The sequence below is a fragment of the Arachis stenosperma genome, chromosome 5, assembly GCF_014773155.1.
Source record: "Arachis stenosperma cultivar V10309 chromosome 5, arast.V10309.gnm1.PFL2, whole genome shotgun sequence".
NCBI lineage: Eukaryota > Viridiplantae > Streptophyta > Magnoliopsida > Fabales > Fabaceae > Arachis > Arachis stenosperma.
Genome location: NC_080381.1, coordinates 104,452,200 through 104,524,288, shown reverse-complemented (window position 1 = coordinate 104,524,288; position 72,089 = coordinate 104,452,200). Strand labels below are relative to the sequence as shown.

Below are 72,089 nucleotides of genomic sequence, written 5' to 3'. Positions count from 1 at the left end.
AATTAGCAACTTCCAATTATCAATCAACAAGGGAATTAGATAACTCAAGAGTCACTAATTACTCAACCAAAGCCAAGAGGAACAAAATCTATACTAAAATCCAACCAAGCATTTCATCAAACATTTGGAAAGCATAAAAGGAAAGCTTAGTAAATCAACAACAAAAATTAAATCTAACAACAATCAATTGTAAAGAATTAACATAACAATTAAAGGAAACAAGATCTACATGAATTACCTCAAATTTCATTGAAGGAAAATATAAGAAGAAAGAGTGCATCAACAACAAAGTGACAATTACAAGAATGAAACACAAAATTAGAGAAAGGAATAGTGTAGAATCAAGAATTGATAAAGGAAAAGTAAATTAAAGCATGAAATTAACCTATATCTAAGAAATCCTAATCTACCTCTATCCTAATCCTAGAGAGAAGTGAGAGCTTCTCTCTCTAAAACTACTCTAAACTAATCCTAATGAGTGTATGTGTTGATTCCCCTTTGCTTGGGCTTCAATTCTGTATGAAATACACTCAGAAACAAGCTGGAATTGGGCCTGGGCAGCTCAGAAATCGCCCCCCAGCATTTTGCCTTTAAGTGGGCCATGTGAGAATATCAGCGCGTACGCGCGCTATGCGCTAGAGCATCGATTGGAAATTTCCTCATCTGCGCGGGCGCGGCATGTATGCGTGCGCGTTCCTATGCAGAACCACATCTGCGCGTGTGCGTCCATTGGTGCATTCCCAATCTTTGTTTCTTCATGCATCTCCACTTTGCATGCTTTTCTCCTCATTTCTTCCATCCAATACTTGCCTTCTGAATCTGAAATTACTCAACAAACACATCAAGGCATCGAATGGAATTAAAGTGAATTAAAATCACCAAATTAAGGCCTAAAAAGCATGTTTTTACATTTAAGCACAATTCAAAGGAGAATCACAAAACCATGCTATTTCATTGAATAAATGTGGGAAATGATGGTAAAATACCCTAAAATAAGCACAAGACAAACCACGAAATTGGGGTTTATCAATAGTGCACGAAATTGTGATCTCAATGGCACCAACAACTAGGTACGCACAATTGTAATCTCAACTCTTTTTCACAACTTTTCACAACTAACCAACAAGTGCACTGGGTCGTCCAAGTAATAAACCTTACGTGAGTAAGGGTCGATCCCACGGAAATTGTCGGCTTGAAGCAAGCTATGGTCATCTTGTAAATCTTAGTCAGGCGGATTCAAATGGTTATGGAGTGGTGCACGAAATTGTGATCATCAATGGTGCCATCAACATGGTACGCTCAATTGCAATCTCAACTCTTTATCACAACTTTGCACAACTAACCAACAAGTGCACTGGGTCGTCCAAGTAATAAACCTTACGCGAGTAAGGGTCGATCCCACGGAGATTGTTGGTATGAAGCAAGCTATGGTCATTTTGTAAATCTTAGTCAGGCAGATTCAAATGGTTATGGATGATATATGAATAAAGCATAAAGATAGAGATACTTATGTAATTCATTGGTGAGAATTTCAGATAAGCGTATGGAGGTGCTTTGTCCCTTCCGTCTCTCTGCTTTCCTACTGTCTTCATCCAATCCTTCTTACTCCTTTCTATGGCAAGCTGTATGTTGGGCATCACCGTTGTCAGTGGCTACAATCCCGTCCTCTCAGTGAAAATGTTCAACGCACCCTATCACGGCACGGCTAATCATCTGTCGGTTCTCAATCAGGTTGGAATAGAATCCATTGATTCTTTTGCGTCTGTCACTAACGCCCAGCCTTCAGGAGTTTGAAGCTCGTCACAGTCATTCAATCATTGAATCCTACTCAGAATACCACAGACAAGGTTTAGACCTTCCGGATTCTCTTGAATGCCGCCATCAATTCTAGCTTATACCACGAAGATCCCGATTAAAGAATCCAAGAGATAAACATTCAAGCCTTGTTTGCTTGTAGAACGGGAGTGGTTGTCAGGCACGCGTTCATAAGTGAGAATGATGATGAGTGTCACATAATCATCACATTCATCATGTTCTTGGGTGCGAATGAATATCTTAGAATAAGAACAAGCTGAATTGAATAGAAGAACAATAGTAATTGCATTAATACTCAAGGTACAGCAGAGCTCCACACCTTAATCTATGGTGTGTAGAAACTCCACCGTTGAAAATACATAAGAACAAGGTCTAGGCATGGCCGTGAGGCCAGCCCCCAAAACGTGATCAAAAGATTCAAAGATCTAAAGATGATCTAATTTGTAGAGAACTAGTAGCCTAGGGTTTACAAAGATGAGTAAATGACATAAAAATCCACTTCCGGGCCCACTTGGTGTGTGCTTGGGCTGAGCATTGAAGCATTTTCGTTTAGAGACTCTTCTTGGAGTTAAACGCCAGTTTTTGTGCCAGTTTGGGCGTTTAACTCCCATTCTTGTGCCAGTTCCGGTGTTTAATGCCGGGCAGTTTTAAGCTGATTTAGAACGCCAGTTTGGGCCATCAAAACTCGGGCAAAGTATAGACTATTATATATTGCTGGAAAGCCCAGGATGTCTACTTTCTAACGCCGTTGAGAGCGCGCCAATTGGGTATCTGTAGCTCCAGAAAATCCACTTTGAGTGCAGGAAAGTCAGAATCCAACAGCATTTGCAGTCCTTTTCAGCCTCTGAATCAGATTTTTGCTCAGGTCCCTCAATTTTAGCCAGAAAATACCTGAAATCACAAAAAAACACACAAACTCATAGTAAAGTCTAGAAAAATGAATTTTAACTAAAAACTAATAAAAATATACTAAAAACTAACTAAAACATACTAAAAACATACTAAAAACAATGCCAAAAAGCATACAAATTATCCGCTCATCACAACACCAAACTTAAATTGTTGCTTGTCCCCAAGCAACTGAAAATCAAATAAGATAAAAAGAAGAGAATATGCAATGAATTCCAAAAACATCTATGAAGATCAGTATTAATTAGATGAGCGGGGCTTTTAGCTTTTTTCCTCTGAACAGTTTTGGCATCTCACTTTATCCTTTGAAATTCAGAATGATTGACTTCTATAGGAACTCAGGATCCAGATAGTGTTATTAATTCTCCTAGTTAAGTATGATGATTCTTGAACACAGCTACTTTATGAGTCTTGGCTGTGGCCCAAAGCACTCTGTCTTCCAGTATTACCACTGGATACATACATGCCACAGACACATGATTGGGTGAACCTTTTCAGATTGTGACTCAGCTTTGCTAGAGTCCCCAATTAGAGGTCTCCAGGGTTCTTAAGCACACTCTTTTTGCCTTGGATCACAACTTTTTTTTTCTTTTTCGTTTTTTTCTTTTTCTTTTTCTTTCTCCCTTTTTTCGTTTTTTTTTTCTTCACTGCTTTTTCTTGCTTCAAGAATCATTTTTATGATTTTTCAGATCCTCAGTAACATGTCTCCTTTTTCATCATTCTTTCAAGAGCCAACATTCATGAACAACAAATTCAAAAGGCATATACACTGTTTAAGCATACATTCAGAAAACAAAAGTATGGCCACCACATCAAAATAATTAATCTGTTATAAAATTCAAAATTCATGCAATTCTTCTCTTTTTCAATTAAGAACATTTTTCATTCAAGAAAGGTGATGGATTCATAGGACATTCATAACTTTAAGGCATAGACACTAAGACACTAACGATCATAAGACACAAACATAGATAAACATAAGCATGAATTTTCGAAAAACAGGAAAATGAAGGACAATGAGATTAAAGAACGGGTCCACCTTAGTGATGGCGGCTTGTTCTTCCTCTTGAAGATCTTATGGAGTGCTTGAGCTCCTCAATGTCTCTTCCTTGCCTTTGTTGTTCCTCTCTCATGATTCTTTGATCTTTTCTAATTTCATAGAGGAGGATAGAATGTTCTTGGTGCTCCACCCTTAGTTGTCCCATGTTGGAACTCAATTCTCCTAGGGAGGTGTTGATTTGCTCCCAATAGTTTTGTGGAGGAAAGTGCATCCCTTGAGGTATCTCAGGGATTTCATGATGAGGAGTTTCCTCATGCTCATGTCCATGAGTGGGATCTCTTGTTTGCTCCCTCCTTTTCTTAGTGGTATCCATGAGGACTTGGTCCAATCTTTGATTAAAGTTGACCTTTTTGAGTTTGAAAAGGGATCTTGGGGATCACCTTCTTCATGTCCACAACTTCATAGAAGTGGTCTTGATGCACCCTTGAGATGAATCTCTCCATCTCCCATGACTCGGAGGTGGAAGCTTTTGCCTTCCCTTTCCTCTTTCTAGAGGTTTCTCCGGCCTTAGATGCCATAAATGGTTATGGAAAAACAAAAAGCAATGCTTTTACTACACCAAACTTAGAAGGTTTGCTCGTCCTCGAGCAAAAGAAGGAAGAAGAGAGTAAAAGAAGAAGAAATAGAGGAGATGGAGATGGCTTTGTGGTTCGGCCAAAGGGGGAAAAGTAGTGTTTAGGGTGTGTGAAAATGAAGGAGTGAAGATGGGTTTATATAGAGGTGGAGAGAGGGGTATGGTTCGGTCATGTGAGGGTGGGTTTGGGAGGGAAAGTGGTTTGAATTGATTGGTGAATGGGTGAAGAAGAAGAGAGAAGGTGGTGGGGTAGGTGGGGATCCTGTGGGGTCCACATATCCTGAGGTGTCAAGGAAAATTTATCCCTGCACCAAGTGGCAAGCAAAAATGCTCTTTATGCCAATTCTGGTGTTAAACGCCGGGCTGGTGCCCATTTCTGGCGTTTAACGCCAGCTTCTTGCCCTTTCCTGGCGTTTAACGCCAGTCTGGTGCCCCTTTCTGGCGTTAAACGCCCAGAATGGTGCCAGACTGGGCGTTAAACGCCCATTTGCTGCCCGTACTGGCGTTTAAATGCTAACAAGGCCTTCCTCCAGGGTGTGCTATTTTTCTTTCTGTTTTTACTTTTTCAATTAATTTTTTTGACTTCCCATGATCATCAACCTACAGAAAACATAAAATAACAAAGGAAAATAGATAAATATAACATTGGGTTGCCTCCCAACAAGCGCTTCTTTAATGTCAATAGCTTGACAGAGGGCTCTCATGGAGCCTTACAGATACTCAGAGCAATGTTGGAACCTCCCAACACCAAACTTAGAGTTTGAATGTGGGGGTTCAACACCAAACTTAGAAGTTGGATGTGACCTCCCAACACCAAACTTAGAGTTTGACTGTGGGGGCTCTGTTTGACTCTGTTTTGAGAGAAGCTCTTCATGCTTCCTCTCCATGGTGACAGAGGGATATCCTTGAGCCTTAAACACAAAGGATTCTTCATTCACTTGAATGATCAATTCTCCTCTGTCCACATCAATCACAGCCTTTGCTGTGCCTAGGAATGGTCTGCCAAGGATGATGGATTCATCCATGCACTTCCCAGTCTCTAGGACTATGGAATCAGCAGGGATGTTTTGGTCTTCAATCTTTACCAGAACATCCTCTACAAGCCCATAAGCTTGTTTTCTTGAATTGTCTGCCATCTCTAGTGAGATTCTTGCAGCTTGTACCTCAAAGATCCCTAGCTTCTCCATTACAGAGAGAGACATGAGGTTTACACTTGACCCTAAGTCACACAGAGCCTTTTTAAAGGTCATGGTGCCTATGGTACAAGGTATTAAGAACTTCCCAGGGTCCTGTCTCTTTTGAGGTAATCTCTGCCTAGATAAGTCATCCAGTTGTTTGGTGAGCAAAGGGGTTCATCCTCCCAAGTCTCATTACCAAATAACTTATCATTTAGCTTCATGATTGCTCCAAGGTATTTAGCAACTTGCTCTTCAGTGAGATCTTCATCCTCTTTAGAGGAAGAATACTCATCAGAGCTCATGAATGGCAGAAGTAAATCCAATGGAATCTCTATGGTCTCAATGTGAGCCTCAGATTCCCATGGTTCCTCATTAGGGAACTCATTGGAGGCCAGTAGACGTCCATTGAGGTCTTCCTCAGTGGCGTTCACTGCCTCTTCCCCCTCTCCAAATTCGGCCATGTTGATGGCCTTGCATTCTCCTTTTGGATTTTCTTCTGTATTGCTGGGAAGAGTACTAGGAGGGAGTTCAGTAATTTTCTTGCTCAGCTGTCCCACTTGTACCTCCAAATTCCTAATGGAGGACCTTGTTTCAGTCATGAAACTTTAAGTGGTTTTGATTAGATCAGAGACCATGGTTGCTAAGTCAGAGTGGCTCTGCTTAGAATTCTCTGTCTGTTGCTGAGAAGATGATGGAAAAGGCTTGCCATTGCTAAACTTGTTTCTTCCACCATTATTGTTGTTGAAACCTTGTTGAGGTCTCTGTTGATCCTTCCATGAGAGATTTGGATGATTTCTCCATGAAGATTTATAGGTATTTCCATAGGGTTCTCCCATGTAATTCACCTCTTCCATTGAAGGGTTCTCAGGATCATAAGCTTCTTCTTCAGATGAAGTATCCTTAGTACTGCCTGGTGCAGCTTGCATTCCAGACAGACTTTGAGAAATCAAATTGACTTGCTGAGTCAATATTTTGTTCTGAGCCAATATGGCATTCAGAGTATCAATCTCAAGAACTTCTTTCTTCTGATTGGTCCCATTGTTCACAGGATTCCTTTCAGAAGTGTACATGAATTGGTTATTTGCAACCATTTCAATGAGCTCTTGAGCTTCTGTAGGCGTCTTCTTCAGATGAAGAGATCCACCAGTAGAGCTATCCAATGACATCTTGGACAGTTCAGATAGACCATCATAGAAAATACCTATGATGCTCCATTCAGAAAGCATGTCAGAGTGACACTTTCTGATCAATTGTTTGTATCTTTTCCAAGCTTCATAGAGGGATTCACCTTCCTTCTGTCTGAAGGTTTGGACTTTCACTCTAAGCTTACTCAATTTTTGAGGTGGAAAGAACTTTGCCAAGAAGGCATTGACTAGCTTTTCCCAAGAGTTCAGGCTTTCTTTAGGTTGTGAGTCCAACCATATCCTAGCTCTGTCTCTTACATCAAAAGGGAATAGCATAAGTCTGTAGACCTCAGGGTCAACCCCATTAGTCTTGACAGTGTCACAGATTTGCAAGAACTCAGCTAAAAACTGATGAGGATCTTCCAATGGAAGTCCATGGAACTTGCAATTCTGTTGCATTAGAGAAATTAATTGAGGCTTAAGCTCAAAGTTGTTTGCTCCAATGGCAGGGATAGAGATGCTTCTCCCATAGAAGTCGGGAGTAGGTGCAGTGAAGTCACCCAGCACCTTCCTTGCATTGTTGGCATTGTTGTTGTTTTCGGCTACCATGTCTTCTTCTTTGAAGATTTCTGTTAGATCCTCTATAGAGAGTTGTGCCTTAGCTTCTCTTAGCTTTCGCTTCAAGGTCCTTTCAGGTTCAGGGTCAGCCTCAACAAGAATGCTTTTGTCTTTGCTCCTACTCCTATGAAAGAGAAGAGAACAAGAAAATATGGAATCCTCTATGTCACAGTATAGAGATTCCTTGAGGTGTTAGAGGAAAAGAAAAATAGAAGGAAGAAGTAGAAGAATTCGAACTTATCAAGAGAGATAGAGTTCGAAATGTGCATTGAAAAGGGGTGTTAGTCCATAAATAGAAGGATGTGAGAAGAGGGGAAGAAATTTTCGAAAATTAAGTAAAAGATTTTAAAAACATTTTGAAAAACTTATTGATTTTCAAAAACTAAAAGTGGGAAAGAAATCAAGTGATTTTTGAAAAAGAATTTGAAATTAGAAATCAAAAAGATATGATTGAAAACTATTTTGAAAAAGATGTGATTAAAAAGATATGATTGAAAAGTTATGGTTTTAAAAAGATGTGATTGAGAAGATATGATTTGAAAAACATTTTAAAAAGATTTGAATTTTTTTTTAAAATTAATGACTTGGCTAACAAGAAAAGATATGATTAAGACATTAAACCTTTCTCAACAGAAAAGGCAACATACTTGAAATGTTGAATCAAATCATTAATTGTTAGCAAGTATCTTTGAAAAAGGAAAGAAATTGATTATGAAAACATATGATTGAAAAGATATGATTTGAAAAAGATTTGATTTTGAAAACTTGAAAAAAATTTGAATTGAAAACAGAATCTTCCCTCTTGTGCCATCCTGGCGTTAAACGCCCAGAATGGTATCCATTCTGGCGTTTAACGCCCAAAACACTACCCTTTTGGGCGTTAAACGCCCAACCAGGCACCCTGGCTGGCGTTTAAACGCCAGTTTTCCTTCTTCACTGGGCTTTTTGAACGTCCATCTCTTTCTGTATAATTCCTCTGCTGTATGTTCTAAATCTTCAATTCTCTGTATTATCGACTTGAAAAGACACAAATTAAATTTTTTTTTGGATTTTTAATGATGAGGAATAATCAAAATGCAACTAAAATCAAATAACAATGCATGCAAGACACCAAACTTAGAAGTTTGTATACTATTGACACTAACAAAATGAGAATGCATATGAGAAACACAAAAATACTCAAGACAAGAGAATTTAAAGATCAGAGCAAGGAAATCATCAAGAACATCTTGAAGATCACTTACGGCACATGAATGAATGCAAGAAGAACAGAAACATGCAATTGACACCAAACTTAACATGAGACACTAGACTCAACAAGAAACATACAATATTTTTGGTTTTTATGATTTTGTAATTTTTTTTGGATTTTTCGAAAATTAAGTGGAAAAGAAAATAAAGATATCAAAATTCTTAATGAGAATTCCAGGAATCATGCAATGTTAGTCTAAAGCTTTAGTCTAAATAAATTAGACATGGCTAGCCAAGCTTCAGCAGGACATTACATTCAAGAGCTAAATTGATGAGAATCAATCAGCTTTGGTGATGATAAGAACATCACCTTGAAATACTAGAATTCATTCTTAAGAACTCTGAAGAAAAATACATAATTTAAGCAACAAGATGAACCGTCAGTTGTCCAAACTCAACAATCCCCGGCAACGGCGCCAAAAACTTGGTGCACGAAATTGTGATCATCAATGGCGCCATCAACATGGTATGCTCAATTGCAATCTCAACTCTTTATCACAACTTCGCACAACTAACCAGCAAGTGCACTGGGTCGTCCAAGTAATAAACCTTACGCGAGTAAGGGTCGATCCCACGGAGATTGTTGGTATGAAGCAAGCTATGGTCATTTTGTAAATCTTAGTCAGGCAGATTCAAATGGTTATGGATGATATATGAATAAAGCATAAAGATAGAGATACTTATGTAATTCATTGGTGAGAATTTCAGATAAGCGTATGGAGATGCTTTGTCCCTTCAGTCTCTCTGCTTTCCTACTGTCTTCATCCAATCCTTCTTACTCATTTCCATGGTAAGCTGTATGTTGGGTATCACCGTTGTCAGTGGCTACAATCCCGTCCTCTCAGTGAAAATGTTCAACTCACCCTGTCACGGCACGGCTAATCATCTGTCGGTTCTCAATCAGGTTGGAATAGAATTAATTGATTCTTTTGCGTCTGTCACTAACGCCCAGCCTTCAGGAGTTTGAAGCTCGTCACAGTCATTCAATCATTGAATCCTACTCAGAATACCACAGACAAGGTTTAGACCTTCCGGATTCTCTTGAATGCCGCCATCAATTCTAGCTTATACCACGAAGATCCCGATTAAAGAATCCAAGAGATAAATATTCAAGCCTTGTTTGCTTATAGAACGGGAGTGGTTGTCAGGCACGCGTTCATAAGTGAGAATGATGATGAGTGTCACATAATCATCACATTCATCATGTTCTTGGGTGCGAATGAATATCTTAGAATAAGAACAAGCTGAATTGAATAGAAGAACAATAGTAATTGCATTAATACTCGAGGTACAGCAGAGCTCCACACCTTAATCTATGGTGTGTAGAAACTCCACCGTTGAAAATACATAAGAACATGGTCTAGGCATGGCCGTGAGGCCAGCCCCCAAAACGTGATCAAAAGATTCAAAGATCTAAAGATGATCTAAGATCCAAAGATGAAAATACAGTAGCAAAAGGTCTTATTTGTAGAGAACTAGTAGCCTAGGGTTTACAAAGATGAGTAAATGACATAAAAATCCACTTCCGGGCCCACTTGGTGTGTGCTTGGGCTGAGAATTGAAGCATTTTCGTGTAGAGACTCTTCTTGGAGTTAAACGCCAGTTTTTGTGCCAGTTTGGGCGTTTAACTCCCATTCTTGTGCCAGTTCTGGCGTTTAACGTCGGGCAGTTTTGAGCTAATTTGGAACGCCGGTTTGGGCCATCAAATCTCGGGCAAAGTATGGAATATTATATATTGCTGGAAATCCCAGGATGTCTACTTTTCAACGCCGTTGAGAGCGCGCCAATTGGGTATCTGTAGCTCCGGAAAATCCACTTCGAGTGCAGGGAGGTCAGAATCCAACAACATCTGCAGTCCTTTTCAGCCTCTGAATCAGATTTTTGCTCAGGTCCCTCAATTTTAGCCAGAAAATACCTGAAATCACAGAAAAACACACAAACTCATAGTAAAGTCTAGAAAAGTGAATTTTAACTAAAAACTAATAAAAATATACTAAAAACTAACTAAAACATACTAAAAACATACTAAAAACAATGCCAAAAAGCGTACAAATTATCCGCTCATCATGGAGTTTTGATAATTAAAAGATAAATAAACATAAAATAAAGATAGAGATACTTATGTAATTCATTGGTGGGAATTTCAGATAAGCGTATGGAGATGCGTTATTCCTTCTGAATCTCTGCTTTCCTACTACCATCATTCAATCATTCATACTCCTTTCCATGGCAAGCTGTATGTTCGGGTATCACCGTTGTCAATGGCTACCTCCCGTCCTCTCAGTAAAAATGGTCCAGCTACGGTTTACGTAGGGCTAATCATCTGTCGGTTCTCACTTGTGTTGGAATAGGATCCATTGATCCTTTTGCGTCTGTCACTACACCCAACAGTCATGATTTTGAAACTCGTCACAGTCATCCCATCCCAGATCCTACTCGGAATACCACAGACAAGGTTTAGACTTTTCGGATCTCAAGAATGCTGCCAATTGATTCTAACTTATACTACGAAGACTCTGATATCAAGGAATTGAAGGCTCTGTTGTCAGGAGAGGTAATCAAATGCATGGACCAGGAATCCAAGAGATATGCATTCAAGCTTGTTTTCATGTAGAACGGAAGTGTTTATCAAGCACGCGTTCATAAGTTGAGAATGGTGATGAGTGTCACATAATTCCTCTTTGTGTGAGCATGAAGCCCAAGAAGTTGCCATTGGATTTTATCATCTTCACAAATCTTTAGAACAACTTTTTGGATGAAAGAGATAATTTGACCATAACTTAATGCATCATATGGAATTATCCCATCTAGGGTTAAGCTACGAATTTTGTCCCTTTATCTCCCAGGGATTTGGGAAGTCTGGATAGGAATTTTTCCTTCTAGAACAGTTGTTGATTGTCTTCTCTTGTATAGATCCTAGTAAGAAAGGTGTCCTTGTACCATCTAAATTCAGACAAAGTTTTGCATCTGAATTTGGAAAGTAATTCAGCAAAATAATCTTTCCAAAGAGATGGGTCACCTATGAAATGACTTGCTATTGTAAAGATTAGGGTGTTAACAGTATCAGGGATAGGTTTCCCGTCATCTCCAATGATGGGTTCATTTTGATCATTAACCTTTTCAGCAAAAAATATTGAATGTTTTTGGTCATCAGAAAGGTAGTTATCCCACCAACCTTTGAGTTGACCAGAGAACCCAGAAATAATAACATTGGCTATTGCTTCCTCAGAGGTTTCATGAGCAGCTTGATAGGTTATGCCTACCATGGTCATATGCTGAAGCATACTCATGATGTTGTATTCGGTTTTGCCATCTATATTCCATTCATAGACATTATTGGCATTAAAGCTGACAAAACCTAGTTCCCTTTCTTTGAGAGCTAGATTAGGGGCAGATATACGATTATAACTATACGTAAAGGGTTTGGTTAAACCTTTCCACTTAGTCATAGAATTGGTCATAATTGGGCTAACTTTCAGTGTAGATTTGTCAGAATTATCACTTTGGTCCAAAAAAGACTCATTAGAGTCTTGTTCAACGACATTAATGGCCTTGGATGAGCGAGTTTGTATACGAGATGTATATTCACTAGAGTTTGTAGGAGTTTCAGGGACAATACTAAGACAATTTAAAAGTTGGTCGATCTTTTGCATGACTTCAGAATCACTAGATTCTTGTTTTAAAATAGAAGCTTTAAGACTTTGTTTAGCCTTGCTAATCATTTTGAAAGGTTTAAAAAGGGGTTTTTCAATAGTTTTAGAAGTAAAGGCTTCAGGGACATTTTTCAAAGACAAAAGAAATCCTGAAGATGAAAGGTTCTCACCCAAACATTGTAAAAATCTATTAGTGTAATTTGATTGCTCAATGAGATTTTTAATATCTTTTGGGGCGACAGCTTCATCTACATTTTTTGTTTTAGATGGAGAGGCCATAACTGCGATATGTCCTTCCGTATTTGAAATAACAAAAGATTCTCTTGGAGGAAACTTAGATCTGATTAAATTTCCATCTTTAAGTTTCCAGGTTGAAATAACATTTGCTAATGGTGAAAGATTTTTATTCTTAAAAGGATAATCGATATTATTTTTTATGAAATAAGCATGAAACCATTCAAAGAAACGAATGTGCATTCTGACATCATTGAGAAAACTGTAGTATTTTTCTTTAAATGATGAGATTTAGGAAGCTGTATATGTACGTAAATACCATTCTCTATGGAGATCATACTCCTTAGAGTAAAGAATTTTACATAAGGCGTCTTTGTTTATAACAAATTCTGTGCTACCCATGGGCATCATCATTCATGGAAGAATATGTTGGAGATTGAATAGATTGAAAATCAATATCATCATCAGTTTGATAAATCGGTTGAGAAATGTTTGAATTATTTTGTAACCCTAAAATATTAATTCCAGAATTTGTGAATCTGGGAATTTTAGTGGAAAACTGAGATTTTGAAGTCACAAAAAAAGATTTTCTTGCTGAAGCAAAATCATTAGATGTTCCTGCTTCAGATTTGGAAGAAAAAGAGTTTCGTCCGTCAAAGAAAATCTTTACACTTCCTTATTCATCTTGTTTTATCTCTCGTAAGAGAGGTGCTTGTCTAGGTTGCGTTGGAATGGCTCGATCAATTTACCATGACTGGGGAAGGTCAATTTCATCCCACTTTATGAGCCTTAGGACCGTGAAGTTGGCCTTTATCATCTCTGTGACGAACAAAGTAGTTTCACGATCACTGGATTTAAGAAGGACTCTAAAATTACAACTGTTCATGACCTTGTATTAAATCCTATAGATTAAAGTGGCTGGGATAGATCCTTCCTTCATGTTAAGACCATGAATTCGGATGTTTAGGAAAAGGGAGTCAAGGATGTTGACATCTAACAAACTAACCGTTTTGTTTGGGAAACAGTTGAAGTAAACTGGATCGTGTCCTAGACTTGTTACTACTGTTCCGATTAAGGAATCGTGGAAATCATTGTGCCTAATATCTCTAAGGCACATAATGATGGAAGCATTAAGACCTTCTCTGATGAGAGGTTTGACAGCTACCTGGACACAACCTATGTGAAGATATTTGTAATGACGAGCATGTTCTCTGACAGATTGCTTGGTTAATAGATGGAATTCCTCGCCGGAGTTTGGTCCTCAAGGAATATTGTTTTCAGCGGTTTTGATAATGTAATCCAATTTTCTTTTGTTGTCATTAGGGACATATAACTCATCTTGAGGGATTTTGGGTATTTCCCAATTGTCTATGGCTTGATTGATATCTTCGAAGCACACTTCTTCTTCGAAGATATTGTGTTTGGGAGAAAGTTCCGCAGGCCGAGTTACTTTCTTAGTAAGAGGATTGGAAGAAGAATGGGGTAAAGAAATGGAGGAAGAAGACAGAGAAGATCCCCTAATGGAGAGACGTCTAGAGAGTGAACGGAAGAGGTTAGTCATATTAAAAAAAATCTGATATCATTGCCCTCCTTTAGTTCAGACAGAACATATATATTATCACTAGACTATCACTCAAATTTTTGAATATGGGGATTACAACTCTTTTTTTTCTGAACAATCTTTAAATCCATAGCCACCAGGAATTCTTACGTTCGGATCTTATCACCTTCAAGAACATCATCAAATTAGCCTTACTGCCCCACAACAAGGGTCTTACTGCTACAGTCCCTTTAAGTGATAAGATTAAACAGCCCATACTTCCAGATTTAAAAAATGGTTTTGTTTGATATGTACAGAGATTAAGAACATGAACAGTAAACTTAAACATGAACAGTAAACATAATTTCCAAATCCATGAACTTTAGAGATAGTCTAATGATAATAATAATATTCCTACTTCCCCATCAGGCTCTAATACCAGATGGTCATATATATATATATATATATATATATATATATATATATATGACCAAAAGAAACCTAGTCACAGTCCGCAGAGTTTAGGCCAACTAATTAAAATAGATACAACATATTTTTAAAAGTTAAAATGGATATATCCTATCTTTCAAAGTTTAAGCCTCTACGGCAACAAGTACAACAATCAAAAGTGAGAGAATAACTATAGCAAAATAGACAAAGGCAAAAGCGATCCATCCTCCGCTCTGTCACCATCCGCAAACTCATCGAGGTGGGTTATGACCTGCATCTAAAAAACAACAACATATTGTATGAGAACCGGAGGTTCTCAGTGTGGTAACAGTGCTCAATAGATAAGATATAAGGTTTTGGAAAGCCAAAGGCTATCCTAGAACTCCCCCACATGCATAAGATTCAAACTTAGAAACGTTTTTATAAAACTTCCATAAAAGGTTATCTAATCTTAAGGATTTTCTAACGAACAGATCCTTTGTCCCACAACCTTCACCAACCTATCCTCCATGTGATCCCATCACCATCGCCTACCGAACCTCCTCAATCTCAGCAGAAAACATAAATAGTGCAAGCAAGTAAAACACAAGTAATATACATATACATCAGGTAGTTCAATTAGCAATTAAACATGTTATACAAGTTGGCACAATGCAAGTAAACAAAGCAAACAAATAAATAAGAATTCATATGATGAATGCCTGTCCTATTGGCCGTGATATCACTTGTCAGTTCACCTGCCAACCCGATACATCCCCTCAGGATGTCGCCTTTTGGTCATGAATATAATTAGCGCTCCTGGGATACAGTGCCTGGCACACTATCCAAGGATATAGTGCCCGACACACTATCCAGAGATATAGTGCCTGACACACTCTTTTGACTCGAAAGGATGCGAGCGGGATACTTTGCCTCAGACCTCACATCTAAACATAAGCGTGATTAATGGTGCACGAAATTTTGATCTCTAATAATGGCATTCAACTTAGTATGCGCATCTACTAACTCAGCACTTTCTTCACGAATTCGCACAACTAACCAGCAAGTGCACTGGGTCGTCCAAGAAACAAACCTTACGTGAGTAAGGGTCGATCCCACGGAGATTGTTGGTATGAAGCAAGCTGTGGTCATCTTGTAAATCTCAGTTAGGCGGATTTAAATGATTATATTAGTTTTCGAAAATAATAATAAATAAAACATAAAATAAACATAAAGATACTTATGTAGATCATTAGTGGGAATTTCAGATAGGCGTATAAAATTGCTGTGCTCCTTCTGAATCTCTGCTTTTCTACTGCCTTCATCCAATCCTTCTTACTCCTTTCCATGGCAAGCTGTATGTAGGGCGTCACCATTGTCAATGGCTACATCCCATCCTCTCAGTGAAAATGGTCCAAATGCTCTGTTACAGCACGGCTAATTATCTGTCGGTTCTCGATCATGTCGGAATAGAATCCATTGATTCTTTTGCGTTTGTCATCACGCCCAACAATCGCAAGTTTGAAGCTCGTCACAATCATTCAATCCCTGAATCCTACTCGGAATACCACAGACAAGGTTTAGACTTTCCAGATTCCCATGAATGCCGCCATCAATTCTAGTTTATACCACGAAGATTCTGATTAAGGAATCTAAGAGATATGTGTTCGGTCTAAGGTAGATCCGAAGTGGTTGTCAGTCACGCGTTCATAGGTGAGAATGATGATGAGTGTCACGGATTATCACATTCAACATGTTGAAGTGCAACGAATATCTTAGAATAAGAATAAGCTGAATTGAATAGAAAATAGTAGTAATTGCATTAAAACTCGAGGTACAGCAGAGCTCCACACCCTTAATCTATGGTGTGTAGAAACTCCACCGTTGAAAATACATAAGTGATGGTCTTGGCATGGCCGAAATGGCCAGCCCCCCTGAACGTGATCAAAGGATCATAAGGTAATCCAAAAATAATCCAAAGATGTCTAATAAAATAATAAAATGTCCTATTTATACTAGACTAGCTACTAGGATTTATAGAAGTAAGTAATTGATGCAGAAATCTACTTTCAGGGCCCACTTGGTGTGTGCTTGGGCTGAGCTTGAGCTTTACACGTGCAGAGGCTTTTTTTGGAGTTGAACGCCAAGTTGTAACGTGTTTTTGGCATTCAACTCTGGTTCGTGACGTGTTACTGGCGTTTGACTCCAGAATGCAGCATGGAACTGGCGTTGAGCGCCGGTTTAGGTCATCTAATCTCGAATAAAGTATGAACTATTATATATTGCTGGAAAGCTCTGGATGTCTAATTTTCAACACCGTTGAGAGCGCGCCATTTGGAGTTTTGTAGCTCCAGAAAATCCATTTCGGGTGCAGGGAGGTCAGAATCCAACAGCATCAGCAGTCCTTTGTCAGCCTGAATCAGATTTTTGCTCAGGTCCCTCAATTTCAGCCAGAAAATACCTAAAATCATAGAAAAACACACAAACTCATAGTAAAGTCTAGAAATGTATATTTAGCATAAAAACTAATGAAAACATATCTAAAAGTAGGTAGATCCTACTAAAAATTACCTAAAAACAATGCCAAAAAGCGTATAAATTATCCGCTCATCACAACACCAAACTTAAATTGTTGCTTGTCCCCAAGCAACTGAAAACCAAATAGGATAAAAAGAAGAGAATATACTATAAATCCCAAAATATCAATGAATATTTGTTCTAAATTAGATGAGCGGGACTTGTTGTTTTTTGTTTCTGAACAGTTTTGCCATCTCACTTTTTCCTTTGAAGTTTAGAATGATTGGCGTCTCTAGGAACTTAGAATTTCAGATAGTGTTATTGATTCTCCTAGTTAAGTTTGTTGATTCTTGAACACAGCTACTTTTATGAGTCTTGGTCGTGGCCCTAAGCACTTTGTTTTCCAGTATTACCACCGGATACATAAATGCCACAGACACATGATTGGGTGAACCTTTTTAGATTGTGACTCAGCTTTGCTAAAGTCCCCAGTTAGAAGTGTCCAGAGTTCTTAAGCACACTCTTTTTGCTTTGGATCACGACTTTAACCATTCAGTCTCAAGCTTTTTACTTGGACCTGCATGCCACAAGCACATGGTTAGGGATAGCTTGATTTAGCCGCTTAGGCCTGGATTTTATTTCCTTGGGCCTTCCTATCCATTGATGCTCAAAGCCTTGGATCCTTTTTACCTTTGCCTTTTGGTTTTATGTGCTATTGGCTTTTTCTGCTTGCTTTTTCTTTTTCTTTCTATTATTTTTTTCGCCACTTTTTTTTTCACAAGCTTTTGCTATTCATTGCTTTTTCTTGCTTCAAGAATCAAATTTACGATTTTTCAGATTATCAGTAACATTTCTCTTTGTTCATCATTCTTTCAAGAGACAACAATTTTAACATTCATAAACAACAAGATCAAAAATATGCACTGTTCAAGCATTCATTCAGAAAACAAAAAGTATTGTCACCACATCAATATAATTAAACTAATTTCAAGGACAATTTCAAAACTCATGTACTTCTTGTTCTTTTGCATTAAAAATATTTTTTTATTTAAGAGAGATGAAGGGATTTATGGAATTATTCATAGCCTTAAGACATAGTTGATAAACACTAATGATCATGTAGTAAAGACACAAACATAGACAAACATATAGCATAAAAACGAAAAACAGAAAAATAAGAACAAGGAATGAATCCACCTTAGTGATGGTGGCGCTTTCTTCTTGAGGAACCAATGATGTCCTTGAGTTCCTCTTTGTCTCTTCCTTGCCTTTGTGGCTTGATCCCTAGTGATTTTGGTGCTCCTAACCTTAGTTGCTCCCAATAGTTGTTTAGAAGAAAATGTATCCCTTGAGGTATCTCAGGGATATCTTGATGAGGGAATTCCTCATGCTCTTGTTGAGGTCCATGAGTGGGCTCTCTTGATGTGCAGTCAAATGCTCTACTACTGAGCCATGGACCCTTGAGATGAATCTCTCCATCTCCCATGACTCAGAGGTGGAAGTTTTTGTCTTCCCTTTCCTCTTTCTAGAGGTTTTTCTGGCCTTTGGTGCCATAAATGATTATGGAAAAACAAAAAAAGCTATGCTTTTACCACACCAAACTTAGAATGTTGCTCGCCCTAGAGCAAAGAAAAGAAAGAATAGAAGAAGAACAAGATATGGAGGAGAGGGAGAGATGTGTGGGTTTTGGCCAAGGGGGAGAAGAGAGGGTTGTGTTGTGTGAAAAGCGGAGGGGTTTATATAGTGGAGGGAGAGGGGTTAAGATTCAGCCATATTGGGTGGGTTTGGGTGGAAAAGGAATTTTGAATTTGAAGGTAGGTGGGGTTTATGGGGAAGAGTGGATGGATGTGAGTGGTGAAGAGGTGATGGGGAAGAGAGATTGAGGTGATTGGTGAAGGATTTTTGGAGAAGAGTGTTATTGGATTGTGTGAAGAGGAGAGAAGGTGAGTTGAGGTAGGTGGGGATCCTGTGGGGTCCACAGATCCTGAGGTGATCTGTGGGGTCTACAGATCCTGAGGTGTCAAGGATTTAACATCCCTGCACCAATTAGGCCTGTAAAATGCCATCTTTATGCAATCCTGGCGTTTAATACCAAATTGATGCTTGTTTCTGGCGTTAAACGCCAGCTCTATGCTTGTTTTGGGCATTCAACACCCATTTGCAGCATGTTTCTGGCGTTGAACGCCAGTTCCATGCTTGTTTCTGGCGTTCAGCGCCAGCTCTCCTCAGGGTGTATTCCTGGCATTTAAACGCCAGGATGCTACTTGTTTCTGGCGTTCAATGCCAGATCCATGCTCTGTTCTGGCGTTGAACGCCAGCCAGATGCTCCTTACTGGCATTTAAACGCTAGTAAGTCCTTCCTCCAGGGTGTGCTTTTTCTTCTGCTGGTTTTGATTCTGTTTCTAATTTTAGTAATTATTTTGTGACTCCACATGATCATGAACCTAATAAAACACAAAAGAACAATAAAATAAAAAATAAAATTAGATAAATAAAAATTGGATTGCCTCCCAATAAGCACTTCTTTAATGTCAACAGCTTGATAGTGGGCTCTCATGGAGCCTTACAGGTAATCAGGTCAATGTTGTAGACTCCCAACACCAAACTTAAAGTTTGGATGTGGGCTTTTAACACCAAACTTAGAGTTTGGTTGTGGCCTCCCACACCATAGAGTTTGATTGTGGGGGCTTTGTTTGACTCTGTACTGAGAGAAGCTTTTCATGCTTCCTCTTCATGTATACAGAAGAACACCCTTGGGTCTTAAACACAAGGTAGTCCCCATTCAATTGAAGGACTAATTCTCCTCTGTTAACATCTATCACAGCTCCTGCTGTGGCTAGGAAAGGTCTTCCAAGGATGATGCATTCATCCTCCTCCTTCCTAGTTTCTAAGATTATGAAATCAGCAGGGATGTAAAGGTCTTCAACCTTCACTAATACATCCTCTACTAATCCATAAGCTTGTCATACTGACTTGTCTGCCATCTGTAATGAGAATGTGGCAGGCTGTACCTCAATGATCCCCAGCTTCTCCATCACAGAGAGTGGCAAAAGATTTATGCCTGACCCTAGGTCACACGGAGCCTTCTCAAAGGTCATGGTGCCTATGGTACAGGGTATTAAGAATTTGCCAGGATCTTGTCTCTTTTGAGGTAAAGTTTGCTGAACCCATGTACCTAGTTCACTAATGAGCAAGGGAGGTTCACCTTCCCATGTCTCATTACCAAACAACTTGGCATTCAGCTTCATGATGGCTCCTAGATATTGTGCAACTTACTCTCCAGTTACATCTTCATCCTCTTCAGAGGAAGAATAGTTTTCAAAGCTCATGAATGGCAGAAGGAGGTTTAATAGAATCTCTATAGTCTCTATATGAGCCTCAGATTCCTTTAGGTCCTCAATAGAGAACTCCTTCTTGCTTGAGAGTTGTCCCATGAGGTCTTCCTCATTGGGATTCACGTCCTCTCCTTCCTCTCTAGGTTCGGCCATGTTGATTATGTCAATGGCCTTGCACTCTCTATTTGGATTCTTTTCAGTATTGTTTGGGAGAGTTCTAGGAGGAGTTTTAGTGACTTTCTTACTCAGCTGGCGCACTTGTGCCTCCAAATTTTTGATGGAGGACCTTCTTTCACTCATGAAACTTAAAGTGGCTTTAGACAGATCAGAGACTATGTTTGCTAAGTTAGAGGTGCTCTGTTCAGAATTCTCTATCTGTTGCTGAGAAGATGATGGAAAAGGCTTGCTATTACTGAGCCTATTTCTTCCACCATTATTAAAGCCTTGTTGAGTCTTTTGTTGATCCTTCCATGAGAAATTTGGATGATTTCTTCATGATGAATTATAGATGTTTCCATAAGGTTCACCCATGTAATTTACCTCTGCCATTGTAGGGTTCTCAGGATCATAAGCTTCTTCTTTAGAAGATGCCTCTTTAGTACTGTTGGATGCATTTTGCCATCCATTCAGACTTTTAGAAATCATGTTGACTTACTGAGTCAACATTTTGTTCTGAGCCAATATGGCATTCAGAGCATCAATTTCAAGAACTCCCTTCATTTGAGGCGTCCCATTATTCACAAAATTTCTCTCAGAAGTGTACATGAACTGGTTATTTGCAACCATGTCAATAAGTTCTTGAGCTTCTGCAGGCATTTTCTTTAGGTGAATGGATCCACCTGCAGAATGGTCCAGTGACATCTTTGAAAACTCAGATAGACCATAATAGAATATATCCAGAATGGTCCACTCTGAAAGCATGTCAGAAGGACACCTTTTGGTCATCTGCTTGTATCTTTCCCAAGCTTCAAAGAGGGATTCACCATCTTTTTGTTTGAAGGTGTGAACATCCACTCTAAGCTTGCTTAGCTTTTAAGGAGGAAAGAACTTAGCCAAGAAGGCCGTGACCAGTTTATCCCAGGAGTCCAGGCTATCTTTAGGCTGTGAGTCTAACTATGTTCTAGCTCTGTCTCTTACAGCAAAAGGGAAAAGCATGAGCCTGTAGACTTCAGGATCTACTCTATTAGTCTTAACAGTCTCACAGATCTGCAAGAATTCAGTTAAAAACTGATAGGAATCTTCTGATGAAAGTCCACGGAACTTGCAGTTCTGTTGCATTAGAGCAACTAGTTGAGGTTTCAGCTCAAAGTTATTTGCTCTAATAGCAGGGATTGAGATGCTTCTTCCATCAAACTTAGAAGTAGGTGTAGTATAGTCACCAAGCATCCTTCTTGCATTATTGTTGTTGGGTTCGGCTACCATATCCTTTTCTTGTTCGAAAATTTCAGTAAGGTTGTCTCTCGATTGTTGTAATTTAGCTTCTCTTAGTTTCCTCTTCAAAGTCCTTTCAGGTTCTGGATCAGCTTCAACAAGAATGCCTTTTTCCTTGTTCCTTCTCATATGAGAAAGAAGAGAACAGAAAATGAAGAGGAATCTTCTATGTCACAGTATAGAGATTCCTTTATGGTAGTAGAAGAAGAAAGGGATAGAAAAAGGGGAAGAGTTAAGAATCCAAACACAAGGGGGCGGAGAGGTTCGAATTCTTGAGATGAAAAGAAATGTTAGTAAATAAATAAATAAATAGAAAGAGATGAGAGAGGGAGAAATTCGAAAATAATTTTTGAAAAAGAGTTAGTAATTTTTGAAAATTAAGAGAAGAAATAAAATTAAAATTAAAATTTGAAATAATTAATTAATTAAAAGAATTTTAAAAAAGAGAAAGATGATTTTTGAAAATTAGAGAGGGAAAAGTCAGTTAGGTGGGTTTGGAAAAGATAAGAAGCAAACAAAAAGTCAATTAGTTAGTTGAAAAAGATTTGAAAATCAATTTTGAAAAGATAAGAAGTTAGAAAAGATATTTTGAAATCAAATTTTTGAAGAAGATAAAAAGATACGATGGAAAAGATATTTTGAAAAAGATTTGATTTTTAATATTAAAATTTGATTACTTGACTAACAAGAAACTATAAGATATGATTCTAGAATTTAAAGATTGAACCTTTCTTAACAAGAAAGTAACAAACTTCAAATTTTTGAATCAATCACATTAATTGTTAGTAAAGTTTTTGAAATTTTGAAATAAATATAAGAAAAAGATTTTGAAAATAATATTTTAAAAATGTTCAAAAATAATAAAAAAAATGAAAAAGATTTGATTTTTGAGAAAGATTTTGAAAAGATAGTATTTTTAAAATTGAAAATTTGACTTGACTCATAAGAAATAGCTAAGTTTTAAAACTTTTTGACTAAGTCAACTCAAATTTTCGAAAATTATGAGAAGAATAAGGAAAAGATATTTTTTTGATTTTTGAATTTTTAATGATGAGAGAGAAAAACATAAAAATGACCCAAAACATGAAAAATTTTTGGATCAAAACCAATGATGCATGCAAGAACATTATGAATGTCAAGATGAACACCAAGAACACTTTGAAGATCAAGATGAACATCAAAATTTATTTTTGAAAAATTTTTAAGAAAAGAAAACATGCAAGACACTAAACTTAGAAATTTTAAATGCCTAGACACTATGAATGCAAAAATGCATATGAAAAACAACAAAAGACACAAAACAAGAAAACATCAAGATCAAACAAGAAGACTTACCAAGAATAACTTGAAGATCATGAAGAACACCATGCATGAAATTTCGAAAAATGCATAAATTTTTAAAACATGCAATTGACACCAAACCTAATAATTGACACTAGACTCAAACAAGAAACACAATATTTTTGATTTTATGATTTTCTATTTTTTTTGGATTTTTTTTTTTTTTTTGAAAACATATTTTGGAAAAAGGAAGTAATGAATCCAAAGTCCTCAATCAGAATCCCAAGAGTCATGTAATGTTAGTCTAAAGCTCCAGACCAGAAATTAGACATGGCTTAATAGCAGCCAAGCTTTAGCATGTTACATGAAACTCTAGAATTCATTCTTAAAAACTCTGAAAATTTTTGAAAACAAGTGATAAATTTTAGAAAGATTTAAAAAAAAATTTTGAAAATAAAACAAAAAGAAAATTACCTAATCTGAGCAACAAGATGAACCGTCAGTTGTCCAAACTCGAACAATCCCCGACAACGGCGCCAAAAACTTGGTGCACGAAATTGTGATCTCTAATAATGGCATTCAACTTAGTATGTGCATCTACTAACTCAGCACTTTCTTCACAATTTCTCACAACTAACCAGCAAGTGCACTGGGTCGTCCAAGTAATAAACCTTACGTGAGTAAGGGTCGATCCCACGGAGATTGTTGGTATAAAGCAAGCAATGGTCATCTTGTAAATCTCAGTTAGGCGGATTTAAATGATTATATTGGTTTTTGAAAATAATAATAAATAAAACATAAAATAAACATAAAGATACTTACGTAGATCCTTAGTGGGAATTTCAGATAGGCGTATCAAGATGTTGTGCTCCTTCTGAATCTCTGCTTTCCTACTGCCTTCATCCAATCCTTCTTACTCCTTTTCATGGCAAGCTGTATGTAGGGCATCACTGTTGTCAATGGCTACATCCCATCCTCTCAGTGAAAATGGTCCAAATGCTCTGTCACAGCACGGCTAATCATCTGTCGGTTCTCGATCATGTCGGAATAGAATCTATTGATTCTTTTGCATTTGTCATCACGCCCAATAATCGTGAGTTTGAAGCTCATCACAGTCATTCAATTCCTGAATCCTACTCAGAATACCACAGACAAGGTTTAGACTTTCTGGATTCTCATGAATGCCGCCATCAATTCTAGCTTATACCACGAAGATTCTGATTAAGGAATCTAAGAGATATGCGTTCGGTCTAAGGTAGAACAGAAGTGGTTGTTAGTCACGCGTTCATAGGTGAGAATGATGATGAGTGTCACGGATCATCACATTCATCATGTTGGTGTGCAACGAATATCTTAGAATAAGAATAAGCAGAATTGAATAGAAAATAGTAGTAATTGCATTAAAACTCGAGGTACAACAGAGCTCCACACCCTTAATCTATAGTGTGCAGAAACTCCACCGTTGAAAATACATAAGTGATGGTCCAGGCATGGCCGAATGGCCAGCCCCCCTGAACGTGATCAAAGGATCATAAGGTAATCCAAAAATAATCCAAAGATGTCTAATAAAATAATAAAATGTCCTATTTATACTAGACTAGCTACTAGGGTTTACAGAAGTAACTAATTGATGCAGAAATCTACTTCCGGGGCCCACTTGGTGTGTGCTTGGGCTGAGCTTGAGCTTTACACATGCAGAGGCTTCTTTTGAAGTTGAACGCCAAGTTGTAACATGTTTTTGGCGTTCAACTCTGGTTCGTGACGTGTTTCTGTCGTTTGACTCCAGAATGCAGCATGGAACTGGTGTTGAGCGCCAGTTTGCATCATCTAATCACGAATAAAGTATAGATTGTTATATATTGCTGGAAAGCTCTGGATGTCTACTTTCAAACGCCGTTGAGAGCGTGCCATTCGGAGTTCTGTAGCTCCAGAAAATCTATTTCGAGTGTAGGGAGGTCAGAATCCAACAACATCTGTAGTCCTTTGTCAGCCTGAATCAGATTTTTGCTCAGGTCCCTCAATTTCAGCCAGAAAATACCTAAAATCACAGAAAAACACACAAACTCATAGTAAAGTCTAGAAATGTGAATTTAGCATAAAAACTAATGAAAACGTCCCTAAAAGTAGCTAGATCCTACTAAAAATTACCTAAAAACAATGCCAAAAAGCGTATAAATTATCCGCTCATCAATTAACCACTGTCTTTGCTAGGCGCATAGAGACTTACCAGTCATAGTATATCAGTCATATATATTCATCCTCAAAGATCACTTCTCGTTCTCGTCAATTTCAACAACCTCGATCATTCATTTTTCTCAATTTATTGTCAACGTAACACCCTCTAATCCACTCTGATCAGTCCATCCATAGTTCATCCCAAGCCTAAGTCATTGTCTCTAACTCATAACAAAAAAATACCCATTCAAATTCACTTATTGTGCTCTCCCTTGTTTCAAAGCCTAAATACTAGCTAGGAGATCTTAAACAAGTGTTACGGAAGATCACAAGCTTTCCAAAAAGGTCAAACAATTAAAAATAGGATTTTGGGTACTTGTGCGTACGCAACATAGCCGTGTATATGCACGCACTAAATAGCTTCTCCAACCTGTGTGTACGCATCATGGTGTGCATACGCGTAACTTGCAAAATTTCCAAGGTGTGCATGCACACACCCCTTGTGCATATGCACGAGTCTTAATGCACGCTCTGGTCAGTGCGTGTGCACGATAGTGTGTGTGGACACACAAACCAGAATTTCTAGTTTCTGCATCATCACAAAATTCAAATTTTCATACCTCAATTTCGAGGTTCATAACTTTCTCTACAAAACTCTAATTTCCCTCATCTTTATACCGTTTTAAAGCTCTCACAACCATATTTAATTTAAAATAAAGCTCAATCAATTCCAAACTCCGAGGGCCAAATTATGGCCGATAGAAGTTAGTTAAAAACAAGATTTTACCAAATATGTCAAATCCCCAAAATACCAAATCTCTCAATCCAAACCAATTTAATCACAGCCCAAACAATACCAAAACAACCCAAAAATCCATACTAAACATTCCTCAACCATTTCTCAATCATTCAACCATCTAAATCATTCAATTCTCACATCATCAACTCATTCAAAGTTCTCAATTCAACATAATTCATATCAATACTCATTAATTTCCCTAAATCCTCATCAACACCATTATCAACATAATCATCAACAAACACCATCAACCATTAACCATATCCATTCATTTCATAGTATTATACTCATTGTCATTCAACGATAAACATATTACCCCTCCATTCACAATTTCACATACCACACATACATTTAATCAACAATCTAATCATTCATACGAATTCAACCTATCTTAAGGCAACTAGCCTAAGTCTCACGCAACATTACATACCAACTAAAGAAAATTGAAACTATACCTTGGCTGATTGATGACTTGCATCATTTACCCTTTTTACCCATGTAAAACGACTATAAAAAGAAAATATATTCATTGTTTCAATACAATTACATGAGCAAAATGATAAGTATTATGGTACATTGCTTTGAAATAGGTTTGTGTTGAATTTCAGGTGAAAAGTGCAATAAAAAGGGAGGAAAACAACAAAACAGAGTTGGGCATGTGAAACTGGCGTGCCACTTAGAGCAAACGCCATAAAAGTACATGGGCCTGGCACGTCAGGAGCTGGGCATGGCACGATTGTACAAGTTTCCAGAGAAAAATGATGAAGGCCACAAAAGGTACGTAGCACACCAAGCTGGGCGTGGCACGCTAGGACCATCAACCACTATGGGCGTGCCACTTGGTATCGAAGGCGTGGCACGCCAAGCTCTCATCATCACTTGGGCGTGCCACTTGAGGAGCTAGGCATGGCATGCCAAGCTTGAAGAGAGTCATCAACAGTTGGGCGTTGATAAACCACTATTTTATAGTTTATATTGTGTTTAATTGTGTGGTTTTGTCATGATTCTTACCCACTTATTCATCAATTTAGCATGTATTTAGATTTCTTTCCTGAATTTATCACATGTTTGAAAATTGCTTCCTAAAGACTTTAATTATTTAATTTTAATTCTCCTTTATTCCATTCGATGCCGTAATCTGTGTGTCAAGTGTCTCAGGCTTTATAGGGCATGAATGAGACGGAGATTGGAGAGGAAGCTAGCAAAAAAAAATGGAAAGAACACAAGACTTGAAGGAGATAACCAGCGAAAAGTGACGCGGTCGCATGGCTCACGCGACCGCGCGAGGGAACATAAATCGCAGTGACGCGGCCGCATGGCTTACGCGGCCGCGCGGACTGAAAAGCATAAGCGATGCGGTAGTTTGGACGACGTGAACGCGTGAAGAGGAAAAGCGCCAACGACGCGTCCGCATGGACGACGCGATCGCGTGACATGCGCGATCTGCATAAACTGCAGAATCTGAAACCAGCGACTTTGGACCCTATTTCGGCCCAGTTTTCGGCCCGGAACAGCAGACTAGAGTCAGAGAATATGCAGAAACAGGACACATTCATTGAGTAGTTTTAGATCTAGTTTTTTTTCACTCTCTTAGGTTTTTCTCTCTAGTTTTTAGAATTTTAATTTTCAATTGGTCTTAGCATTGGAACATTGAGAAGAGTCATTTCTTCATCAAGACTTCATCATTGTAGTTTGTTCTCTTAACTTGGTTTTATTCTTCCATGTTCATTGTTATGTTCAATTTTGTCAGTCAGATATTTTTATGATTAATTAATGCAAGGATTATTTCTTTTTAATTTAATTTCCATTCCAATAATCATGTCTTCTTTTAATTCCCTTTTATATGCCATGGATTTTTTATTTACAATGAGTGAGTAGTTTCATTACTTGATGGGGAGTTGATTAAAAGGAACTCTTGAGTTGGAAGGATTGGAAGAAAAATTTGTAATTGGGTTGAATGTTGGATTGCTATCCTGTCACAGACGCCAATCCCTTTGAACTAAGTGAGTTGCAACTTGTGAACAGATCTGGAATTTCCACTTGTTTGACTTTCTCTTACCTAGTAAGGGATAACCAAACGGAACAACTATTAATTATAAATTAATTTTACAATCACACCATCAATGATAGAGATTCCAACCAATCAATTCCCAGTCAAGGCCTTTTATTTTTATTAATTAAAATTCCTCAATTTAATTCCCAATTTACTTAGCTCAACTTTTTTTTTTTGGAATATCTGATTAATAAAACAGCACACTTTTCTGCAACTTGTTAGGAGACGACCTGGGACTTAAAACTCCCAGTAATTTTAATTTGAACTTTTAAGTGACATATTTCTAAATTGATAGGCAGATTTTCGGTGAGTTAAGAACTATACTTGCAACGCAACCATTTTAATAAATTTTTAATTCACCAGCTTCTGCTCTCCATCAGGCGTGCCACTTAGGCATCATGGCGTGGCACGCTAGTACAAATTTTCAGAGGCGAGATTGAAGGTCCAAACACATGGGTGTGCCACTTGGTATCGAAGGCGTGGTACGCCAAGTCCTCATCCTCACTTGGGCGTGCCACTTGAAGGCCAAGGCGTGGCACGCCAAGCTCCCATCCTCACTTAAGTGTGCCACTTGAAGGCCAAGGCATGGCACGCCAACCCTCATTGATCATCTGGGCGTGCCACTTGAATGTTGGTCATGGCACGCCAGCTCCTAGAACAAAGAAGAACTGTGGGCGTGGCACTCTGGAACATGGGTGTGGCACGCTAGTACAATTTTTCAGAGAGGGAGATGGATGGCCAACCATATGGGCATGCCACTTGGTGTCAAAGGCATGGCATGCCAGCTATCATTTCTCACTTAGGCATGCCACTTGAGTCTCGGGCATGGCACGCCAGCATCAACCATCAACAAGAAGAAGACATGGGCATGCAACTTAATTTCTAGGCATGGCACGCCAATGAAGGAACCAACACATGCAAGGGGCGTGGCACGCCAGACCCTGGGCCTGCCACGCTAGTACAACTTTCCAGAATGGAGAAGATGAAGACAAAGGCCTGGGCGTGCCACTTGGGCTCGAAGGCGTGGTATGCCAGGCCAACAAAGGCTCAAAAATGTCTGGGCGTGCCACTTGGGCTCAAAGACGTGGCACGCCAGGCTAACCAAGGTTCAAGAAGACTGGTGCACCAATTTGTGATACACAACTCTGCTACAACTAACCAGCAAGTGCACTAGGTCGTCCAAGTAATACCTTACATGAGTAAGGGTCCATCCCACGGAGATTGTTGGCTTGAAGCAAGCTATGGTCATCTTGTAAATCTCAGTCAGGCGGATTCAAATGGTTATGAGGTTTTGATAATTAAAAGAGAAATAAAACATAAAATAGGATAGAGATACTTATGTAATTCATTGGTGGGAATTTCAAATAAGCGTATGGAGATGCTTTGTTCCCTCTAAGCCGCTGCTTTCCTATTGTCCTTATCCAATCATGCGTACTCCCTTCCATGGCAAGCTGTATGTTGGTGGATCACAGTTGTCAATGGCTACCATCCGTCCTCTCAGTGAAAACATGTCCGCTACGGTTTCCTGCATGGCTAATCAGCTGTCGGTTCTCGATCTTGTCGGAATAAGATCCATGGATCCTTTTGCACACTGTCACTGCGCCCAACAGTCATGAGTTTGAAGCGCGTCACAGTCATCCCATCCTAGATCCTACTTAGAATACCACAGACAAGGTTTAGACTTTTCAGATCTCAAGAATGCTGCCAATTGATTCTAGCTTATACTATGAAGACTCTGATTTCACACAATGGAAGGCTCTATTGTCAGGAGAGACAACCATGCGTCGCGAACCAGAAGGTTAAGAGATACACACTCAAGCTTTTGCTGATAGAGCGGAGGTGGTTATCAGGCACGCGTTCATAAGGGACGATGATGATGAGTGTCACGGATCATCACATCCATCATGTTGAAGTACGAGTGAATATCATAGAACAAGAATAAGCATGAATTGAATAGAAAAATAATAGTACTTTGCATTAATTCATGAGGAACAGCAGAGCTCCACACCTTAATCTATGAGGTGTAGAAACTCCACCGTTGAAAATACATAAGTGATGAAGGTCCAGGCATGGCCGAATGGCCAGCCCCCAAAACGTGATCAAGAGATCAAAAGTGATCCAAAGATAGTCTCAAAAATGATCTAAAGATATGAATACAATCGTAAAAGGTGCTATTTATACTAAACTGGTAAACTAGGTTTACAGAAAATGAGTAACTGAGTGTAGATAGCGCAGAAATCCACTTTCGGGGCCCACTTGGTGTGTGTTTGGGCTGTGCATTGAAGCTTCCACGTGCATAGGCTCTTCTTGGAGTTTAAACGTCAGTTTTGGTGCCAGTTTGGGCGTTTAACTCCAGCTTTGGTGCCAGTTCTGGCGTTTTACGCCAAAAAAGGGTCTCTGATGGGCGTTTGGACGCCAGTTTGGGCCATCAAATCTCGGGAAAAGTATAGACTATTATACATTTCTGGAAAGCCCAATATGTCTAATTTTCAACGAATTTGAGAGCGCGCCAATTGGGCTTCTGTAGCTCCAGAAAATCTACTTCGAGTGCAGGGAGGTCAGAATCCAACAGCATCTTCAGTCCTTTCTCAGCCTCTGAATTAGATTTTTGCTCAGGTCCCTCAATTTCAGCCAGAAAATACATAAAATCATAGAAAAACACACAAACTCATAGTAAAGTCCATAAATATGATTTTTTCATAAAAATAAATAAAAATGTACTAAAAAGTAACTAAAACATACTAAAAACTATGTAAAATCAATGCCAAAAAGCGTTTAAATTATCCGCTCATCACAACATCAAACTTAAATTGTTGCTTGTCCCTAAGAAACTGAAAACAAAATAGGATAAAAATAAGAGAATGTACAATAAATCTCACAATATCAATGAAACTTAGTCCCAAATTTGATGAGCACGGCTTGTAGCTTTTTGCCTCTGAACAGTTTTGGCATCTCACTTTATCCTTTGAAGCTCGGAATGATTGGCATCCATTAGGAACTCAAAATTTAGAGTGTTATTGATTCTCCTAGTTCAGTATGTTGATTCTTGAGCACAGCTACTTATGAGTCTTGGCCGTGACCCTAAGCATCTTGTTTTCCAATATTACCACCGGATACATAAATGCCACAGACACATAATTGGGTGAACCTTTTCAGATTGTGACTCAGCTTTGCTAAAGTTCCCAGTTAGAGGTGTCCAGAGTTCTTAAGCTCACTCTTTTTGCTTTGGATCATGACTTTAACCACCCAGTCTCAAGCTTTTCACTTGGACTTTCGTGACACAAGCACATGGTTAGGGACAACTTGATTTAGCCGCTTAGGCCAGGATTTTATTCCTTTGGGCCCTCTTATCCATTGATGCTCAAAGCCTTGGATCCTTTTTACCCTTGCCTTTTGGTTTTAAGGGCTATTGGATTTTTCTGCTTGCTTTTTCTTTTTCTCTTTTTTTTGCCACTTTTTTTTTCAAGATTTGTTTTTCACTACTTTTTCTTGCTTCAAGAATCAATTTTATGACTTTTCAGATTGTCAATAACATTTCTCTTTGTTCATCATTCTTTCAAGAGCCAACAAATTTATCATTCATAAACTTCACTATAAAAAATATGCACTGTTCAAGCATTCATTCAGAAAACAAAAAGTATTGCCACCACATCAAAATAATTAAACTAATTTCAAGATAAAAATTGAAATTCATGTACTTATTGTTCTTTTGTAATTAGGAACATTTTTCATTTAAGAAAGGTGAAGGATTCATGGAATTATTCATAGCTTTAAGACATAGACACTAGACACTAATGATCATGTAATAAAGACACAAACATGGACAAACATAAAGCATAAAAAAATCGAAAAACAGAAAAACAAATAACAAGGAAATTAAAGAACGGGTCCACCTTAGTGATGGCGGCTAGTTCTTCCTCTTGAAGATCTTATGGAGTACTTGAGCTCCTCAATGTCTCTTCCTTGCCTTTGTTGCTCTTCCCTCATGGCTCTTTGGTCCTCTCTAATTTCATGGAGGATGATGGAATGCTCTTGGGGCTCCATCCTTAGTTGCTCCATGTTGGAACTCAAATCTCCTAGAGAAATGTTGAGTTGTTCCCAATAGTTGTGTGGAAGAAAATGCATCCCTTGAGGTATCTCAGGGATTTCTTGATGAGGGACTTCCTCATGCGCTTGTTGAGGTCCATGAGTGGGCTCTCTTATTTGCTCTATCCTCTTTTTGGTGATGGGATTTTCCTCTTCACTGAGGGTATCTTTCTCTATGACAATTCTAGCTAAATTGCATAGGTGACAGATGAGATGAGGGAAGGCTAACCTTGCCAAAGTGGAGGTCTTGTCAACCACCTTGTAGAGTTCTAGAGATATGATCTCATGAACTTCCACTTCCTCTCCAATCATGATACTATGGATCATGATAGCCCGATCCACAGTTACTTCAGACCGGTTGCTAGTAGGAATGATGGAGCATTGGATGAACTCCAACCATCCTCTAGCCACAGGCTTAAGGTCAAGCATTCTTAGCTGAACCGACTTCCCTTTGGAGTCTCTCTTCTATTGAGCTCCTTCTACACATATGTGCATGAGGTCTTGGTCCAACCTTTGGTCAAAGTTGACCCTTCTAGTGTAGGGGCGTGCATCTCCTTGCATCATTGGCAAGTTGAATGCTAATCTTACATTTTCCAGACTGAAATCTAAGTATTTCCCCCAAACCATTGTGAGCCAATTCTTTGGGTCCGGGTTCATACTTTGATCATGGTTCTTGGTGATCCATGCATTAGCATAGAACTCTTGAACCATTAAGATTCTGACTTGTTGAATGGGATTGGTGAGAGCTTCCTATCCTCTTCTCCTAATCTCATGTCAGATCTCCGGATACTCATTCTTCTTGAGCATGAAAGGGACCTCAGAGATTACCTTCTTCTTGGCCACAACTTCATAGAAGTGGTCTTGATGGACCTTTGAGATGAATCTCTCTATCTCCCATGACTCGAAGGTGGAAGCTTTTGCCTTTCTTTTCTTCTTTCTAGAGGTTTCTTCGGCCTTAGGTGCCATAAATGGTTATGAAAAATTAAAAAGTAAGGCTTTTTCCACACCAAACTTAAGAGGTTTGCTCGTCCTCGAGCAAAAGAAGAAAGAAGAGAGTAGAAGAAGAAGAAAAGTGGGATATAGAGGCTTGAGAGGGTTCGGCCAAGGGGGGAAAGAAATGTATGTGATGTGTGAAAATGAAGGAGTAAAGAGTGGTATTTATAGGGTAAGAGAGGGAGTTGGTTCATGTGAGAAGGGGTGGGTTTGGGAGGGAGATGGTTTGAATTTAAGTGGGTGAGGGTAGGTGGGTTGTATGATGGTTTTATGGGAATTAGGAAATAGATGTGAGTGATGAAGAGAATATGGGGAAGAGGATAAGATTTGATAGGTGAGTGGTGTTCTGGGTAGAGTGTTTTGGAGAAGTGTGAAGAGGAGAGAGAGTGAGGTGGGGTAGGTGGGAATCCTGTGGGGTCCACAGATCCTGAGGTGTCAAGGATTTTGCATGTCTGCACCTTGATGGCGTTAAACGCCCTCTATGTGCTAATCTTGGCATTTAAACGCCGGGCTGATGCCCTTTTCTAGCGTTTAAACGCCAGTCTACTGCCCTTTTCTGGCGTTTAAACGCCCAGAAAGGTGCCAGACTGGGCGTTTCAATGCCTATTTTTATACCTTTACTGGCGTTTAAACGCCAGTTTGCCTACCAGTTCTGGCATTTAAACGCCAGACTGCTACCCATTTCTGGCGTTTAAACGCCCAGAATGGTGCCATGCTGGGCGTTAAACGCCCATTTTGGTATCCTTACTGGCGTTTAAACACCAGTAAGCTCTTCCTCCAAGGTGTGCTATTTTTTATGCTATTTTTTATTTTGCTTTAATTTTTGCAGTTATTTTTATGACTCCACATGATCATCATCCTAAAGAAGACATAAAATAACAATGGAAAATAAAATAAAAGAGTAAATAATATAGATAAATAAAATTGGGTTGCCTCCCAATAAACGCTTCTTTAATGTCAATAGCTTGCAGGAAGCTCTTACAGAGCTTTACAGGTGCTCAAAGCGTGATTGTGGCCTCCCAACACCAAACTTAGAGTTTGAATGTGGGGGCTTTGCTTGACTCTATACTGAGAGAAGCTTTTCTTGCTTCTTTACCATGTTTACAAAAGAAGATCCTTGAGCCTTAAACACAAGGTAGTCCTCATTCAATTGAAGGACTAGCTCTCCTCTATCTACATCAATCACAGTCTTTATTGTGGCTAGGAAGGGTCTTCCAAGGATGATGGATTCATCCTCATCCTTCCCAGTGTCTAGGATTATGAAATCAGCAGGGATGTAAAGGCTTTCAACCTTTACCAAGACATCCTCTACAAGTCCATAAGCCTGTTTCTTTGATTTGTTTGCCATCTCTAGTGAGATTCTTACAGCTTGTACCTCAAAGATCCCTAGTTTCTCCATTACAGAGAGTGGCATGAGGTTGATACTTGATCCTAGGTCACACAGAGCCTTTTCAAAGGTCATGGTGCCTATGGTGCAAGGTATCAAGAACCTTCCGGGATCTTCTTTCATTTGAGGCAATGTCTGCTGAATCCATGTATTCAGTTCATTAATGAGCAATGGAGGTTCATCCTCCCAAGTCTCATTACTAAATAAGTTGGCATTCAGCTTCATGATTTCTCCTATATATTGAGCAATTTGCTCTTCAGTAGTAACTTCATTTTCTTCAGAGGAAGAATACTCATCAGAGCTCATGAATGGTAATAAAAAGTTTAGTGGAATCTGTATGGTCTCTAGATGAGCATCAAACTCCTTTGGTTTCTCAATAAGGAACTCCTTGTTGGCTAGTGGACGTCCCATGAGGTATTCCTCACTAGGAATCATTGCCTTTCCCTCTTCTATAGGTTCGGCCATGTTGGACGTGTGGATGGCCTTGCACTCTCTTTTTGGATTTTCTTCTGTATTGCTTGGGAGAGTACTAGGAGGAGTTTCAGAAACTCTTTTACTCAGCTGACATACTTGTCCTTCAATTTCTAATGGAGGACCTCGTTTCATTCATGAAACTAAGAGTGGCCTTAGATAGATAAGATACTATGTTTGCTAAGCCAGAGAGGCTTTGCTCAGAATTCTCTGTCTGTTGCTGAGAAGATGATGGAAAAAGTTTGCTATTGCCAAACTTATTTCTCCCACCATTATTGTTATTGAAACCTTGTTGAGGCTTCTGTTGATCCTTCCATGAAAAATTTGGGTGATTCCTCCATGAAAGATTATAGGTGTTTCCATAGGATTCTCCCATGTAATTCACCTCTTCCATTGCAGGATTCTCAGGGTCATAAGCTTCTCCTTCAGAGGAGGCTTCTTTAGTACTTACGGATGCAGCTTGCAATCCAGTCAGACTCTGAAAAATCATATTGACTTGCTGAGTCAATATTTTATTTTGAGCCAATATGGCATTCAGAGTATCAATCTCAAGAACTCCCTTCTTCTGAGTCACCCCATTATTCGCAGGATTTCTTTCAGAAGTGTACATGAACTGGTTATTTGCAACCATTTCAATGAGTTCCTAGGCTTCTGCAGGCGTCTTCAGATGAAGAGATCCACCAGTAGAGTGGTCTAATGACATCTTAGATAACTCAAACAGACCATCATAGAATATTGATGAGCGGATAATTTGTACACTTTTTGGCATTGTTTTTAGTATGTTTTTGGTATGATCTAGTTAGTTTTTAGTATATTTTTATTAGTTTTTAGTTAAAATTCACTTTTCTGAACTTTACTATGATTTTGTGTGTTTTTCTGTGATTTCAGGTATTTTCTGGCTGAAATTGAGGGACCTGAGCAAAAATCTGATCCAGAGACTCAAAAGGACTGCAGATGCTGTTGGATTCTGACCTCCCTGCACTGGAAATGGATTTTCTGGAGCTACAGAAGCCCAATTGGCGCGCTCTCAACGGCGTTGGAAAGTAGACATCCTGGGCTTTCCAGCAATATATGATAGTCCATAATTTGCCCAAGATTTGATGGCCCAAACCGGCGTTCAAAGTCACCTCAAGAAATCCCAGCGTTAAACGCTGGAACTGGCACCCAAATGGGAGTTAAACGCCCAAACTGGCACCAAAGCTGGCGTTTAACTCCAAGAAGAGTCTCTACACGAAAAATGCTTCATTGCTCAGCCCAAGCACACACCAAGTGGGCCCGGAAGTGGATTTTTATGTCATTTACTCATTTCTGTACACCTTAGGTTACTAGTTCTTATAAGTAGGACCTTTTACTATTGTATTACAGGACTTTTGGTAGCTATCTTCGTTTTGTATGCTATCTTAGATCATTGGGAGGCTGGCCATTCGGCCATGCCTAGACCTTATGCTTATGTATTTTCAACGGTGGAGGTTCTACACACCATAGACTAAGGTGTGGAGCTCTGCTATACCTCGAGTATTAATGCAATTACTATTGTTCTTCCATTCAATTCCGCTTGTTCTTTGTCCAAGATATCACTCGTTCTTCAACTTGATGAAGGTGATGATTGACACTCATCACCATTCTCACCCATGAACAAAGTGACTGACAACCACTCTTGTTCTACAAGCATCTGAGGCTTAGTGAATATCTCTTGGATTCCTGATTGCACGATGCATGGTTGATCGCCTGACAACCGAGTGCTCGCCTGACAAACGAGCCAACCATTCCGTGAGATCAGAGTCTTCGTGGTATAGGCGAGAACTGATGGCTGCATTCAAGAGAATCCGGAAGGTCTAACCTTGTCTGTGGTATTCTGAGTAGGATTCAATGACTGAATGACTGTGACGTGCTTCAAACTCCTGAGGGCGGGGCATTAGTGACAGACGCAAAAGAATCACTGGATTCTATTCCGGCCTGATTGAGAACCGACAGATGAATTCCGCTATGCTGTGACCAGAGCATATGCAATCGTTTTCAATGAGAGGATGGGAGGTAGCCACTGACAATGGTGAAACCCTACACAAGCTTGCCATGGAAAGGAGTAAGAAGGATTGGATGAAGGCAGTAGGAAAGCAGAGAGACGGAAGGGAAGGCATCTTCATGCGCTTATCTGAAGTTCCTACCAATGAATTACATAAGTATCACTATCTTTATCTTTTATGTTATTTTCATTCATCATCATATACATTTGAGTTTACCTGACTAAGATTTACAAGATGACCATAGCTTGCTTCAATACTAACAATCTCCGTGGGATCGACCCTTACTCACGTAAGGTATTACTTGGACGACCCAGTGCACTTGCTGGTTAGTTGTGCGAAGTTGTGTAATGCCATGGTATTGAGCTACCACGTTTGTGGAGCCATTACCGGGGATTATGAGAGTTGTGAAAAAGTATTGTTCACAATTTCGCGCACCAAGTTTTTGGCGCCGTTGCCGGGGATTGTTCAAGTTTTGAGCAAGCTTTTGGTAACAATGCCTGGGATTGTTCTAGTTTGGACAACTGACGGTTCATCTTGTTGCTTAGATTAGGTATTTATTTTTTTCGAAATTCTTGAAGATGAATTCTAGAGTTTCATGATGATTTGTTGAAATCTGGCTGGCTGAGAAGCCATGTCTAATCTGATTGGACCGAGGTTTCAACTTATCACCACAAGAGCTTGTTGATTTTCATTAATTTTGCTTTTGGAGCAGTGATCTGCTAAGGCTTGGCTGACCTTTGGTCATGTCTAGTGTTTTGGACCGAAGCTTTCTTTGAAAGCTTGGCTGGCTGTGAAGCCATGTCTAATTCCTGGACCGGAGTCTTAGACTAGCATTGCACTGATTCCTGGAATTCTCATTAAGAATTTTGATGTCTTTTCCCACTTAATTTTCGAAAAACACAAAAAATTTAAAAAATCATAAAATCCAAAAATATTTCTTGTTTGAGTCTAGAGTCTCATCTTAAGTTTGGTGTCAAATGCATGCTTTTGTTATATTTTTCGAATCCATGCATGTATTTCTTTGTTTTGATCTTTGAATTCTATTGACTTGAGTGTCTTGTGTGTCCCATGAGCATTTTCATTTTTGTTAGGGTCAGTAGTATACAAACTGCTAAGTTTGGTGTCTTGCATGCATTGTTGTTTGATTCTAGTTGCATTTTGATTTTCCATTATTATTAAAAATCCAAAAATATTTTTGATTTATGTCTTTTCAAGTCAATGATACAAAGAATTGAAGATTCAGAACATACTGCAGAGGAATTATACAGAAAAAGCTGAGCATTCAAAAATGCCCAGTGAAGAAGACAGACTGGCGTTTAAACGCCAGCCAGGGTACCTGGTTGGGCGTTTAACACCCAAAGAGGTAGCATTTTGGGCGTTAAACGCCAGAATGTATACCATTCTGGGCGTTTAACGCCAGGATGGCAAAGGGGGAAGATTTTGTTTTCAAATCAATTTTTTTTTCAAGTTTTCAAAGTTTTTCAAAATCAAATCTTTTTCAAATCATATCTTTTCAATCAAATGTTTTCAAAAGTCAATTTCTTTCCTTTTTTAAAGATACTTACTAACAATTAATGATTTGATTGAACATCTCAAATTTGTTGCCTTTTCTGTTGAGAAAGGTTTAATGTTTGAATCATATCTTTTCTTGTTAGGCGAATCACTAATTTTCAAAATCAAATCTTTTAAAATAATTTTCAAAACATATCTTTTAAAATTGTTTTCAAATCATATCTTCTCAATCACATTTTTTTTAAAAACAAATCATATCTTCTAAACCACATCTTTTTCAAAATAGTTTTTAATCAAATCTTTTTAATTTCTAATTTCAAAATCTTTTTTCAAAAATCACTTGATTTCTCTTCCAACTTCAATTTTCGAAAATTATCAATCAATTTTTCAAAATATTTTTTAAAAATCTTCTTAATTTAATTTTCGAAAATCCTCTTCCCTCTCTCTCACATCCTTCTATTTATGGAGTACTGTTCCTTCTTAATGCACAATTCGAACTCTATCTCATCAAGTTCGAATTCTTCTACCTTCTTTCTTCTATTTTTCTTTTCCTCTGACACTTCAAGGAATCTCTATACTGTGACATAGAGGATTCCACATTTTTCTTGTTCTCTTCTCTTTCATATGAGCAGGAGCAGAGACAAAGGCATTCTTGTTGAAGCTGACCCTGAACCTGAGAGGACCTTGAAGCGAAAGCTAAGAGAAGCTAAAGCACAACTCTCTTTAGAGGACCTGACCGAATTCTTCAAAAAAGAAGAACACATGGCAGCCGAAAACAACAACAATGCCAACAATGCAAGGAAGGTGCTGGGTGACTTTACTGCACCTACTCCCGACTTCTATGGGAGAAGCATCTTTATCCCTGCCATTGGAGCAAGCAACTTTGAGCTTAAGCCTCAATTAGTTTCTCTAATGCAACAGAATTGCAAGTTCCATGGACTTCCAATGGAAGATCCTCATCAGTTCTTAGCTGAATTCTTGCAAATCTGTGACACAGTCAAGACTAATGGGGTTGACCCTGAGGTCTATAGACTGATGCTATTCCCTTTTGCTATAAGAGATAGAGCTAGAATATGGTTGGATTCTCAACCTAAAGAAAGCCTGGACTCTTGGGAAAAGCTAGTCAATGCCTTCTTGGCAAAGTTCTTTCCACCTCAAAGATGGAGTAAGCTTAGAGTGGAAGTCCAAACCTTCAGACAGAAGGATGGAGAATCCCTCTATGAAGCTTGGGAAAGATACAAACAATTAATCAAAAGATGTCCCTCAGACATGCTTTCTGAATGGAGCATCATAGGTATTTTCTATGATGGTCTCTCTGAACTATCCAAGATGTCTTTGGATAGCTCTGCTGGAGGATCTCTTCATCTGAAGAAGATGCCTACAGAGGCTCAGGAACTAATTGAAATGGTTGCAAATAACCAATTCATGTACACTTCTGAAAGGAATCCTGTGAACAATGGGACTAGTCAGAAGAAAGGAGTTCTTGAGATTGATGCTCTGAATGCCATACTGGCTCAGAACAAGATATTGACTCAACAAGTCAATTTGATTTCTCAAAGTCTGTCTGGAATGCAAAATGCACCTGGCAGTACTAAGGAAGCTTCATCTGAGGAAGAAGCTTATGATCCTGAGAATCCTTCAATGGAAGAGGTGAATTACCTAGGAGAACCCTATGGAAACACCTACAATTCTTCATGGAGAAATCACCCAAATTTCTCATGGAAGAATCAAGAGAGACCCCAACAAGGTTTCAATAATAATAATGGTGGAAGAAACAGGTTTAGCAATGGCAAGCCTTTTCCATCATCTTCTCAGCAACAGACAGAGAGTTCTAAGCAGAGTACTTCTGACTTAGCAACAATGGTCTCTGATCTAATTAAAACCACTCAAAGTTTCATGAATGAAACAAGGTCCTCCATCAGAAATTTGGAAGGACAAGTGGGTCAGCTGAGCAAGAAAGTTACTGAACTCCCTCCTAGTACTCTCCCAAGTAATACAGAAGAAAATCCAAAAGGAGAGTGCAAAGCCATAAACATGGCCGAATATGGAGAGGAAAGAGAGGAGGTGGACGCCACTGAGGAAGACCTCAATGGGCGTGCACCAATCTCCTCTGAGTTCCCCAATGAGGAACCATGGGAATCTGAGGCTCAACATGAGACCATAGAGATTCCATTGGACTTACTTCTGCCTTTCATGAGCTCTGATGAGTATTCTTCCTCTGAAGAGGATGAGTATATCACTGAAGAGCAAGTTGCTAAATACCTTGGAGCAATCATGAAGCTAAATGACAAGTTATTTGGAAATGAGACTTGGGAGGATGAACCCCCTTTGCTCACCAAAGAACTGGATGACTTGTCTAGGCAGAAACTGCCTCAAAAGAGGCAGGATCCTGGGAAGTTTTCTATACCTTGTACCATAGGCACCATGACCTTCAAGAAGGCCTTGTGTGACTTAGGGTCAAGTGTAAACCTCATGCCCCTCTGTAATGGAGAAATTAGGGATCTTTGAGGTGCAAGCTGCAAAAATCTCACTAGAGATGGCAGACAACTCAAGAAAACAAGCCTATGGACTTGTAGAGGATGTTCTGGTAAAAGTTGAAGACCATTACATCCCTACTGACTTCGTAGTCCTAGAGACTGGGGAGTGCATGGATGAATCCATCATCCTTGGCAGACCCTTCCTAGCCACAGCAAAGGCTGTGATTGATGTTGATAGAGGAGAGCTAATCATTCAAGTGAATGAAGAATCCTTGGTGTTTAAGGCCCAAGGACATCCCTCTATCATCATGGAGAGGAAGCATGAAGAGCTTCTCTCAAAACAGAGCCAAGCAGAGCCCCCACAGTCAAACTCTAAGTTTGGTGTTGGGAGGCCACAACCAAACTCTAAGTTTGGTGTTGAACCCCCACATTCAAACTCTAGGTTTGGTGTTGGGAGGTTCCAACACGGTTCTAAGTATTTCTGAGGCTCCATGAGAGTCCTCTGTCAAGCTAATGACATTAAAGAAGCGCTTGTTGGGAGGCAACCCAATGTTTTATAGTTAACTATTTTCTTTTGTTATTTTATCTTTTTTTGTAGGTTGATGATCATAAGAAGTCACAAAAACAATGAAAAAAGCAAAAACAGAATGAAAAACAGGAAGAAAAATAGCACACCCTGGAGGAAGATGCTGCTGGCGTTTAAACGCCAGTAAGCCTAGCAGTTGGGCGTTTAACGCCCAGTCTGGCACTATTCTGGGCGTTTAACGCCAGAAAGGGGCACCAGACTGGCGTTAAACGCCAGAAAAGGGCTAGAACCTGGCGTTAAACGCCAGGAATGGGCACCAGCCCGGCGTTTAACGCCAGAAATGGCTCAAAACGTGAATTTTGATGCCATTTGGTGCAGGGATGACTTTTCCTTGACACCACAGGATCTGTGGACCCCACAGGACCCCACCACCACTCTCTCTCTTCTTCCCCCATTCACCAATCACCTCAACACCTCTTCCCCAAAAACCCCTCACCTATCAAATCCCATCTTTCTCTTCACCACTCACATCCATCCTTCATAAAACCCCACCAACCTCACCCTTCAAATTTAAACCACTTTCCCTCCCAAACCCACCCATAATGGCCGAACCATTAACCCCCCTCTCTCCTATATATACCCTTCTTCAACCCTTCATTTTCACACAACCTAAACACCACTTCTCCCCCTCTTTGGCCGAACACACACCATCTCCCTCTTCTTCATTTCTTCTTCTTCTACTCTCTTCTCTCTTCTTTTGCTCGAGGACGAGCAAACATTTTAAGTTTGGTGTGGTAAAAGCGTTGCTTTTTCGTTTTTCCATAACCATTATGGCATCCAAGGCCGGAGAAACCTCTAGAAAGAGGAAAGGGAAGGCAAAAGCTTCCACCTCCGAGTCATGGGAGATGGATAGATTCCTCTCAAGGGTGCATCAAGTCCACTTCTATGAAGTTGTGGCCTTGAAGAAGGTGATCCCCGAAGTCCCCTTTTCACTCAAAAAGGGTGAATACCCGGAGATCCGCCATGAGATCCGAAGAAGAGGTTGGGAAGTACTTACCAACCCCATTCAACAAGTCGGAATCTTGATGGTTCAAGAGTTCTATGCCAATGCATGGATCACCAAGAACCATGACCAAAGTGTGAACCCGGATCCAAAGAATTATCTCACTATGGTTCGGGGGAAATACTTGGATTTTAGTCCGGAGAGTGTGAGGGTGGCGTTCAACTTGCCTATGATGCAAGGAGATGAGCATCCTTATACAAGAAGGGTCAACTTTGATCAAAGGTTGGACCAAGTCCTCACAATCATATGTGAAGAGGGCACACAATGGAAGCAAGATTCAAGTGGAAAGCCGGTTCAATTGAGAAGGCATGACCTCAAGCCCGTGGCTAGAGGATGGTTAGAGTTCATACAACACTCAATCATTCCCACTAGCAACCGGTCTGAAGTTACCATAGACCGGGCTATCATGATCCATAGTATCATGATTGGAGAAGAAATAGAGGTTCATGAGGTTATAGCCCAAGAACTCTATAAGGTGGTGGACAAGACCTCCACCTTGGCAAGGTTAGCCTTCCCTCATCTCATTTGTCACCTCTGTTATTCAGTAGGAGTTGACATAGAAGGAGACACCCCCATTGATGAGGACAAGCCCATCACCAAGAAAAGGATGGAGCACACAAGAGACCCCTCTCATCAAGAGATCCCTGAGATACCTCAAGGGATGCACTTTCCTCCACAAGACTATTGGGAGCAACTAAACACCTCCCTAGGAGAGTTGAGTTCCAACATGGGACAACTAAGGGTGGAGCATCAAGAACACTCCATCATCCTTCATGAAATTAGAGAAAACCAAAGAATCATGAGGGAGGAGCAACAAAGACAAGGAAGAGACATTGAGGAGCTCAAGCACTCCATAGGATCTTCAAGAGGAAGAAAGAGCCGCCATCACTAAGGTGGACCCGTTCTTTGATTTCCTTGTTCTTTATTCTTCTGTTTTTCGAATTTTATGCTTATGTTTATCCATGTTTGTGTCTTGTGATCATTAGTATCTTAGTGTCTATGCCTTAAAGTTATGAATGTCCTATGAATCCATCACCACTCTTAAACAAAAACGTGCTTAATTGAAAAGGAAAAGAATTGCATGAATTTTAAATTTTATAATAGTTTGATTATTTTGATGTGGTGGCAACACTTTTGTTCTCTGAATGTATGCTTGAACAGTGCATATGTCTTTTGAATTTGTGGTTCATGAATGTTGGCTCTTGAAAGAATGATGAAAAAGGAGACATGTTACTGAGGATCTGAAAAATCATAAATATGATTCTTGAAGCAAGAAAAAGCAGTGAATACAAAAAAAAAAAAAGAGAAAGAAGCAAACGAAAAAAAAAACCGAAAAAAATCAAAAAAAAGAGAGAAAAGAAAGAAAAAAGAAAGAAATAAAGTTGTGATCCAAGGCAATAAGAGTGTGCTTAAGAACCCTGGGCACCTCTAATTGGGGACTTTAGCAAAGCTAAGTCACAATCTGAAAAGGTTCACCCAATTATGTGTCTGTGGCATGTATGTATCCGGTGGTAATACTGGAAGACAGAGTGCTTTGGGCCACGGCCAAGACTCAATAAGTAGCTGTGTTCAAGAATCATCATACTTAACTAGGAGAATCAATAACACTATCTGGATTCTGAGTTCCTAAAGAAGCCAATCATTCTGAATTCCAAAGGATAGAGTGAGATGCCAAAACTATTCAGAGGCAAAAAGCTAAAAGCCCCGCTCATCTAATTAATACTGATCTTCATAGATGTTTTTGGAGTCATTGCATATTCTCTTCTTTTTATCTTATTTGATCTTCAGTTGCTTGGGGACAAGCAACAATTTAAGTTTGGTGTTGTGATGAGCGGATAATTTGTACACTTTTTGGCATTGTTTTTAGTATGTTTTTGGTATGATCTAGTTAGTTTTTAGTATATTTTATTAGTTTTAGTTAAAATTCACTTTTCTGGACTTTACTATGAGTTTGTGTGTTTTTCTGTGATTTCAGGTATTTTCTGGCTGAAATTGAGGGACCTGAGCAAAAATCTGATCCAGAGACTCAAAAGGACTGCAGATGCTGTTGGATTCTGACCTCCCTGCACTCGAAGTGGATTTTCTGGAGCTACAGAAGCCCAATTGGCGCGCTCTCAACGGCGTTGGAAAGTAGACATCCTGGGCTTTCCAGCAATATATGATAGTCCATACTTTGCCCAAGATTTGATGGCCCAAACCGGCGTTCAAAGTCACCTCAAGAAATCCCAGCGTTAAACGCTGGAACTGGCACCCAAATGGGAGTTAAACGCCCAAACTGGCACCAAAGCTGGCGTTTAACTCCAAGAAGAGTCTCTACACGAAAAATGCTTCATTGCTCAGCCCAAGCACACACCAAGTGGGCCCGGAAGTGGATTTTTATGTCATTTACTCATTTCTGTACACCTTAGGTTACTAGTTCTTATAAGTAGGACCTTTTACTATTGTATTACAGGACTTTTGGTAGCTATCTTCGTTTTGTATGCTATCTTAGATCATTGGGAGGCTGGCCATTCGGCCATGCCTAGACCTTATGCTTATGTATTTTCAACGGTGGAGGTTCTACACACCATAGACTAAGGTGTGGAGCTCTGCTGTACCTCGAGTATTAATGCAATTACTATTGTTCTTCCATTCAATTCCGCTTGTTCTTTGTCCAAGATATCACTCGTTCTTCAACTTGATGAAGGTGATGATTGACACTCATCACCATTCTCACCCATGAACAAAGTGACTGACAACCACTCTTGTTCTACAAGCATCTGAGGCTTAGTGAATATCTCTTGGATTCCTGATTGCACGATGCATGGTTGATCGCCTGACAACCGAGTGCTCGCCTGACAAACGAGCCAACCATTCCGTGAGATCAGAGTCTTCGTGGTATAGGCGAGAACTGATGGCAGCATTCAAGAGAATCCGGAAGGTCTAACCTTGTCTGTGGTATTCTGAGTAGGATTCAATGACTGAATGACTGTGACGTGCTTCAAACTCCTGAGGGCGGGGCGTTAGTGACAGACGTAAAAGAATCACTGGATTCTATTCCGGCCTGATTGAGAACCGACAGATGAATTCCGCTATGCTGTGACCAGAGCATATGCAATCGTTTTCAATGAGAGGATGGGAGGTAGCCACTGACAATGGTGAAACCCTACACAAGCTTGCCATGGAAAGGAGTAAGAAGGATTGGATGAAGGCAGTAGGAAAGCAGAGAGACGGAAGGGAAGGCATCTTCATGCGCTTATCTGAAGTTCCTACCAATGAATTACATAAGTATCACTATCTTTATCTTTTATGTTATTTTCGTTCATCATCATATACATTTGAGTTTACCTGACTAAGATTTACAAGATGACCATAGCTTGCTTCAATACTAACAATCTCCGTGGGATCGACCCTTACTCACGTAAGGTATTACTTGGACGACCCAGTGCACTTGCTGGTTAGTTGTGCGAAGTTGTGTAATGCCATGGTATTGAGCTACCACGTTTGTGGAGCCATTACCGGGGATTATGAGAGTTGTGAAAAAGTATTGTTCACAATTTCGCGCACCAAATATACATATGATGCCCCCTTCTGGAAACATGTCAGAAGGACACCTTTTAGTTAATTGCTTGTATCTTTCCCAAGCTTCATAGAAGGATCCACCTTCCTTCTGTCTGAAGGTTTGGACATCCACTCTGAGCTTACTCATCTTTTGAGGTGGAAAGAATTTGGTCAAGAAAGCATTGACCAGCTTGTCCCAAGAGTTCAGGCTTTCTCTAGGTTGTGAGTCCAACTATGTCCAAGCTCTGTCTCTTACAGCAAAGGGGAAAAGCATAAGTCTGTAGACCTCGGGATCAACCCCATTGGTCTTAACAGTACCACAGATCTGTAAGAATTCAGATAAGAACTGATGAGGATCTTCTGATGGAAGTCCATGAAACTTGCAGTTCTACTGTATTAGAGAAACTAATTGAGACTTAAGCTCAAAGTTGTTTGCTCCAATGGCAGGAATTGAGATACTTCTTCCATAGAAGTTGGATGTTGGTGCAGCATAGTCACCAATCATCTTCCTTGCATTCTTGTTATTATTTTCGGCAGCCATGTCTTCTTCTTTTTTGAAAATTTCTGTCAGGTCCTCTCCAGAGAGTTGTGCTCTAGCTTCTCTTAGCTTCCTCTTCAGAGTCCTTTCAAGTTCAGGATCGGCTTCAACAAGAATATCCTTATCCTTGTTCCTGCTCATGTGAAAAAGAAGAGAACAGAAAAGAAGAGGAATCCTCTATGTCACAGTATAGAGATTCCTTTATGTGAGTAGAAGAAGAGAAGAAGAGAAGAATGAGGTAGAGAAAAAATAAAGAGAATTCAAACACAGAGATGGAGAGAGGGTTCAAATTTTAAGAAGGAGAGAAGTGTTAGTAAATAAATAAATAAATAGAAAGACATGAGAGAGAAAAGAAATTCGAAAATAAGTAGAAAAGAAAAGAAAAATATTTTTTTTTATTTTAATTATTGGTTAGTATTCGAAAATATTAGAAGAAATAAAATAGAATTAGAGTTTAAAACAATTAGTTATTTAAAAAGAATTTTGAAAAAGTGGTTAGTGGTTTTCAAAAATTAGAGAGAGAAAAGTAGTTAGGTGGTATTGAAAAAGATAAGAAATAGTAAATTTTTAAAATCAAACAAAAAAAATCAAGTAGTTAATTGAAAAAGATTTGAAAATCAATTTTGAAATGATAGGAAGTTAGAAAAGATTTTGAAATTGAGATTTGAGAAAGATGTGATTTGAAAAGATTTAAAAAAAATATTTGATTTTTAAATTTGAAATTGATGACTTGACTAACAAGAAACTAACATATATGATTCTAGAATGTAAAGATTAAACCTTTCTTAACAAGAAAGTAACAAACTTAAAATTTTTTGAATCATATCCTTAATTGTTAGCAAGGTTTTCTAAAATAAAAATAAGAAAAAGATTTTGAAAATTAATTTTTAAAAATTTCGAAAAACATGAAATAAAAATGGAAAAGATTTGATTTTTGAAAAAGTTTTGAAAAGATAGGATTTTTAAATTGAAAATTTGACTAGACTCATAAGAAACAACTAAATTTTAAAATTTTTGACTGAGTCAATCCAACATTTTGAAATTTATGAGAGAAATAAGGGAAAGATATTTTTTTATTTTTGAATTTTTAATGAGGAGAGAGAAAAACACAAAAATGACTAAAAACATGAAAATTTTGGATCAAAACCAATGATGCATGTAAGAACACTTTGAATGTCAAAATGAACACCAAGAACACTTTGAAGATCATGATGAACATCAAGAACATATTTTTGAAAAAATTTTACGAAAAGAAATACATGCAGGACGCCAAACTTAGAAATTTTTAAACCTTTGACTCTAAAAAATAGAAAATACATATGAAAAACAAGAAAAGACACAAAACAAGAAAATCACAAGATTAAACAAAGAAAATCATCAAGAACAACTTGAAGATCAAGAAGAACATAATGCATGAATTTTCAAAAAATGCAAGAAAAATAAAACATGCAATTGACACCAAACTTAAAATTTGACACTAGACTCAAACAAGAAACACAAAATATTTTTGATTTTATGATTTTATTAATTTTTTTATTAATTTTCAAAAATTATTTTGAAAAAGAAAATAAGAAACTCAAAATTTTTAATAAGAATTCCAGGAATCATGCAATGTTAGTCTAAAGCTTCAGTCTAAAGAGATTAGACATAGCTAGCCAAGCTTCAGTAGGATATTACATATAACAGCCAAATTGATGGGAATCAACTAGCTTCTGTGATGATAAAAGCATCATCTGAAACTCTAGAATTCATTCTTAAAAATTCTGAAGAACAAAATAAATAATAAAAAAGAAAATTACCTAATCTGAGCAACAAGATGAACCGTTAGTTGTCCAAACTCGAACAATCTCCGGCAACGGCACCAAAAACTTGGTGCACGAAATTGTGATACACAACTCTGATACAACTAACCAGCAAGTGCACTGGGTCATCCAAGTGATACCTTACATGAGTAAGGGTCGATCCCACAGAAATTGTCGGCTTGAAGCAAGCTATGGTCATCCTGTAAATCTCAGTCAGACGGATTCAAATGGTTATGAGGTTTTGATAATTAAAAGAGAAATAAAACATAAAATAGGATAGAAATACTTATGCAATTCATTGGTGGGAATTTCAGATAAGTGTATGGAAATGCTTTGTGCCCTCTAAGCCGCTGCTTTCCTATTGTCCTTATCCAATCATGCATACTCCCTTCCATGGCAAGCTGTATGTTGGTGGATCACCGTTGTCAACTGCTACCATCCGTCCTCTCAGTGAAAACATGTCCGCTACGGTTTCCCATATGGTTAAATAGCTGTCGGTTCTCGATTATGTCGGAATAAGATTCATCGATCCTTTTGCACACTGTTACTGCACCCGACAGTCACGAGTTTGAAGCGCGTCACAGTCATTCCATCCCAGATCCTACTCGGAATACCACATACAAGGTTTAGACTTTCCAAATCTTAAGAATGTTGCCAATTGATTCTAGCTTATACCACAAAGACTCTGATTTTATGGAATGGAAGACTCTGTTGTCAGGAGAGACAACCATGCGTCGCGAACCTGGAGGCCAAGAGATATACACTCAAGCTCTTGCAGATAGAACGGAGGTGGTTGTCAGGCACGTGTTCATAAGGGAGGATGATGATCAGTGTCATGATCATCACATCCATCAGGTTGAAGTACGAGTGAATATCTTAGAACAAGAATAAGCATGAATTGAATAGAAAAAACAATAGTACTTTGCATTAATTCATGAGGAACAGCAGAGCTCCACACCTTAATCTATAAGGTGTAGAAACACCACCGTTGAAAATACATAAGTGATGAAGGTCCAGGCATGGCTGAATGGCCAGCCTCTAAAACGTGATCAAGAGATCAAAAGTGATCCAAAGATGGTCTAAAAAATGATCTAAAGATATTAATACAATAGTAAAAGGTGCTATTTATACTAAACTAGCAAACTAGGTTTACAGAAAATGAGTAACTGAGTGTAGATAGTGCAGAAATCCACCTCCGGGGCCCATTTGGTGTGTGTTTAGGCTGAGCATTGAAGCTTCCACATGCATAGGCTCTTCTTGGAGTTTAAACGCCAGTTTTGGTGCCAGTTTCGGCGTTTAACTCCAGATTTGGTGCCAGTTCTGGCGTTTTACACTAGAAAAGGGTCTCTGATAGGCGTTTGGACGCCAGTTTAGGCAATCGAATCTCGGGCAAAGTATAGACTATTATACATTGATGGAAAGCCGAAGATGTCTACTTTCCAACGCAATAGAGAGCTCGCCAACTAGGTCTCTGTAGCTTTAGAAAATCCACTTTGAGTGCAGGGAGGTTAGAATCCAACAGCATCTTCAGTCCTTTCGCAGCCTCTGAATCGGATTTTTTCTCCGGTCCCTCAATTTCAGCCAGAAAATACCTGAAATCGCAGAAAAACACACAAACTCATAGTAAAGTCCATAAATGTTATTTTTGCATAAAAACTAATAAAAATATACAAAAAATAACTAAAACATACTAAAAGCTATGTAAAAACAATGCCAAAAAGCGTATAAATTATCCACTCATCAAAGACCCTGGGCGTGCCACTTGGGATTGATGGCGTGGCACGCCAGGGACATCAACACAAAGGGGCGTGCCACTTGAGAGCTGAGCGTGGCACGCCAAGCCTGAATTGAAGCTGCGCATGACACGCCACTGATGCGCCAGTCACACGCAAGCCACTGAAGGTCACGTTTATTGAGTTTTCTTTATCCCTCCTATTGTAATTTTCTTTTCTTTTTGTATTTTCTTAATTCTAGTAGTATGAGTAGTATAAATAACCATTGGAAGTACTAAAAAAGGGGTTGTGGTGTGTTAGAGTTATTATTGGGTAGCTTTTGTTGAAAGCATAGGTAGATCTACTTTTCATCTTCTTCCATCTCTTGTACTTTTCTTTGAGCTATGAGTAGCTAACTTCCCTCTCATTGAAAGAGGGAGTGATGACAAGTCATCTTAGCCTAGTTTCACTAGTCTTTTTCTTTTGTTTTCACTTGAATTATGCACTTTCTTGAGGTCTAAGCAAGCCAATTTGGGTAGATTTTCATGCTTCCTTTGATTTAATCAACCATAGATGAATTAATGCAATTTCATGAGGTTTTATGCTATAATTGTTGCATATTATGATAGATTGAATATCTCATGATCTTGAGCATAGCTTTGATGTGTTTGGTTGATTAATGATAGGTGAAGAAAGCTTGGAGAAAGGTTGAAGCAAGAAGGAATGGCTAGGAGCAAAGAGAGGGCAATGGAATAAGTGAAAATGAACCAGGAAGCAAAAAGCTGGACCAAAAGTTAGCCTCAAACTTTTGCACAAACTTTTGGGTGAAAAGTTAGCCCCAACGTTAGCCCCTAACTTTTGGGCTAACGTTGGCACATAAGAATTTCTCCCTGGGGCACCAAAAGTTTGCGCCAACGTTAGCCTCCAACTTTTGGGCTAACGTTGGCGCATGAAAAGAACACCCTGGCACCAAAAGTTTGCGCCAACGTTAGCCTCCAACTTTTGGGCTAACGTTGGCACATGAAGAATACACCCTGGGAGCAAAAGTTTGCGCCAACGTTAGCCTCTAACTTTTGGGCTAACGTTGGCGCATGAAAATCAAAGAGGGAGGAGCAAAAGTTTGCGCCAACGTTAGCCTCTAACTTTTGGGCTAACATTGGCGCCATAAGTATACAAGAGGAGGCCAACGTTGGAGCAAAAGTTAGACCCCTAACTTTTGCCCCAACGTGGATAGCAGCAAAGCATGTCTACTGATATGAAAAGTTAGAGTAAAAGTTAGCCTCAAACTTTTACTCAAACTTTTACTCAAACTTTTGCAAAACTCCAACCCGGTTCAATTGGTTCACTTTGATTCCTCTCCAAACTCAAAGAGCAATCAACCAAGGCCTCTCTCAACCCAATTCCACCAAGAGTAAAGGCCCAATTCAAAGCTTGAAGATCATTTGAAGAAAGTGTATAAATAGGATAGAATTCAAGTTATTCGGGGAGCTTCCCGTTTTTAGTTTTCATAGAGCTTTCTTTTCGGTTGGCATTGGGAGCTCACTTTTACATTCTAGCATTGTTGTTTTAATTCAAGAGAATTGGGGAGGAGAATTGATCTCTCTTCTTCCTTATTCTTGCCAAGCACTCTTTACTTTCCTTGCTTCGGATCTTAGGGAGAGAATTGAAGAAATTCTGTTTCAATCTCACCTTGGGATCTTGTTTAATTTTCTGCTTAATTGAATTTCAGTTTCGGTTACTTGCTTCTTCATCTAATTTCTTTGCAATTTACAATTTCCTTGTAATTGTTCTTGTTGGATCTAGGAAGGCATTGAGATCTAGACTTGGTTTTCTAGTCTCTTGGGTCCTGAGATCCGGATTTCCCATTTACCACTCCCTGTTTAATGTTTCCATGCTCATTTACTTTTCTGTTTAAGATCCGGTTTAATCCAAGCCATTCTCTAATTCTCTGCTTGTTGCAATTTTACTTTTCCTTGTCTAATTTCTTCAAATCCAACTCCCAATTCCCTTTACAATTCACGCCATTTACATTTCTTGCATTTTAAGATTTTGCAATTTACATTTCTTGCGTTCTAAGTTTCTGCCATTTAATTTCTTGTTCTTTAAGATTCAGCACTTTAACTGCTGTTCTCTTTATTTTCATGCCAATTACCCATTCCCTTTACTTTCTATGCAATTTAAATTCTGCAAATCACAAATCACTCAACCAAATCTTGATTCGCTTGACTAAATCAACCACTAAACTAAAATTGCTCAATCCTTCAATCCCTGTGGGATCGACGTCACTCCCGTGAGTTATTATTACTTGAAACGACCCGGTGCACTTGCCGGTGAGTTTTGTGTCGGATCTTTTTCCGCACATCAAGTTTTTGGCGCCGTTGCCGGGGATTGATTAGATTGACAATGATTAAGTGAAGTGGTGGTCCAGATCAAGCACTATTTCTTTATTTTTGACTAATCTACTAACTGTTTGAAGATTTGCCTCTATTAACACGCTAACTATTTGAGGTTTTTAAATACACTCTATTCTCAAAAATACCACTGTATATTCCTTGTGATTGATTTATATGTCACAGGAAAGAAGAGCAGCCAGAGGGAAGGATATCATTGAAGAAGGAGTTTCTGAGAAAGAAGAACACCACGACATGAAACCGCAACTTATCACATTAATCAAGAAAAATTGTTCCTATAGTGGAAACCCATTGGAAGATCCTGAACATCATATATCCATTTTTCTAAGGACTTGTGGTGCTGTCAACCCCGATGGTGTAAATCATGACACCTGTAAGCTCTTGTTATTTCCCTTCTCACTAAGGGATGAAGCTGCACAATGGTTCGAAACCGTTCCCTAGGGAAGTATTACTAGTTGGGACGATTTGGTTACCAAATTTCTGGCCAAATTCTCCTCATTCCAACAGGCCATCAAGTTGAAAGAGGGAGAACATCCATTCACACAAAGAGAAGAAGAACCACTCTTCATGGCATGGGAAAGATACAAGAAAGCAACTGACAAAGTGGGTATTCGAGCTTTCTATGAAGGATTAACCCCAGAAATAAGAAAAGCAGTGGACTACTTCTCAGATGGCCTACTCAAAGCAACATCAATTGCCCAAAGAACTGCAAATTTCAAGGACAAAGAAGTCAACAATCAACAATCGTTTGAAAAACAAGAAAATGCAATTTTAGAAAAGGAATTAATGAATCTTGAAGGAGTGAAGGCAATCATGAATCAAAACAAGCATCTGCACGATCAAACTCAACAACAATTGGAGTCAATATCTAGACAAATTGATTTTCTGCATTCGGCTACAGTGAAGGCACAATTTCCACCATGGAAGCCACATTCTTATCTAAGAATGAGGGCATCTCAACATCAGGAACAAAGGGACTTCAACTACAACAACCCCAATTTCCCAACCCTGCAAAAACACCACCATACCAACAACAATCAATACATACCACCACACTACCCACCCTTCCAACCCCCAACTCCCAACAATCAACCAATCTCACAAGACTCTCAGAGGATCACTAATCTGAACATCATAGTAGAGAGAATGATGAAACATCAAGAGATGATAAGCAAGAACCATGAGGCCTCATTCGGGAGAATTGAGAGGCAAATGGAACAATTAGCTAAGAACTTCACAGAAGTGAGTGAGAAGAAGGCTAAAGGAAAAGAATCACTCATCCAGGATGAACATCCTAAGGCAAAGTCTCACTTAGAAGGACAAGGGGACAAGGAGAAGGAAGCACAGAATCTGAGTTGAACAAGCACAGAGGATGTCAAGCTAGTGACAATAAAAGAGCGCTTGTTGGGAGGCAACCCAACCAGAGGTAACCATCTTTTCATATCCAATTCAATAAAACTGTTAATTAGTTTTATCTAGATTGCAAGAAGCTAAGTTTGGTGTTGCACACTAAAACAATCTAAGGGGGAATGAAGAATTCTAAGTTTGGTGTTCCACCAAAATCCCATTATGACACACATTCTCACCTTATGCATAATATGGGCTTCAAGCATAATGGATGAATTAGTTAACTTTTTTGCTGTTTTCTAGTTTTCAGCCTTATTACTTTTGAGAAAGAAAAAAAGAATTTCACACATGGTTAATGAAAACCTTTGGCAAGGTACTAAGTTTGGTGTTCCCACACCAAAGTAAGTTCAAAAAGCCCATAAATAAATCATGCAGACTAACCACTGTTTCTAAGTGCTTGGGGAACAAGCAACTTCCAATATCACTGCAGAATATCATACAAACTTTTGGAGATTTTTAGCATCATCAACCAAAAAGGTGAAAGATGAACATGAAAGTCAGCATTGATGATGATGAGAAGAAGGAAAGCAAGTGAACTCCAACAGGTTGTATTGTTAAGTGATTATTGTACATCAAATATTGCTGTAATTGAAAGTTGGATTGTATCCTTATTTGTCCTGCCTGTCTGCATAGTATAGTTTTCTTTATATACCCCTGCCTACTTGCATAGCATAGTCTTTCTTTATAATTCCATAAGCAAGATGCTTGATTATTCACAACATTCTTATCTTCAAAACTTGTTTGCACTCAATTTTCAAGAATGCATCACTTGAAAGTTCATTGAAACGAAGGATTGAGGAATTAAACAATTTTGAGGTAAGCAAAAGATTAGGATAAGTGGTGGTTCTAGTTGTATGATTATGTATTGAGGTTGCATGCTTGTGAAAACTTGCATGGGAGCTCATAGGCAGGATATGAAGTTCAAAGTAGTATTGTGGAGATTCTCAAAAATCAATTGATCTGAGAAGCAGCAAACGAAACAAAAAGAAAAGTAAAGAGAATACAAAAACAAAAAGAACATGGCCCAAGGCTCTGAGCATCAATTACTAGGCAGAAAAAGAAAGAAAGAAACAAAAACTAAAAGAGTTGTTATTCTAGTAAATGCTTGTGGTTGAAGTGTGTCAAGGAAAGAGGCTTGAGCAAGTAAATCCTTAAGGGTGCTTTAACACCTAATACCTTAAAACCAACTGGTTTAGGAGTATTGATTGAAAACTTATTTAAAAGGCCGCCTTGAGACATGACACTTAGAGTCGAGGCCAAAGCACAGAAACTATAAGCTGCTTCAAGGTGATTATATATAAAGAGATCTCTATGATACCATTCGGATGAAAATCCTAAGACCTCCGACTCCCAATATGTAAGGACTAGTGAGCACTGAAACCCTTGCATGAGCATATAATTTAGAGTTCACCCCACTGTTACTTAATCACTTCACTCACTGTACTTTACAAATGTTCTTCAATCCATCTTAGTTGAAAGAACCTCTGAGCATAGTTCATTTCTTGCTTGGGGACAAGCAAGCTTTAAGTTTGGTATTGTGATGACAAGTCATCTTAGCCTAGTTTCACTAGTCTTTTTCTTTTGTTTTCACTTGAATTATGCACTTTCTTGAGGTCTAAGCAAGCCAATTTGGGTAGATTTTCATGCTTCCTTTTATTTAATCAACCATAGATGAATTAATGCAATTTCATGATGTTTTATGCTATAATTGTTGCATATTATGATAGATTGAATATCTCATGATCTTGAACATAGCTTTGATGTGTTTGGTTGATTAATGATAGGTGAAGAAAGCTTGGAGAAAGGTTGAAGCAAGAAGGAATGGCTAGGAGCAAAGAGAGGGCAATGGAATAAGTGAAAATGAACCAGGAAGCAAAAAGCTGGACCAAAAGTTAGCCTCAAACTTTTGCACAAACTTTTGGGTGAAAAGTTAGCCCCAACGTTAGCCCCTAACTTTTGGGCTAACGTTGGCACATAAGAATTTCTCCCTGGGGCACCAAAAGTTTGCGCCAACGTTAGCCTCCAACTTTTGGGCTAACGTTGGCGCATGAAAAGAACACCCTGGCACCAAAAGTTTGCGCCAACGTTAGCCTCCAACTTTTGGGCTAACGTTGGCACATGAAGAATACACCCTGGGAGCAAAAGTTTGCGCCAACGTTAGCCTCTAACTTTTGGGCTAACGTTGGCGCATGAAAATCAAAGAGGGAGGAGCAAAAGTTTGCGCCAACGTTAGCCTCTAACTTTTGGGCTAACGTTGGCGCCATAAGTATACAAGAGGAGGCCAACGTTGGAGCAAAAGTTAGACCCCTAACTTTTGCCCCAACGTGGATAGCAGCAAAGCATGTCTACTTATATGAAAAGTTAGAGTAAAAGTTAGCCTCAAACTTTTACTCAAACTTTTACTCAAACTTTTGCAAAACTCCAACCCGGTTCAATTGGTTCACTTTGATTCCTCTCCAAACTCCAAGAGCAATCAACCAAGGCCTCTCTCAACCCAATTCTACCAAGAGCAAAGGCCCAATTCAAAGCTTGAAGATCATTTGAAGAAAGTGTATAAATAGGATAGAATTCAAGTTATTCGGGGAGCTTCCCTTTTTTAGTTTTCATAGAGCTTTCTTTTCGGTTGGCATTGGGAGCTCACTTTTACATTCTAGCATTGTTGTTTTAATTCAAGAGAATTGGGGAGGAGAATTGATCTCTCTTCTTCCTTATTCTTGCCAAGCACTCTTTACTTTCCTTGCTTCGGATCTTAGGGAGAGAATTGAAGAAATTCTGTTTCAATCTCACCTTAGGATCTTGTTTAATTTTCTGCTTAATTGAATTTCAGTTTCAGTTACTTGCTTCTTCATCTAATTTCTTTGCAATTTACAATTTCCTTGCAATTGTTCTTGTTGGATCTAGGAAGGCATTGAGATCTAGACTTGGTTTTCTAGTTTCTTGGGTCCTGAGATCCGGATTTCCCATTTACCACTCCCTGTTTAATGTTTCCATGCTCATTTACTTTTCTGTTTAAGATCCGGTTTGATCCAAGCCATTCTCTAATTCTCTGCTTGTTGCAATTTTACTTTTCCTTGTCTAATTTCTGCAAATCCAACTCCCAATTCCCTTTACAATTCACGCCATTTACATTTCTTGCATTTTAAGATTTTGCAATTTACATTTCTTGCGTTCTAAGTTTCTGCCATTTAATTTCTTGTTCTTTAAGATTCAGCACTTTAACTGCTGTTCTCTTTATTTTCATGCCAATTACCCATTCCCTTTACTTTCTATGCAATTTAAATTCTGCAAATCACAAATCACTCAACCAAATCTTGATTCGCTTGACTAAATCAACCACTAAACTAAAATTGCTCAATCCTTCAATCCCTGTGGAATCGACCTCACTCCCGTGAGTTATTATTACTTGAAACGACCCGGTGCACTTGCCGGTGAGTTTTGTGTCGGATCGTTTTCCACACATCAGGGAGCTCTGTTGTACTTGATGGATTAATGATAGTGAATTTTTTCTTCTCTTCATCTTCTCTTTGATTTGCTAGAAGGAATTTCATTTTAATGCTAGTGTTCAATCATCTTAGGAAAGAGGTTGAATGCAAAATGGGTCTCATGGGAACCTTGGAAAAGGAAACATGAAACCATGCTTGAAATCCCTTCTCACACTTGAGTAGAATCTGGGTTTTGGTGATTGGATATGGTGACATATAATCCACCCTCTACCTGGACCTATGATGATGTGTGGTATAATCAGGGACCAAGCATATCTCTCTTCATGAGCAATTAGACCAAGGAATTGGCTGATAATCAAGATTTGAGAGATTGAGTCACCAAGGAATTGGGGCTCAATCAATCATGATTGCCAAGAGGTCAATGAGTTGCATGATTAAAGATGAGATAAGCTAGATTTGATCCAAAAAGGAACAATATCTCCCAATCTCAGTGAATTTCCCTATTCTTATCTTCCAAATTCTTTATAGCTTTGTTTACAATTCTGTTAATCCCTATTCCTAATTACAATTCGGTCATTTATATTTCTGCACTTTACATTCTTGCTATTTTCTTTTATGCAATTTATTTCGTCTCTTTACCTTTGAGCCATTTACTTTACTGCTCATTTACCATTCTGCAATCATACTCTATTCTGCTTAGGTTGACTAATTCAACAATTGATTAACATTGCTCAATTTTACCAATCTCTGTGGATACGATCCCACTCCACTGTGGGTTATTACTTGACAATAATTTTGGTGAGCTTGCCAAAGAACGGATTCATAATAAAAAATTTTGTGGGGTGTGAATTCCGGTCATCAAGTTTTATGGCGCCGTTGTCAGAGAATGATTTGAATTTGACAACTACTAAATTGATTGGAGAGCTAAATTAAGCATTTTAATTACCTTGTTATTTCCTTTCTAGTTTCTTTTCTTTTTTTTTTAGTTTTACGCTGGTCATTTTTGTTATTCATTGTTCAATTTTTTTAGTTTCCTTACTGCCATATTAACTGTTTAATCAATTGCATCAACCAAACTAACCACTAACTTTAACAAGAATTTTCACTTCACTTATTCTCTGCTGGCCGTTTGCAGAATGTATGACAGGTAGAAGGGGAGAAACTTCATCCTCCTTCGATAGTGAACCTGAGAGGACCTTCCTTAGATTAAGGAGGGAAGCAAGAGGCAAAGGCATAGTTGGAGAGGAAGTAGTGGAGGAAGATCTATGAACTAATATGGAGGAAAAGGCACATAACCATGTTGGGGAGGAAGCTGGCAATCATATTGGGCAAGAGAGGAGAGTCTTAGGCTCCTACATCAACCCAAATCCAGGAAACTGTGGCAGTGGCATTCTGAAGCCAACAATTCATGCTAACAACTTTGAGTTGAAACCTCAACTCATCACACTTGTCCAGAATAATTATTCATATGGAGGGGGTGCCCAGGAGGACTCAAACCAACATCTCACTACATTCTTGAGGATATGCGACACTGTAAAGTCCAATGGTGTACACCCTGACACCTACAAGCTACTTTTGTTCCCTTTCTCACTCAGAGACAAGGCAGCAAAGTGGTTGGAAGAATTTCCCAATGAGAGCTTGACCACTTGAGAGGAGGTTGTAAACAAGTTCCTAGCAAGATTTTACCCACCACAGAGAGTCAATAGGTTGAGAATTGAGGTGCAAACTTTCAGGCAGCAAGATGGTGAAACACTTTATGAGGCCTGGGAGAGGTTCAAAGACTTGACGAGGAAATTCCCTATGGATATGTTCAACGAATGGGTTCAACTACACATCTTCTATGAGGGGCTATCATATGAAGCAAAGAAGGCTGTGGACCACTCCTTAGGGGGTTCACTCAACAAGAAGAAAACTATTAAAGATGCCATAGATGTTATTGAGACTGTAGCTGAAAATGAGTACTTCTACACTTCAGAAAGAGTTCAAAAGAGAGGGGTGCAGGAAATCAACTATACGGATGCCTTGTTGGCACAAAACAAAGCAATTGCAGCACAATTAGCAGCCTTAACAAAGAAGCTAGAGGTAAACTAAGTCTCAACTGTCCAAGCTCAAGCACCACCATAAGAAGAAGATGCACCAGAAGCTGAATGTGAATGGGAGCAGGCAAACTATGTGAACAATCCCTCTAGACCACCATATGACCCAAACTCTAAGACCTACAACCCAGGTTGGAAGAACCACCCAAATTTTGGATGGGGAAACCAACGAGACCACAAACCATACCACTCTAACCATCACAACAACCATAACTCTAACTACCAATCAAGCAACAACAGACCTTATCACAACTCACAAAACACATCATATCACCCTACACACAAACACATAACAACCACCACCAAGATGCATCAACCCCCACCATGCAACCATGTGAAACCAGCAGCAGTTTTTTAAAATTGAAGGCAGCCATAGCTCAATTATTAACACAATTGACAGGACTATCTCCACTATTATAGAAAGACAGCTGCAGGCTGATAGAAAGATAGATGCTAACCATGAAGAGTTCAAGTCCAACATAAAGAATCAAGGGGCAGCAATTTCAAAATTGGAAACACAAGTAGGGAGTTTGTCTAAGCAAATACCTATGCCCACACATACCTTTCCAAGTGACACCATGACTAACCCAAGGGGGGAGTGCAAGGCCATAACACTCAGGAGTGGAAAAGTTGTGGAAGAAACACCCCCAAGTCAAAGCCACCAGAAGGAAGAATGTGCAAAGGAACCTGAAATCAAGAAGGAAGAAAAAACCTCTACGCCATCCTCACCAAAGTAAGTCCTAAAGCCTTATGGCCATAAGCACCCTACCTACAAAGACTGAGGAAGGATAGGAAAGACAGCCAGTTCTCTAGATTCCTAGAAATCTTCAAGAAGCTCCAGATCAACATATCCTTTGCTGAGGTATTAGAGAAAATGCCGCTCTATGATAAGTTCTTAAAGGAACTCATGACGCAGAAGAGAAACTGGGGTGAGAAAGAAATAGTGGTACTCACTGAAGAGTGCAGTGCTATAATACAAAAGAAGCTCCCCCAGAAATTGAAAGACCCTGGGAGTTTCCAAATCCCCTATGTCATTGGGGATATGAACATTGAGAAGGCACTATACGATCTCGGAGCCAGCATAAACCTCATGTCTTTGGCTATAATGAAAAGAATGAGGATAGAAGAGGCCAAACCAACAAGAATGGCCCTTCAATTGGCTGACAGAACCTTTAAATTTTCTCATGGTGTGGTGGAAGATCTATTGGTGAAAGTGGGGGAGTTCATCTTCCCAGCTGATTTCGTTGTGCTTGACATAGAGTAAGAAGCCAACACGTCCATCATCCTAGGAAGGCCATTCCTAGCTACTGCTGGAGCCACAATTGATGTTCAAAAAGGAGAGTTAATCTTGAGGTTACACGAAGAGAAGATGGTCTTCAATGTCTTCAAGGCAATGAGCTACTCCAAAGAATTCATTGGTGAATGCATGATAGTGGACACACCTGAGACCCTAGTTCAAGGAGTCCTAGAGGAAGAATAATGTGAAAAAATCCAAGAGCCAGATCAACAAGTCCCATGTGGTGAGCCACCACTAGAGACTATGAAAGAACAAATCATGCTCGACAAGACAAAAAAATTGGAAGTAGAGGCACCAAAGCTGGAGCTAAAAGCTCTGCCTCCAAACTTGAAGTATGCCTACTTGGGTGACAACAACACATACCCAATGATCATCAATTCAAGTTTGAATAAACAATAAGAAGATGAGCTAATCCAGGTGTTGAAGCAACACAAGGATGCCATAGGATGGACACTTGCTGATCTAAAAAGAAATTAGTCCTTCAATGTGCATGCATAAAATCCTACTTGAGGAAGGTGCAAAGCCCTTAAGGCAACAGCAGAGAAGGCTAAATCCAATAATGATTGAAGTAGTCCAAAAGGAGGTGTTGAAACTATGGCAAGCAGGGGGTGATTTACCCTATCTCAGACAGCCTTTGGGTGAGCCCTGTCCAAGTAGTTCCTAAGAAGGGAGGGATCACTGTTGTGCCCAATGAGAAGAATGAGTTAATACCAACAAGAACAGTGACTGGAGGGCGCATATGCATTGATTATAGAAAGCTCAACGAAGCCACCAGGAAGGATCATTTCCCCTTACCCTTCATGGACTAAATGCTAGAAAGACTTGCAGGACATGAGTACTACTGCTTCTTGGACGGTTATTTTGGCTACAATCAGATTGTAGTCGACCCCAAAAACCAAGAGAAGACTTCCTTTACTTGTCTTTATGGTGTTTTTGCTTATAGGAGAATGCCCTTTGGATTGTGCAATGCACTTGCAACATTCCAAAAGTGCATTCTCTCCATATTTTTCGGACATGATTGAAAGGTTCATAGAAGTGTTCATGGATGATTTTTCTGTGTTTGGTGATTCATATTCTAAGTGCCTACACCACCTTGCTCTAGTGCTGAAGAGATGTCAAGAAACCAACCTGGTTTTAAACTGGAAAAAGTGCCATTACATAAAGTCTCCAAAAAGGGCATTGAGGTAGATGATAGGCAAAATTGTGACTCATACTTTTCACAACTCGAACAACTCCTAGCAATGGCTCCAAAAACTTGGTGCACAATACTATGGTTCACACACATTCTTCACAACTTCGCACAACTAACCAGCAAGTACAATGGGTCATCCAAGTAATAAACCTTACATGAGTAAGGGTCGATCCCACGGAGATTGTTGGTATGAAGCAAGCTATGGTCATCTTGTAAATCTCAGTAAGGCGGTTTTTAATGGTTATAATGGTTTTCGAATATAAAGATAAATAAAGCATAAAATAGAGATAGAAGTACTTATGTAATTCATTGGTGGGAATTTCAGATAAGCGCATGGAGATACTGTGTTCCTTCTGAATCTCTGCTTTCCTACTGCTTTCATCCAATCATTCTTACTCATTTCCATGACAAGCTGTATGTTGGGGGATCACCATTGTCAATGGCTACCATCTGTCCTCTCAGTGAAAATGGTCCAGGTGTGCTATCACCGCACGGCTAATCATCTATCGGTTCTCGATCATGCAGGAATAGGATTTACTATCCTTTTGTGTTGACACCACGCCCTACAGTCGCGAGTTTGAAGCTCGTCACAGTCATTCAATCCCTGAATCCTACTCGGAATACCACAGACAAGGTTTAGGATTTCTGGATTCTCAAGAATGCTGCCAATGGATTCTAGCTTATACCACGAAGATTCTGATTAAGGAATCCAAGAGATATTCATTCAAGCTTATTTGCATGTAGAACGAAAATGGTTATCAGGCACACATTCATAAGTGAGAATGATGATGAGCGTCACATAATCATCACATTCATCAGGTTCTTGGGTGCGAATGGATATCTTAGAATAAGAATAAGTATGAATTGAATAGAAGAACAATAGTAATTGCATTAATACTCAAGGAACAGCAGAGCTCCACATCCTTAATCTATGGTGTGTAGAAACTCCACCATTGAAAATACATAAGAACAAGGTCTAGGCATGGCCGAGAGGCCAGCCTCCAAAACTTGATCAAAGGATCAGCAGATAATCCAAAGATGATCTAAGGATATTCCAAAGATGAAAATACAATAGTAAAAAGTCCTATTTATACTAGACTAGTTACTAGGGTTTACAGAAATAAGTCTTAGTGCAGAAATCCGCTTCCGGGGCCCACTTTGGTGTGTGCTTGGGCTGAGCTTGAACTTTACACGTGCAAAAGCTTCTCTTGGGGTTAAACGCCAAGATGTAACGTGTTTTTGGCGTTTAACTCTGGTTTGTGACGTGTTTCTGGCGTTTTACTCCAGAATGCAGCATGGAGCTGGCGTTGAATGCCAGTTTGCGTCCTCTAAACTCGAATAAAGTATAAACTATTATATATTGCTGAAAAGCCCTGGATGTCTACTTTCCAACACAATTTAGAGCGAGCCATTTGGAGTTCTGTAGCTCCAGAAAATTCATTTTGAGTGCAGGGAGGTCAGAACCCAACAGTATCTGTAGTCCTTTTTCATTCTCCTATCAGATTTTTGCTCAGGTCCCTCAATTTCAGCCAGAAAATATCTAAAATCATAGAAAAACACACAAACTCATAGTAAAGTCCAGAAATGTGAATTTTGCATAAAAACTAATAAAAACATCCCTAAAAGTAGCTAGATCCTACTAAAAACTACTTAAAAACAATGCCAAAAAGCGTATAAATTATCCGCTCATCAGGAACAACTCAACACTTCTCTAGAAAGATTGAGTCTTGACATGAACCAATTAAGGGTGGAACACCAAGAACACTTTAGGTAGTTTTTAGTAGGATCTAGCTACTTTTAGGGATGTTTTCATTAGTTTTTATGCAAAATTCACATATCTGGACTTTACTATGAGTTTGTGTATTTTTCTGTGATTTCAGGTATTTTTTGGCTGAAATTGAGGGACCTGAGCAAAAATCTGATTCAGGTTGAAAAAGGACTGCTGATGTTGTTGGATTCTGACCTCCCTGCACTCGAGATGGATTTTCTGGAGCTGCAAAACTCCAAATGGCACGCTCTTAATGGCTTTGGATAGTAGACATCTAGAGCTTTCCAGTAATATATAATGGTTTATACTTTGTTCGAGCTTAGACAACGCAAACTGGCGTTCAACGCCAGTTCCATGCTGCATTCAAGAGTAAAACACCAGAAACACGTCACAAACCAAAGTTAAACGCCAAAAACACGTTACAACTTGGCGTTTAACCCCAAGAGAAGCCTCTGCACGTGTAAAGCTCAAGCTCAGCCCAATCACACACCAAAGTGGGCCCCGGAAGTGGATTTCAGTACTTAGACTTATTTTTGTAAACCCTAGTAGCTAGTCTAGTATAAATAGGACTTTTTACTATTGTATTTTGCATCTGGGATTTTACATCTTTGATCACATTTGGGGGCTGGCCATTCGGCCATGCCTGAACCTTGATCACTTATGTATTTTCAACGGTGGAGTTTCTACACACCATAGATTAAGGTGTGGAGTGATGAGCGGATAATTTATACGCTTTTTGGCATTGTTTTTAGTATGATCTAGTTAGTTTTTAGTATATTTTTATTAGTTTTTAGTTAAAATTCACTTTTCTGGACTTTACTATGAGTTTGTGTGTTTTTCTGTGATTTCAGGTATTTTCTGGCTGAAATTGAGGGTCCTGAGCAAAAATCTGATTCAGAGACTGAAAAGGACTGCAGATGCTGTTGGATTCTGACCTCCCTGCACTCGAAGTGGATTTTCTGGAGCTACAGAAGCCCAATTGGCGCGCTCTCAACGGCATTGGAAAGTAGACATCCTGGGATTTCCAGAAATGTATAATAGTCCATACTTTGCCCGAGATTTGATGGCCCAACCTGGCGTGGCAAATCAGCCTCAGAATTTCCAGCGTTTAACGCTGGAACTGACATAAAACTTGGAGTTAAACGCCCAAACTGGCATGAAAGCTGGCGTTTAACTCCAGAAAAGGTCTCTACACATGAAAGCTTCAATGCTCAGCCCAAGCACACATCAAGTGGGCCCGGAAGTGGATTTTTCTGTCATTTACTCATTTCTGTAAACCTTAGGTTACTAGTTCACTATTAATAGGATCTTTTGACATTGTATCTGCACCTCATGACACTTTACACGTTTCTTTGTGTACTTCTTACAGAATGAGTCTCTAAACCCCATGGTTGGGGGTGAGGAGCTCTGCTGTGTCTTGATGGATTAATGCAATTACTACTGTTTCTTATTCAATCATGCTTGCTTCCATTCTAAGATATCACTTGCTCTTAACCCGGATGAATGTGATGACCAGTGACACTCATCATATTCTCAACTATGAACGTGTGCCTGACAACCACCTCCGTTCTACTTTAGATTGAGTAGATATCTCTTGGATTCTTTAATCAGAATCTTCGTGGTATAAGCTAGAACTGATGGCGGCATTCAAGAGAATCCGGAAGGTCTAAACCTTGTCTGTGGTATTCTGAGTAGGATTCAATGATTGAATGACTGTGACGAGCTTCAAACTCCTGAAGGCGGGGCGTTAGTGACAGACGCAAAAGAATCACTGGATTCTATTCCGGCCTGATTGAGAACCGACAGATGTATAGCCGTGCCGTGACAGGGTGCGTTGAACATTTCCACTGAGAGGATGGGAGGTAGCCATTGACAACGGTGAAACCCTACATACAGCTTGCCATGGAAGGAGCCTTGCGTGTTTGATGAAGAAGACAGTAGGAAAGCAGAGATTCAGAAGATGGAGCATCTCCAAAACCTCAACCTATTCTCCATTACTGCATAACAAGTACTTATTTCATGTTCTTTTGCTTTTCACCATCAATCCTGATAATTTCTGATATCCTGACTAAGATTTACAAGATAACCATAGCTTGCTTCAAGCCGACAATCTCCGTGAGATCGACCCTTACTCACGTAAGGTATTACTTGGACGACCCAGTGCACTTGCTGGTTAGTTGTGCGGAGTTGCAAAAGTGTGATTGCAATTTCGTGCACCAAGTTTTTGGCGCCGTTGCCGGGGATTGTTCGAGTTTGGACAACTGACGGCTTATCTTGTTTCTTAGATTAGGACTGTTTTGTTTTTATTGGTTTAGAGTCTTTTAGTTGAGTCTAGTTTCATATTTTAAGTTTGGTGTCAATTGCATGCTTTTGCTTTTCTTTTAATTTTCGATTTTGCATGTCCTTAGTCCCTTTTTGATCCGTAAAAGTTCTAAGTTTGGTGTCCTCTTTGTGTTTTTCTCTAAAAAATTTCCGAAAATTAGTGTTTGATTTTCTAAAAATTTTAAGTTTGGTGTCATTTTGTTGTTTTTCTCTTTCCTCTTTTCAAAGATCAAATCTTTTTCATAAAAATTTTTCAATCATATCTTTCTAATTGCTAATCTCAAAATCTTTTTAATTAACTACTTGATTCAGTTTTCAATTTGCTTTGATCTTATTTTCTTTCAATTTTCGAATTTTTTTTATTTTATTTTATTTTCCTTTTGTTTTTATTTTATTTTTCGGTTAATTCAAAAAAAAAAAAACAAAATTTATCTATTGGCAATCCATATCATTTTCCTTTATCCATTATGGACCTAAGTGAGATTGATCAGTCCAGAAGGACTCTGGGGTCATATGCTAACCCCATTACAGCTGCATATGGGAGTAGCATCTGCACGCCTCCCATCAAAGCAAGCAGCTTTGAGCTAAATCCTCAACTCATTATCATAGTGCAGCAAAATTGCCAGTATTCCGGTCTTCCTCAGGAAGAGCCTAACGAGTTTCTGGCACAGTTCTTACAAATTGCTGACACAGTACATGATAAAGAGGTGGATCAGGATGTCTACAGACTATTACTGTTTCCATTTGCTGTAAAAGATCAAGCTAAAAGGTGGTTGAATAACCAACCTACAGCAAGCATAAAGACATGGAAACAGTTATCAGACAAATTCCTGAATCATTTTTACCCTCCAAAGAGGATGACACAGCTAAGGCTGGACATCCAAGGCTTTAAACAAGAGGATAATGAATCCCTTTATAATGCCTGGGAGAGGTATAGAGGTATGCTAAGAAAATGCCCCTCTGAAATGTTTTCAGAGTGGGTACAGTTAGACATCTTCTACTATGGGCTTACAGAAAAAGCTCAGATGTCTTTAGACCACTCAGCTGGTGGATCTATACACATGAGGAAGACAATTGAAGAGGCTCAAGAGCTTATAGACACTATTGCTAGAAACCAATATTTGTACTCTAGCAATGAATTCTCTCCAGAAGAGGAAGTCATGACAGTAGTCACTGACCCTAATCCTCAAGAACAGATGATTGAGCTTAATCAACAATTGCTCCTGATGACAGAACAGTTAGCAGAATTTAAAGAGATGCTCTATGAAACTAAAGTTGCTAACAAGAACATAGAACTGCAGTTGAATCAAGCAAAACAGCAAATATCTAAACAAATAACAGAGGAATGTCAAGCAGTTCAATTGAGGAGTGGGAAGACACTGGATAACACCACTCAAAAGAGCAAAAAGTCAAATAAGGAACAATTGACAGAGGATAACCAAACCACTGTTCAAAATCCCTCTGAGGACAGTAAGAGCCCAGAGAGGAATGCTAATGGCGTTCAAACGCCAGAAAGGGAGGGAAAGCTGGCGTTAAACGCCCATTCCCTGCCCAGTTCTGGCGTTCAAACGCCAGAAAAGTGGGAAAAGTTGGCGTTAAACGCCCATTTTCCACCCAATCCTGGCGTTCAGACGCCAAGGGGAGATCAGACACCTGAGAGTGCTGACAGTAATCCCTCTAACAAGGCTTCTTCAACCACTTCTGTAAGGAATAAACCTGCAGCATCTAAAGTTGAAGACTATAAAGCCAAGATGCCTTATCCTCAAAAACTCCGCCAAGCGGAACAGGATAAGCAATTTGCCTGCTTTGCAAACTATCTAAGGACTCTTGAAATAAAGATTCCGTTTGCAGAGGCACTTGAGCAAATACCTTCTTATGCTAAGTTCATGAAAGAGATCTTAAGTCATAAGAAGGATTGGAGAGAAACTGAAAAAGTATTTCTCACTGAAGAATGCAGTGCAGTCATTCTGAAAAGCTTACCAGAAAAGCTTCAAGATCCAGGAAGCTTTATGATACCATGCACATTAGAAGGCGCTTGCACCAAGACAGCCCTATGTGATCTTGGAGCAAGCATTAATCTAATACCTGCATCCACTATCAGAAAGCTTGGGTTGACTGGAGAAGTCAAACCAACCCGGATATGCCTCCAACTTGCTGATGGATCCATTAAACATCCATCAGGCATAATAGAGGATATGATTGTCAAGGTTGGACCATTTGCCTTTCCAACTGACTTTGTGGTGCTGGAAATGGAGGAGCACAAGAGTGCAACTCTCATTCTAGGAAGACCTTTCCTAGCAACTGGACGAACTCTCATTGATGTACAAAAAGGGGAAGTAACCCTGAGAGTCAATGAGGATGAGTTCAAGTTGAATGCTGTGAAAGCTATGCAGCATCCAGACACACCAAATGACTACATGGGAGCTGACATTATTGACTCTTTGGTGGAAGATATCAATATGACTGAAAGCCTAGAATCAGAGCTTGAAGACATCTTCAAGGATGCTCAGCCTGATCAAGAAGAACCACAGGAAACAAAGGAATTTTCGAAAATTCCTCAGGAGGGGGATAAGCCTCCCAAACCTGAACTCAAACCACTACCACCATCCCTGAAGTATGCATTTCTGGGAAAGGGTGACACTTTTCCAGTGATTATAAGCTCTGCTTTAAATCCACAGGAAGAGGAAGCACTGATTCAAGTGCTAAGGACACACAAGACAGCTCTTGGGTGGTCCATAAGTGATCTTAAGGGCATTAGCCCAGCTAGATGCATGCACAAGATCCTGTTGGAGGATAATGCCAAACCAGTGGTCCAACCACAGAGGAGGCTAAATCCAGCCATAAAGGAGGTGGTGCAGAAAGAGGTCACTAAATTACTAGAGGCTGGGATTATTTATCCTATTTCTGATAGCCCCTGGGTGAGCCCTGTCCAAGTTGTCCCCAAAAAGGGAGGCATGACAGTGGTTCATAATGAAAAAAATGAACTGGTTCCTACAAGAACAGTCACAGGGTGGCGTATGTGTATTGACTACAGAAGGCTCAATACAGTCACTAGAAAGGATCATTTTCCTTTACCATTCATAGACCAAATGCTAGAAAGACTAGCTGGTCACGATTATTACTGCTTTTTGGATGGCTATTCAGGTTATAACCAAATTGCAGTAGATCCTCAGGACCAAGAGAAAACAGCATTTACTTGCCCTTCTGGCGTGTTTGCCTACAGAAGGATGCCTTTTGGTCTGTGTAATGCTCCTGCAACCTTTCAGAGATGCATGCTATCCATCTTCTCTGATATGGTGGAGAAATTCCTGGAAGTCTTCATGGATGACTTCTCAGTATATGGAGACTCATTCAGCTCCTGTCTTAATCACCTAGCACTTGTCCTGAAAAGGTGCCAAGAGACTAACCTGGTTTTAAACTGGGAGAAATGTCACTTTATGGTGACTGAAGGAATTGTCCTTGGGCACAAAATTTCAAGCAGGGGAATAGAGGTGGATAAGGCAAAGGTAGAGGTAATTGAAAAATTACCACCACCTGCCAATGTTAAGGCAATCAGAAGCTTTCTGGGGCATGCAGGATTCTACAGAAGGTTCATAAAGGATTTTTCGAAAATTGCAAAACCTTTGAGTAACCTGCTAGCTGCTGACACGCCATTTGTGTTTGACACACAGTGTCAGCAGGCGTTTGAGACCCTGAAAGCTAAGCTGGTCACAGCACCAGTCATCTCTGCACCAGATTGGGCACTGCCATTTGAATTAATGTGTGATGCCAGTGACCATGCCATTGGTGCAGTGTTGGGACAGAGGCATAACAAGCTTCTGCACGTTATAAGATGTGGGATCCAAAGTGATTGTGTACACTGACCATGCTGCTCTTAAATACTTACTCACAAAGCAGGATTCAAAACCCAGGCTTATAAGATGGGTGTTGCTTCTGCAAGAGTTTGATATAGAAATAAGAGACAGAAAAGGGACAGAGAACCAAGTAGCTGATCATCTGTCCCGAATAGAACCAGTAGCTGGGACGTCCCTCCCTTCTACTGAGATTTCTGAGACTTTTCCAGATGAGCAACTTTTTGCCATTCAGGAAGCTCCATGGTTTGCAGATATTGCAAACTACAAAGCTGTGAGGTTCATACCCCAGGAGTACAGCAGAGTGCAAAGAAAGAAATTAATTTCAGATGCCAAGTACTACCTATGGGATGAGCCATATCTCTTTAAGAGATGTGCAGACGGAATGATCCACAGATGTGTACCCAGAGAAGAAGCACAAAGGATCCTATGGCATTGCCATGGATCACAGTATGGAGGACATTTTGGAAGTGAGCGAACAGCCACTAAAGTCCTCCAATGTGGCCTCTACTGGCCTACTCTCTATAAAGATTCCCGAGAGTTTGTGCGTAACTGTGACAGTTGCCAAAGAGCTGGTAACTTGCCTCACGGATATGCCATGCCTCAACAAGGGATATTAGAGATAGAATTGTTTGATGTATGGGGAATTGACTTCATGGGTCCATTCCCACCATCATACTCAAACACTTACATTTTGGTGGCAGTAGACTATGTATCTAAGTGGGTAGAAGCAATTGCTACACCCACTAATGATACCAAGACCATGCTGAAATTCCTCCAGAAACACATCTTCAGCAGGTTTGGTGTTCCCAGAGTACTAATCAGTGACGGGGGCACTCATTTCTGCAATAGACAGCTATACTCTGCTATGGTTAGATATGGAATTAGCCACAAAGTGGCAACTCCGTATCATCCACAGACAAATGGGCAAGCTGAAGTCTCTAACAGAGAGCTAAAAAGAATCCTAGAACGGACTGTGATAGCCCGAAGAAAGGATTGGGCAAAGAGCTTGGATGATGCTCTGTGGGCATACAGAACAGCATTCAAGACTCCTATAGGAACCTCTCCATACCAACTGGTGTATGGGAAGGCCTGTCATTTGCCCGTAGAACTGGAACATAAAGCCTACTGGGCAACAAGATTCCTAAACATGGACGCTCAGTTGGCTGGTGAAAAAAGATTACTCCAGCTAAATGAGCTAGAGGAGTTCAGACTCAATGCCTTTGAAAATGCAAAAATTTATAAAGAAAAGGCAAAGAAATGGCATGACAAGAAGTTGTCATCCAGAGTCTTTGAGCCAGGACAAAAAGTTATGCTCTTCAATTCTAGGCTCAGATTGTTTCCAAGAAAACTTAAATCCCGGTGGAGGGGTCCGTATGTGATTACAGGAGTATCACCATATGGATATGTTGAGCTTCAGGATATTGATTCTGACAAAAAGTTCATTGTTAATGGACAGAGAATCAAGCATTATCTTGAAGGCAATTTTGAGCAGGAATGCTCAAAACTGAGACTTGAGTGATTCTCAGTAAAAGTCCAGCTAAAGACAGTAAAGAAGCGCTGCTGGGAGGCAACCCAGTCCATTAGCAGGTTATATGTTTGTTTTTAAAAAGGCAAGTATCAAAAATGAAGGAATTCACAGAGTTACAGAAGGATTCAGCTCAAAAAGCAGAGAAAAAGAGCTTACTGGCGAAAAAAAACGCCAATAAGGGGCATTTTGGGCGTTTAAACGCCAGAATGGGCACCATTCTGGGCGTTTAACGCCAGTAAAGGTGCCATTTTGGGCGTTAAATGCCAGAATGGGCACCATTCTGGGCGTTAACGCCAGGTGTGCAGCATCCTGGGCGTTTAGAAAAACGCCCAGTGATAAAGGAATTCTGGCGTTTAACGCCAGCCAGGGCACCTGGCTGGGCGTTAAACGCCCAAAAGGGGCAACAAATGGGCGTTAAACGCCAGAATGGGTGCCATTCTGGGCGTTTAACGCCAGAAAGGTGGGGGGACCACAATTTTGTTTTCAAACCAAATTTTTCAAACTTTCCTTTTCTTACCATACTTTTCTACAAAATCACACTTCAACCATTCATCATTCACTTTCAAATCTTCAAAAATCAAAACCATTCTTCAAATCTATTTCAAATCAATCCCAAATCTTGTTCAGAAACTCACCCTTCTCTCAAATTCTTTCCATATCTTCT

The 72,089-nt window shown here is 39.3% G+C and overlaps 1 protein-coding gene and 3 non-coding genes across 4 annotated transcripts; 3 read left to right on the top strand and 1 right to left on the bottom strand.

Moving 5' to 3' along the window:
• Positions 1-21,152: 21,152 nt before the first annotated feature.
• Positions 21,153-21,260, top strand: LOC130983861 (small nucleolar RNA R71). Its single transcript, XR_009087832.1, has one exon. It is a non-coding gene; the product is annotated as a small nucleolar RNA R71 (small nucleolar RNA).
• Positions 21,261-39,616: 18,356 nt separating this feature from the next.
• On the bottom strand, positions 39,617-39,724 carry LOC130983555 (small nucleolar RNA R71). The gene has a single exon (XR_009087540.1). It is a non-coding gene; the product is annotated as a small nucleolar RNA R71 (small nucleolar RNA).
• A 6,369-nt stretch (positions 39,725-46,093) lies between these two features.
• LOC130932291 (small nucleolar RNA R71) lies at positions 46,094-46,197 on the top strand. Its single transcript, XR_009067448.1, has one exon. It is a non-coding gene; the product is annotated as a small nucleolar RNA R71 (small nucleolar RNA).
• A 14,141-nt stretch (positions 46,198-60,338) lies between these two features.
• LOC130981019 (uncharacterized) lies at positions 60,339-60,728 on the top strand. The gene has a single exon (XM_057904658.1). It carries the CDS (start codon positions 60,339-60,341, stop codon positions 60,726-60,728), a length of 390 nt encoding a protein of 129 aa, XP_057760641.1.
• The last annotated feature ends 11,361 nt before the right edge of the window (positions 60,729-72,089 follow it).

Excerpts from the sequence above, each read along its gene's own strand:
- LOC130981019 (XM_057904658.1), top strand. The coding sequence starts at position 60,339 with ATGCCGCTCTATGATAAGTTCTTAAAGGAACTCATGACGCAGAAGAGA.